This window comes from Theobroma cacao, chromosome 9, assembly GCF_000208745.1.
Source record: "Theobroma cacao cultivar B97-61/B2 chromosome 9, Criollo_cocoa_genome_V2, whole genome shotgun sequence".
Lineage (NCBI taxonomy): Eukaryota > Viridiplantae > Streptophyta > Magnoliopsida > Malvales > Malvaceae > Theobroma > Theobroma cacao.
The window spans coordinates 19081202-19153290 of NC_030858.1; the positions used below are offsets into that span (position 1 = coordinate 19081202).

The following is a 72089-nucleotide window of genomic DNA, read 5'->3' on the forward strand; positions in this document are numbered from 1 at the left end:
TCTTTCTTAGCAACCTTGTGAGTGAAAGATGTTTTTGCCATTGGATTATTTACTTAGGGTTATCAGGTTTAAGAAGATGAGGGAGAGAGGAAAACCTAGAAGTTCTTAGGTCTTGATTTTCTAGGAAATGATTCTCTAAGTAGTTGAAGGGTCTTTTATGAAGAGTTAATAACTGGTTATCCACGTTTTGAGTGGGTGGTTTCCTGTACCACCTATCCATTTTTTTTTATTTTAAAATTTTCCTGTGCGACAATCTTTTCACTAGCAAGGTCTTCTAATTGATTAGCCTTTGCCTTAACCGTTTATTATATCTCTGACTTAAGGTTTTCTAAAGTCTCTGACTTTCATTAATTGATTAGAAACACCTCTAACTTATTATGAATTTATTGACTTAATGTAGCTAACCTAGGACAAAGATGTTCTAATTAATTAGAGGGGGTCTTAACTGATTACGGTGAGCCTTATTTCTCGTTTATCATTCCTTTAACTCATCAAAACATTCTCTAATCAATTATGTCAAGAAGTGAACATGATTATCATAAAGCATACCATCAAAAGCATGATCAATTCAGCATAATTTAGACTTCATTAACATCAATCATTCTTAAATCTATCCTAATTCTGTAAAATTGTTCTTCACTCAATGGTTTTGTGAAAATGCTAGCTAATTGATGCAAGGTGTTTACAAAATCTACTTCAATATCTCCCTCAAGCATATGATCTCTAATGAAATGATGTCTTATTTTTTATGTGCTTTATTCTAGAGTGTTAAACAGAATTTTTAGAGATATTTCTAGCACTCATATTATCACAATAAATGGGAACTTTATGCATAGCCATTCCAAAATCATTTACGTCAAGTCTGACTCTTCAATATGTTTATTATGCCATTCTTACATAAGAATGCATGTTTGCTTACTTAGATACCTCAAAAATTGTTAAAAGACGACAATGCACCAAATGGTACAATTAAGTTGAATTAAGTCTCGAACTAGTCTGAATAGAGATTTTAAGATGAAATTAAGAATTTTAAAACCCTAGAATGACTTAAAATGGTGATTCGGAGTTCGAGGATCGATTTTGAGTCAAATTGGAATTTTCATGACCTAGGGGCAAAATGATCATTTTGCCACCCGAGGTTAAAAATTGGAATGTTGGAAGAAGTTTTTGATCAAGATTGACTATTTAGAACATAATTTGAGTTTGAGAAGTGAAAAATTTTAATTTCAGCACTTTTTTTGAGCATAGGGGTAAAATAGTCATTTTTCCACCTCAAGGGCAAAATTACAATTTTACACCACCCAACACTTGTCCAACACATGGATTTTACCCAATATTATCATGGATAATTGAGAAAATTTAAGTGGTGGAGAGAGATTGCTTAATGGCTAAGTATGACACATGGACTAATGGAATGGTGACATGTGTCAAAATCTCATCCATTCATTATTTTTCTTATAAATTAGCATAAAATCAGCCCATTTCTCATTCATATGGCCGGCCAAAGAAGAACAAAGGAGGAAAGGAAAGAACACAAACCCTAGGTGGGAAAATTGAAGAAAAAGTGTGGGATTTCAAGGGATTAAGCTAATAAAGGTAAAATTTTGTGATTTTATCTAGTGATTTACACTACCCATGCTTTTCTTTTCATTTTCCATGCTTAGAACTCAAGTTTGCATGATGAACCCATGCTGGCCGAATTTGAGAGGAGAGGTTTTGAGCATTGATTTTGCTAGATTTCAAGATAATTAAGTGTTTTTGGTTGTTTGGTAATGGAAAGTATGAAAATCTAGCAAGGAATCACTTTGTTCTTCACAAACCCACAAAAGGCCAAATTTTCTAGGGAGGATATTGAGGCTGAAATTGATGATATTTCATGATATTTTGGTGGTATTTAATGATTGGTGAGGCTAGAAATTTAATGGGAAATTTTGGCATGAAAATCTGAATTTTTACCTAATGTATAGACATGTGCGATTTATGATTCAAACTGATAAATTGAATCATATTCACAATTATTGAGGTATTTTAAGTATAATTGGAGTGTAGAAAGTGAAAGATATCGATTTGGAGTTAAATTGGAGGTTTTAACTAATTACACCGAGAATAGTACGAATTAGGTCGAATACCGTATTTAAACGGCTATTCGGACATTTTGTATTACATTTCGTGCATTCATATAGATTCATAGAGCCTGAAATAGTTTATGATAAATTAACACAATTTATTGAAATTCGTGTCACGTATGATGTATAGATGGTGAGCCCTCTAACAAGGGTAAAGAGATTGTGCCCGAAGACTGAGAATAGGAATATATCGAACTCTTAATACTGTGAGTAACGTTACTATCGTCTTAATTAACTAAAGTGGTTTTTATCCGATTTTGTGAATTTCATGAAAAATGAATTAAATGATTAATTTTTTGTTTTTATAAACCAAATGTGATTTAATGAAATGATTTCATAAAATTGTTTTAAAATTGAATAATGGCTTTGAAAAAAGAGTAATTGGAGACCATTTCATGTGTTGTAAATTCATGGTTTGAATCGAATGGCTTATGACAATATTTGCATGAATGGCTGAATTGATATTTGTGTTGAAATATATGAACTGTGTATTTAGCCTTGAAAGGCTGTGAATTACAATAATTGCCATATCATGTTGTTGGAATTTTATTGATTGGTGGGATAATTATTACCTTACTGCAGTGGGTGGGTTTTCATGGACCAGCCTATTAGAGGGGCACGGTAAACCCCATTATATCTTACCTCAGTATGAGAGGCGCTGGTGGATAACTCTTAAGGTTAACACTTTTAGAGTTCACTTCACGTCAAACCACCACATGAGGGGGAACTCAGCCAACGCCAAGGAACGGCTATGTTTTCAAAATAAAAAACATGATTTATGCGTACATAACATTTTAACAACCTTGGCGGACTCGGTTGGGATAGCCCTCGATCAAGGCATCCTTGATCACTGGGTATGAGAATGATTTTGGCACAAGCCAAAGTTTTAAGAAATTCATAAGCCATGTTGATTACTCGATTTATATGAATTGATTTTTTTTAGTTGAAACCAGTTGAAAGGTGATGAATTTCAGTATGTTAAACTATTTTATCTATCTCCATTTACTCAGCTTTAGATATTTTATATGGTATTTGTTTACTTACTGGGATTTTATAATCTCACCACCCTCCTTTTCACCCATTTCAAGTTCAGAATAGTCTATAGATAGCACATTTCGTCTAGGACTAGCATTGGATTTACATCCTCCAAATTGTAGGTTCATAATTTTTCTTACTTTCGGTTATTCGATGGCCCACTTGTTACTGTAAATTAAATTAAATACTCCGGCTTATTGTATTACGATATATATGAATTTATTTTGCTTTTACGCTGTAAAAAATTATTTATGCAGTGTTTTAAAAATATTTTTTTATAAAAAAATTAAATATTTTATTTAATATTTTTATTTTATTCTAATAGTCATAATTTCATTTTAAATGAAGGGTTTAGATGTTTAAACTTATTTTTGATTATGAATTATATGTTTTGTACTCGCATACTACATTTTTAGCAGATTTCAAGATTTTTGAGGAAAAATGACCAAAATGCCCCTGTGAGAAAAAAAATTGTTTTTCTATTGTTTTGATTTGGAAAATGTTTATAATCTCTCAAAACATAATTTTAGTGAATAATATTCATAGGGGAAGCAAGAAAAACTAATGTTAAGCCTTGCGAGGTTTCGATTGACATTCCGAGTAATGAATGTCTATCGGGACGTCGCGGCGGTTGTCACGGGCTAGAGGGGAGTTCCGGGTCGTGACAATTTAGTTGTTGCCTAATCCATGGAATTTGAGCACAACAACTACCTAGTGATATATACTCAGCTTCAGCAGTTGATAGAGCAACAGAATTTTCTTTCTTGCAAGACCAAGACACAAGCATATTTCCAAGGAATTGACAAGTACCACTAGTGCTTTTTGCGATCAATTTTGCTACCACCAAAATCAACACCGGAATAGCCAAAAAGATTAAAAGATGATCCTTTTGGATACCATAAGCCTAAGCTTTAAGTATCCAAGAGATATCTAAAAATCCTTTTCACTGTAGTCAAATGCGATTCCTTAGGGCACGATTGGAATCTTGCACATAGGCATGCACTAAATAAGATATCAGGTTTACTTGCAGTTAGATAAAGGAGTGAACTAATCATACCTCTATAAAGCTTTTGGTCCATATTTTTTCCTTTATCATCTTTGTCAAGCTTTGTGGAAGGGCTCATAGGAGTTTCAATTGATTTCATATTCATCACATTGAATTTCTTCAACATTTTTTTGGTATACTTCTCTTGGTTGATGAATATTCCATCCTCACATTGCTTGATTTGTAAACTAAGGAAGAACTTTAGCTCTCCCATCATGCTTATTTCAAATTCTCCCTACATTATCTTAGCAAAATTCTCACACAACCTTTCATTAGTAACACTAATTGCTATATCCTTAACATAAATTTGAACAACAATCAAATCAGTCTCATATTTCTTAATAAACAGTGTATTATCTACACTTCCCCTAGAATATCCCTTTTCGATTAAGAACTTAGAAAGTCTTTCATACCAAGTTCTAGGAGTTTGTCTAAACCACAAAAAGCTTTATGCAATTTATATACATGATCAATTTTGTCAAAGGCTTCAAAACCAGGGGGTTGTTCAACATATACTTTTTCTTATATAAAGCCATTAAGAAATGCACTTTTAACATCCATTTGAAACAATTTAAAGTTCATAAAGCATGCAAAAGCAAGTAAAAGTCTAATAGCTACTGGGGCAGAGGTTTCATCATAATCAATATGTTCTTCTTGATTGTTGCCTTGAGCAACTAACCTTGCCTTGTTTCTTACCACATTTCCCAACTCATCCATCTTGTTCTTAAATACCCATTTTGTACCAACAATTGGATGCTTGGTTTGCCTTAAAATTAAGCTCCAGACCTTGTTCCTTTCAAATTAGCGAAGTTTCTCTTGCATGGCAATCATCTAAATCTCTTCCTTCTCAGTTTCCTCAACATTCTTTAGTTCCACTTGTGATATGAATGCAAAATACTCGCAAACTTCTCTTAATCCTCTTATGGTTTTGACATTTTCTAAAGGATCACCAATGATTAGTTCTTGAGAATGATTCCTTACAAATATCTAGCTTCTAGGAAGATCATTGTGTTGTTCTTCAACTCGCAAGTCTTCTAATGGTGGTTCATCATCATATATCTCCTTCGAGCTTTCTTCATCATTCTCTTTGCTATCCAAGCTCATTTTCTCCATTTTCTTCTCAATGTCATCTGCATCATCATCATCAAACACTACTTTTCTTTGTGCAGCATTAATCTCTTCAAAAATAATATGAATTGGCTCTTCTATGACTATAGTTCCTTTATTAAACACTCTATATGTTTAGAGTTCAATGCATAGCCTAAAAAGATTGCCTCGTCAGTCTTAGCATCAAATTTTCCCAAAGTGTGTTTTTCATTGTTTAAAACAAAACATTTGCATCCAAAACTCCTTAAGTGGGAAATGTTTGATTTTCTTCCTTTGTAGAGCTAATAAAGGGTTTTAGAAATCATTGCTCTAATGGAAACTATGTTTAAAATGTAAGCTATAATGTTCACAACTTCAACCTAAAAATATTTTGGCAAGTTCCTTTCACAATGCGTTGTCTTTGCCATTTCTTTTAACATCATATTCTTTCTTTCAACAACTACATTTTGTGGAGGAGTTCTAGGAGAAGAAAAATTATGATCACTCCTAACACTAAAAATATTTCAAAATTGTCACTTTCAAATTCACCACCATAATCACTCCTAACACTAAAAATGGTGAGGCCTTTTTCATTTTGAATTCTTTTGCAATGTTTAACAAAGATTGGTAATGCATCATCTTTATGAGCAAGAAAGTAAACCCATGCATATCTAGAATAATCATCTACAATAACAAAGCTATATGACTTGCCTCCTAGACAAGTAATAGTGATTGGTCTAAACAAGTTAACATCTAATAATTCAAGTGGCCTAGAAGTTGATATGACTTTCTTAGATTTAAAAGAACTTCTAACTTATTTCCCAAATTGACTTGCATCACAAACCTTGTCATTTTCAAATGATATCTTTGGAAGTCTAATGATTAAGTCTTTTCTCAAAAGCTTTGAAATTGTGTGCATACTAGCATGTTCTAACGTCTTATGCCACAACCAATTATCACAAACATCATTGGCAATAAAGCATGATTCACCAGACTTAATTTCATCCAAAAAATTGACATACATATTCTAAATTCTTTTGCTAGTGAATGCTACATTATTAGTGTTAACATCAACCACTTGACATGCATTGGAATCAAAGCATACTTTAAAACCTCTATCGCAAGGCTAACTAATGCTTAACAAATTATGTTTTAAACCTTTGACAAATAAAACATGTTAGATTTGAGTTTGAGATCTGTTACCAATGGTTCTAATTCCTTGGACAATACCCCTTAGAATCATCACCAAAAGAAACACTACCACCCTTGTTTTTATCAAGCTTAGCAAACAAGTTCTCATTCCCGGTCACGTGTCTTGAGCAGACATTGTCCAAGTACCAAGGCTGCCTTTCCTTTGGTTGAGCTCCAAAACATTCATCCTTTTGTCCTTACTCAACCTACAAAGTAGATTTTTAGTTTTTCTTTAAAGGTACCCATACTTTGATGGGTCCTTAGGGGTTAGCCATCACATGGGATCCTTTAGGAACCCAAACCAATTTAGTTTTAGGAGAATTCCTACAATTATGATAGCAATCATAAGATTTGTGACCATTTTTCCCATATAAATAGTAATGACATGAGAATACATTAGTTTTCCTTTTAAAATTTATATTTCTTTTAGGCACTTCTTCAATTTTTTATTTCTCCTCCATCAAGATTTTAAGTCCAACATTTTCATCTATTACTTTTTGCAATTCAAAATTTTTGCTTTCCAATTCTAACTTCAAGAGTTCAAAATCAGTTTTAGACTATTCAAGTTCAAATTGAAACATATTCCTTTGATCAAGTACTGAGTTATATTCATGTTTAATTTTCTCTAACTCACTATCCAAAGATATAATCTTTTTTCTCATGGCTTTATATTTTAGTGCATGTTTTTCAAATTCAGCATATAAACAATCATATTCATCTTGAAATTTATCATAGGAGATATCACATGAGTTAGAAGTTAACTCAATTTCTTCTTTTTTTGCCATCAAGAAAAGTTTGCTCTTTCCTCTAATTTCCTTTTTTCTTCTTCTGAACTTGAAGAATCACTATCAAACCATGTTGCTATCACCATTACTCTTTTTGGTTTCTTCGTTTTCTTTAAGGCTTTTTCTTTGAGTAATGGGCATTTTAATTTGAAGTGACTAGGTTTCTAGCATTCAAAACAAACTATCTCATCCTTCTTGTTGAAATCACCCCTATGTTTCTTTTTTCAAGAAGAACCTTGATTTCTCTTATAATTTTTTCCCAAACTTTTTATCTTTTTGTCCCATTAATTTTTTAAATTCTGGCCATCATGCTAGTTCTTCCTCATCATCACTTAACAACTCTTTTAATTTCCCCTCAAGTGTGTTAATCTTGAGTGCTAAATTTTTCTTCTTTTCTTTCGCTTCTTTCTTTTCTTTCTCTTCTTCTTCTTTCATTTCAAGTTCATGTGTGAGGAGTGAGTCACAAATTTCATCAAGTGTGACCACATTGAGATCTTTAGCCTCTCAGATGGCTGTCACTTTAGGTTTCTAACTTTTTTGGAGACATCTAAATAGTCTTTTTCCTAACTCATGTTCAGTAATGGTTTTTCCAAGTTAATTAAGCTTATTTGTAATATTGGTAAACCTATCAAACATGATAGTGACATCTTCACCCGATTCCATTTTAAACATATCATAATTATAGGTGAGTAAGGCAATTTTGGACTCCTTTATTTGTGAAGTCCCTTCATAAATAACTTTAAGTTTTTCCCAAATCTCTTTGACTGTAGTATAACTAGAGATTTTGTTAAATTCTAAAGGAGTCAGTGCATAGTGAAAGGCGTTAATGGCTTTAAAATTTGTTTAAACCTTTATGATTCATCTTCTATCCACTCAGCTTTTGGCTTACGCATTTTCTCACCAGTGACAAAACTAGATGAGGTGGGAAAATAGGGTCCCTCTGTGATCACATCCCACATTTCATAGTCAAGGGCTCTGATTTATATAAACATCATAGTGCTCTAATATGCATAATTTATCCATCAAACAAATGAGGCCTATTTGTGAATTGACCCTCAATAACCACTGATTTTTGCAAAGCCATATGGATCTCCCCTAAGGATGTTAAGCCTTAAATTAAGGGTTTGGCTCTAATACCACGTGGTGGTCCTGTTGGAGTGTTAAAGAGGAGGCGAATAGTACTTAAAATTTTCTAGTCAGCCCTTTAGAGCTTGTAGATCTCTTAATCAGCTGGATAAATGAGGGTCTAGAATTTTTTAAAATTAAAAGACACCAAGTAAGGAAGGGTAGAGAGAAGTGGACAACACAAGAGTATTTATAATGATTCGGTCCCCTTGACCTACATCCACTACCTTGATCTCCCAATCAAGGATTTTCAACCCAACTTCACTATACTAGTGGAATTAACAGCTTCCACCAAGCTTTTACAAGGTGAACTTTTAACTTAAGCTTTAATCCCTTATAATGATCTTTTAGAGTGCTTCCCACACTCTAATTTCCCAAGAAAGAGAAGAAAAAAAAGTAAAACTATGACATTTTATAGATTTGGTTATATTACAATCAAACTCAAACACTGTATCTAGATTTAAAATGAAGGAAAAGTATTTTTGGTGGAGAATATTTGCTTTTTGCTCAAATGGCTCTTTTCTCATTCAATCTGCTTTCTTTAACCATTGGAGCTTCCTTTTATACTTGAGGAGTCAAATTATTTTGTTAAAGATAGTTCCTAGCCATTGGAGACAACTCTAATGCCATTCTAGCTATTATTTTATCCTCTAATGCTTAAATTCAAATAAGTTCACATAATTCGGCTAACTGGTTACAAACAGCTCTAAACAATTATAGCTTCTCTACCTTACACTGTCTTTCTACTGTGTTCTCTACACTAACCAATTACAGAAAACTCTAATCGATTAAGAGATCTCTGTCTTCAAGTCTCTCTACTTCAGTAGACTTCCTTTAGTTAGTTAATTCTCTCTTTAACTGATTAGAGCTTCACTCTCTTTAGCCTTAAGTGATTAACACAAGCTCTAATCAATTAAAAATTCTTTGAATTTGCACTTTTTCATTTTAGCTCCCTTCAACGGTCAATTTCACTTTGAATTTCAATTTTGACGCTTGGACGATCTTCAAGTCTTGTGCTCTAACCGATTAACCCCATGCCTTAACCGATTAGCATGCCTTCATTTTCCTTTGTCCAACACCTTCTTAGCCAATTAAGCCTAATGCTAAATAATTAGGAATTTTCTGTTTTAGTTCAGCTTGTCACATAGCCATGCCTTAACTGATTAAGACTTCTTGTTAATTAGTTACACAAGTTCTGTCTTCACAAACTCATTTTAACTTTCTCACTCTAACTAATTAACTTACCTATTACATGATCTTGTCTTTTAAACACTAATTTTGTTAAGGGGATTAGCTTTATCCTACACACTTAAGTAGTGAAGTTAGACATTAATGAATGAGGAATGCTTTATTATCATAAAAAACATATTGTCATGACCCGGTACTCCCCCCGAGCCAGTGACAACTGCTGTTACGTCCTGGTAGACATTCGTTACCCGAAGTGTCAACCGAAACCCCGCAGGCTTTAGTACCAATTTTTTTCATCTCCCTTGTGAGTAATCATCGTCAAACCTTGTTTTTAAATAATTTTAAGATTTTTCCCTTTCAAAATCGTGAAAAAATAATTTTTGCCTCACAGGGACGTTTTCGTCATTTTTTCTCAAAATTTTTCGAACCCAGCTAAAAATGTAGTAAATGAGTGGAAAACACATATTTCATGATTTAAAATAAATTTGGGTGTCTAAAACATTTATTAAAAATTATATTGTAACTATTTGAATAAAATAAAAATATTTAATAAAATATTCTAATTTCTTGTAAAACAATATTTATAGAGTCATCAGTAAATAATTTTAATAATGTAAAAGCTAAATAAATTCATACGTACTATAATACAAATAACTGGGATATGAAATTTACTTTACAGTGACTCGTGGGCCCACAAGGAACAAAAGTGCACAAAGGTAGTAAACCTACAGTTTTTGGAGTAGTAAAGCCGACTATAATCCTTGACGATATCTACTATCCACAGGCTACCTCGGGCCTGAAATGATTGAAAATGAGGGTGGTGAGATTATAAAATCTCAGTGAGTAAATAGGTACCATCTAAACCATCTAAAGTCGAGTAAATGGAGACAGATAAAACAGTTTAACATACTAAAATTCATCACCTTTCAACTTGTTTCAACCAAATAAAATTAATTCATATAAATCGAGTAATTAACATGACTTATGAATTTCTTAAAAGCTTTGGCTCGTGTCAAAATCATTATCATACTCAGTCATCAGGGATACCTTGGCTGAGGGCTATCCCAAACCGAGTCCTCCAAGGTTGTTAAAAAGTTATGTACGCATAAATCATGTATTTATTTTGAAAACATAGCCGTTCCTTGGCGTTGGCGAAGTTCCCCTCACATGGTGGTTGGGCGTGAAGTGAACTCTAAAGTTTGACCTCGGGAGTTATCCTACATGCCTCTCTAATCGAGGTACATATATATGACCAGGTTTTGTGCCCCTCTAATAGGTTGGTCCATAGAACCAGCCCACTACAGCAAGCTAAACCCACCATACAATAAAATTTGCAATAGCATGACATGGCAATTATTTTATTTTACACCCTCTCAAGGCAAATTAACAGTTCATACATTTTCAACACAAATACTAATTCAGCCATTCATGCAAATATTATCATAATCCATTCAATTCAAACCATGATTTATAACACAGCAATTAGTCTCCAATTACTCCATTTTCAAAACCATCTTTCAATTTCAAGACAATATATAAAATCATTTCATTTAAACACATTCTGTTTATAAAACCTAAAAATTTACCATTTAAACTCATTTTCCATAAAATCACAAAATCGGATAAAAACCACTTTAGATAATTAAGACGATAGTAAGGTTACTCACAGTACTGGGAGTTTGATATACTCCTATTCCCGATCTTCGGGCACAATCTCTTTACCCTTGTTAGAGGGCTCACCACTTATACATCATACGTGACACGAATTTAAATAAATTGTGTCAATTTATCATAAACTATTTCAGGCTCTATAAATCTATATGAATGCACGAAATGTGATGCAAAATGTTTGAATAGCCGTTTAAATACGGTATTCGACCTAATTCGCACTATTCTCGGTGTAATTAGCTAAAATCTCTAATTTAACTCCAAATCGATTTCTTTCACTTTCTACACTCCAATTATACTTAAAATACCTCAATGATTGTGAATATGATTCAATTTATCAGTCCGAACCATAAATCGCACATGTCTATACATTAGGTAAAAATTTGGATCTTCATGCCAAAATTTCCCATTAAATTTCTAGCCTCACCAATCATTAAATACCACCAAAATGTCATGAAATATCATCAATTTCAGCCTCAATATCCTCCCTAGAAAATTCAGCCTCTTGTGGGTTTGTGAAGAACAAAGTGATTCCTTGCTAGATTTTCATACTTTCCATTACCAAACAACCAAAAACACTTAATTAGCTTGAAATCTAGCAAAATCAATGCTCAAAACCTCTCCTCTCAAATTCGGCCAGCATGGGTTCATCATGCAAACTTGAGTTCTAAGCATGGAAAATGAAAAAGAAAGCATGGGTAGTGTAAATCACAAGATAAAATCACAAAATTTTACCTTTATTAGCTTAATCCCTTGAAATCCCACACTTTTTCTTCAATTTTCCCACCTAGGGTTTGTGTTCTTTCCTTTCCTCTTCACTTCATGCTTTGGCCGGCCATATGGGTGAGACTAAGAGAGTTTTAAATAGATTTTACAAGGAAATTCTAGAATAATCCAAGCTTGACACATGGCATGTTTCCATTGGTCCATGTGTAATACTTATCCATTAAGCAATCTCTCTCCACCACATAAAATGTTTCAATTATCCACAATGTAAAATGTTAATGGCTGAAAACCATGGGCATGACAAGTGTTAAGTGGTATAAAATTTCAAAATTTTAACTTTGCCCTCGTAAACTTATAAAATTATCGTTTTGCCCCTAAGACTACAAAAATGTCAAAATTTAAATTTTTCACCTCTAAAACTCAAATCATACTCCAATGAGTCAAATGTGATCAAAATCTTTTCTAAAAATTCTCATTTTGTCCCTAGAACATGAAAATTCCAAATTGACTCCAATTCAGCCCTCGAACTCCAAATCATCATTTAAAGTCATTCTAGAGTTTTAAAATTCTCAATTTCATATTAAGATTTCTATTTAGACTAGTTCGAGGCTTAATTCAACTTAATAGTACTCTTTGGTATAATATCAACTTTTGACGATTTTTCGAGACTTTCCAAGTATGCAAGCATATTGTCAATCACCTGAAGGACATGGCAAGTACTTTATAAGGTCGGGCTTGACACATATGGAGTCAACAGTAGTAAAGATGAAAAATGATGAAAAGTTCAAAAATATAATTGAATTTATCTCACTACCTAATAAAAGAAATAGGTTTGAGGGGTGTGAAATTAAGAAAAAAGGAAAGAAAGAAAAAGAAAAAGAATGAAGCGTTGAACAAAAAAAATTTTTTGATGAAAAAAAAAAGGTATTCTAGGTGAAGGAAAATAAAAATCTAAATAGGTCTTAAAATCACTATCTACTTAAGGTGATTTAAGCCATTTTAATATCCCATACCTTACCTTGACCCTAGCCATACATTACAAGCTTGATAAAGTCCTATTGATCTTTAACTTAGTATTAGTCTACATTACTAGATAGAGATGAAAAGCAAACTTATAAAATTTTATTACTAATTTGAATTTTGCATGAATATAAACTTCTTTGGATTGTACAATTTCTAGGTAAAAAGATTGCACATACACACGAAAATCCATTTAACTATAAGCTTGCATTTGAATTAAAACATAAACTTGAATAATATTTTTGTGTTGTTTAGAGTTGAGAATTTCGATTAACTTTTGAGGATATTAAAGGTGATTGTTAAGTTGGTGTAATTGATTTCTTGTTAAGTTATTTTCTTATAATGTTTTGCTCAAGGACTAGCAAAATCTTCAGTTTGGAGGTGTAATAACTCTATTTTACAAACTTATTTTGACACATTTTGGGAGCTTAAGTAGCTAGATTTTTGAGATTTTAGGTTCAGATTTTAGCATTTTAGATATTTTTCTAGTTTAAGTTTAATTACACATTGAGTAGTTAATTTAAATTATTTTAGTTTAATTTTACGTTATTTTATTTTAAATTACTTTAAGAGTAGTTATTGCTGGTTTCTCTTATTGCTTTTGCGGGAAATTTGATGAAATGGCTCATTTGATGAAAATCCATGCAAGTATGGTGATGGCTTCATATATGTTGTAGTATTTTGCCCACATCTCTCTCTACAGAACTCCAAATGAGATGATTCTTAAACCACTAGAACTCTAAGAGGAAGGGATACAACTTTCATATTTACCAACTCAGTTCTGATTGGATCATGGTCAAAATATTTGCCTAAGTTGAAGCATTGCAATAGTATGCATAGACTAAACATGATGCAGTATTTGGAGCATATTTGTCACTCCAAAAGTCCAATAAATGTGATTTTTAAACCATTGGAAAGTTAAGAGACAAGGATAAAACTTTCATATTTACTACTTCTCCCAGTTAGAATCATATTGAAGAGAAAATCTCATTGGAAGATGCTCGACTGTTACAGTTTTGCACAAGGCAGCATGTGGAGGAAGGCCGCAGCCATAAGTTACTCAAGGCTGCAACACCGAGGAAGCCAAGGCTCAACACTGGTGAAAGGAAGGGCACCATACAAATTTTCAAGGATAGAGCACCGCAGTGCCAAGAATAAAGGTTGCGGCGCTAATGCAACAAAAAGGGCAGCGCCATGATGCCAAGAAATCATGGTCGCGGTGCCAAACAATTTTTCAAAAGTAGAAATTTGATGGGATTTGGAAATTACATTAATTGGAGCCTATTTAAGGGACCTTTTTCAAAGGTTTTAGAGGGGAGGCAGCAAGCAATTATTCTAGAGAAAATGAGCCAAGAACAAAGCAACAAAATAAGACAATTTGAGAGATAATTACGATTGCAAAGTTTTTATAATTAGTTTCTGTCTCTATTTTTGGTGTTTCTCTTATTTTCTTTGACTTGGATTCATGGCTAAATTTTTTTAGATATTGTTTTTATTAGATATTATGAGCTAAACTATTTTTCTAGGATTTTAGTGGATTTTAACGTGTAATTTGAATATTAGTTTCTCTTTTATTTACTATGAATGGATATAGTTTTGCTTATTCAAATATGCTCTTAATGCTTTTGAAAGCCTGGCCAACAGTCAACTGATTTGTGAATCTAATTGAGACTCAACAGAGAGATTTTAGATTGCACGAAGGTTTAAATTGTGTATGTTCATGCCACTTAGGTGATCTGATTCTCGATTCGGGTAAACATATGCCAATTGCCCTACGTAACCAAATTAGAACACAAGCTTAATGAACCTTATTTAATAATTCCTATAGACATATAATGGCCAAATTAAGTTTGGTATGTGTGCAAACATCTCAATGGAGACTTATATGTAGCTTTGGATTCTAGGTTAGTAAAACCACCCATGAATGTAAATAATAGGAGAAGCTGGTATTAGATGAAGTGTTGAATGAACCCATAATCCTAGGTCTTTAGTCTATTATCTTTCTTTATTATATTTAATTGCTACTAGTTATTTTAGTATTTATTTTAATTTTGTTATTAATTAGTTTTTTCTTCAATTTTTGGTTACTGAAATAAGATTAATTTGTTATAAAATTTTAATACTTAGTGAAAATTTAGAAACAAATCTTTGTGTGAACAATACTTTCCTTCTACTATATTACTTACTTGTGATAGCATGCACTTGCGTGAAAATTTGATAACACCTCCAAACTAAACTGAAGTCTAAATCATCTTAATGATTGATGGATTAATTTCAAAGTTGTTAGCTTGAATGGTAGGTCTTCGGATGCTAGAGTGGAGACCTTGTATTAGTGGGATAGTATATTCCCTCAAAGATTTAGTCTCTTCCCCTTTTTGATCAGCCTTTGTTTTACGTTCAGTATAAACTTGTTGATTTTTCCTCCGAAGTCTTCGAAAAAAATTTTTGACTTCTGGATCAAAAGGAACAATTTTCAAATTTTCGTCTTTTCACATATAATGACCAAAAATACTTGAAAATTAAAGAAAATGTTTGAAGTAAGATTAGGAAATATTGGTATTAATATTAACAAGAAAGAATTAAAAATCAATTCCCCAGTAACGATGCTAAAAACTTATTAATTAATTTTCTACCCACCCAAGTATATGTGTCGAAAAAATAATATAATGATGAGTAGAGTATCGATCTCACAGAGAATTGAATTAATTCTTATTGTTAATTACTAAAATTAACACACTCTAATTTTATCCAAACAATAAAAATTAAATTAAAAAGCAAAATTAAATTTAACAAACTAAAAAGCTTAAATTAATTTAAAATTAATCAACAAAATTACTTTATTAAACTCAATTAACTACTAGACCTAAGATTATGATATCCCTCAATACTTCATTTGATTATTGTCTCTCTCTCTTAACTTACTTAAATGGATTAATTTGCTAATCGAGAGTCCTAAATTATTTACAAGTCTTCGTCGAGTTTCTCATAAAAATATTTTTCTCAATTAACTTATTATACGTCTATGCAAATTAAATTGAAGAAAGATTCATTAAGTTTATGCTCTAATCTTGGCTACATATGGCTTATAGGAGTATGTCTACCTTATATGCAAATCAAGCCCTATAATCAACTAAGTTTATTCAATCATATGCTATTCTATTCAAAGTCTACCTAAATCTCCTTTGTCAGGGTTTAACTTAGGCTTTCATATCAATCTAATTGGTGATTAGGCAATTAAAAACATTAAGAATAGAATAAAATAAACAACTTAAAACCATAAACATAAGCAAAAGAGAGAAAAATAAATCAAACTACGTATTGAGTTCAATCATAATTGTAGATAACTAAATTAGTTTCCCATAATGTCACACATCATCATCAAATGAAGTTTTAACATTAAAACCAAACCAAGAAAATAAAAGAATAACAAAAAGATAAAGAACCCCAAGAATTACAATCTTGATCTCCAAATCTTCTTGAATCCCTTGATTTCTTCTCAACTTCAATGAGACTTTTTTCAATGATTTCGTGGTTTATTCTCAACTCTAAATCTAGTGTTTCGTGCCTCTAAAAGGTTTCTTACATAGGGTCCAAGTTCATGCCAAGAAAGAAATTTAATCTGAAAAGGATTCTACATGATTTCCTTTGAGCGTCGCAGCCCTCATCATCTAAAGCCACAGCTCTGAATATCCTATATTATTGTCCACATTTCTAATGTAGTTTTTCAAATTTGACAAAGATTTAAACCACTTCCCGATCAGAACTAGGCAAATTGGAAAACGTGAAAGTTATAGTGTTTTCTCTTAGCTTTCTAATGATCTAATAATCACCTTATTTGGAGTTTTGTAGCAAAAGTTATGGTTGAAATATTGAGACACATGCAGTGAAGGTCTACACCCAACTTGACAACTTTTCTCTCTTTTAATTTCATACCTACGATATCAACAAATTAATCAATAATAACATATCTTAGGCACATAAACACCAATTTAGGCACAAAATTCTCTAAGATTAGATTGACTCGTCTAATTAACTAACTTAAAATAATTAAGTAAAACCTAATTAATTTCTATACATTACTACAAGACTAAGCTAACTTAATATCAAAATTAAATCCAATTTATATCATAGAGTTATCAGAAAGAAAGAAAAGAAAAAGTTGAAGTGTTGAACACAAGAAAAATTTGATGAAAAAAGGGTATATTAGGCGAAGGAAAATAAAGCTTTAAATAAGTCCTAGAATGGCTATGTGCTTAGGGTGATTTGAGCTACATATTATTCCATATCCTACCTTAACCCTAGCCATATATTACAAGCTCATTAAAGTCCTTTTGATTTTTAACTTAGTATTAGTCTACATTAGTGGAGAGAGGGATGAAAACGAAACCTATGGAACTTTAATAATAATTTGAATTTTGCATGCATATAAACTTATTCAAATTATATAATGTTCAAGGTGAAAAGATTACACACACATAGGGAAATCCACTTAACAATAAACTTGCATTTGAATTGAAATGTGAGCTTGAATAATATTTGTGTGTTGCTTAAAGTTGAGAATATGGATTAACTTTCGAGGATATTAAAGGTAATCAATGAGTTGGTGTAATTGATTTCTAATTAAGTGTTTTCTTCATTTAGGTTGTTGCATTTTATTTTATGTTTTGCTTGAGGACTAGCAAAATCTTAAGTTTGGAGGTGTGATAACTCTATTATATAGAGTTATTTTGACACATTTTAGAGGCTTAAGTAGCTAGGTCTTTGAGATTTTAGGTTCGAATTCTAGTATGTTAGGTGTTTTTCTTAATTAAGTTTAATTACATGTTGAGTAGTTTAATTTAAGTTATTTTAGTTCAATTTTACTTTATTTTGCTTTAAATTACTTTAAGAATAGTTATTGTTGATTTCTCTTATTGTTTTTGTAAGAAATTTGATGAGAAAGGTTAATTTGATGAAAAATCACACAAGTATGGTGATGGCTCAATTTATACATGTTGTCATATTTCAAGGTTAAATTGAGCTACAGAAGTCAAATTGATGCACTTCTTAATCTATTGGATAGATTAGAGATAGGGCTATAACTTTTATGTTTACCATTTTACCCATTTTGGATTAGATCAATATGAAATCATGTTGGAATAGGCTAGGCTGTTATAGTTCTGCACAAGGCAACACATGGAATAAAAGTTGCGACCTTGAGCTGCTCAAGGCTGCGGTGCCAAGGAGGCCAAGGTTGTGGCACTGAGGATAGTGTGGTTGCAGCAATGGTTGAATGTACATCCCCATAGTGCCACTCAAGAGTAAAAGGCCGAAGCGTTACAAGTGAGGCCATAGCCAAGAAAGGCAGTGTCGTAGAACCAATAAATTTTCCAAAAATAAAATGTTTTGCAAGATTTAGGAAATTAGGGTTTTTGGAGCTTATTTAAAGGATCCTTTTTTAAGGCTTTTAGGAAAGGACGACGAGCAACTATTTTAGAGAAAAGGTGCCAAACCCTGTTCTATAAAATAATTACGATGCCATTTACATGCTCACTAAAATGGTTGCATATTTAGGAAGTTTGAGAAATCATTAAAAGATGATATTGCCCCTAATAGTATCATTAAGTTGATTAAGCCTCGAACTAGTTCAAATAGGAATTTTAAGGTGAAATTAAGAGTTTCACAGTCCAGGGATGACTCAAAATGGTAATTCGGAGTTCGAGGATCAATTTGGAGTCAAACCAAAATTTTCACTATCTAGGGGCAAAATGGTCATTTGCCACTTGGGGATAAAATGAGAATTTTAAAAAAAAATTATTGGCCCCATTTGACTTATTGGAGTATGATTTGAGCATTAGAGTATGATTTGAGGTTGAGAAGTGAAAAATTGTAATCCTGACATTTTTCAGAGCATAGGGGTAAAATGGTAATTTTACCACTACAGGGGCAAAATTGTAATTTTCCACCACCAAGACATTTGTCCAGCACATGGTCTTCCCTTATCCTCATTTTGACCTTTGACTAATCATGTGGTGGAGATAAAAGGTTTAAAAATGTTTAAAGTTTTAAAAATGAACCAATGAAAACATGCCATGTGTCAAGCTTAGGATATTTTATTATTTAACTTAAAAATCAGCATAAATCAGCCCATTATCTCTCCAAATATTCAGCCAAGCAAGGAAGAGAGGGAAAGAAAGGAAGAACAAACTCTAGGTGAAGAATTTCAAGAGAAAAAGTGTGGAAAATCAAGGAAAACAAGTGAAAAATGTAAGATTTTTCAACTTAAGCTTGAAATCTATTTTCCTTAAGCATTTCCCCTTATTTTCCATGGTTAAATTACATGTTTTCATGATGAATTCATGGCTGGTCAAAATGGGAATGGAGAGAAAAAGATGTTAGATTGATTTGATTCTAAGTTATGTTAGTGTTTTTAGTTAGTTTAGCATATTTAGAAACAAAACAACAAGAAAATAATCCATTTTCCCCATGAACCTTCAATGGCCGAACCCTATGTGAAGTGTAGAAGTAATGAATTGATTTTGCGATCAAGTGAATTGGTTGAAAAATTGATGAAATGATTATTTATGGTGAGAAAATGGAATGGGAAAATTTTTAGTGATAGTGCACCACAATGGCTGAAATTTTCAAGAAGAATTATGAGGGTTGTTAGGCTGAATTTTAGATTATTGGAATTGTATTTAATGAATTGAAATATTAGAAATGAAATGAAGCAATTTGGAGCGAAATCGGACACAATTGTCACTTAATCGGGTAATAGGCCGAATTAGGTCAGCACCGCATTTAAACGGTAGTCGTATAAGTTGCATATCATATCATGCATATACATCGAGCCTGAATTGATTTTATAATGGTCAAGCATTAATGTGGAGAATTATGTATTGTACATTATGGATAGGTGGTGAGTAAATTACACTGGTAAAAGTACAGAGATTGTACTTGGAGACTGGGATTAGGAGTACATCGACTCCTAAAACTGTGAGAAAACTTATTATCGTCTTAATTATCTAAAGTAGTTTTATACAATTGTATGATTTTATAGAAATGAGTTTAAATGGTAAATTGCTATGTTTTAGGAGAAATTGTGATTTTATAAAATGATTTTATAAATTTTTTGAAAAATTGAATACTGGTTTTGAAAATAGAGTAATTGGAGACTGCCTGCTTGTATTATAAATTGTGTTTTCAAAACCATCCAGCCATTCATGCCCACATTATCATAAGCCATTCAATTCAAAACATAATTTACAATACAGCAAGTAGTCTCCAATTACTCCATTTTCAAAACCATCATTCAATTTCAAGACAATTTATAAAATCATTTCATTTAATCACATTTTGCTTATAAAACATAAAGATTTACTATTTAAACTCATTTTTCCATCAAATCACAAAAATGAATAAAAACTACTTTAGATAATTAAGACGATAATAAGGTTACTCATTGTAATGGGAATCGAATTCGGGATACTTTGATTCTTGATCCTTAGATACTACCCCTTTCCTCTTGCCAGAATGCTCACCACCTTGACATAATGCACAATAAGCAATTTGTTACATTTGTGTTAAACCGTTGTAAAACCAATTCAGGCTTTACTAATGCATGAAATGGGATGTGAAATACTCGAGTAACTATCTAAATACGGTGTTCAATATAAATTCAATTATGTACCTAAATAAAATGGTATTGGCCTAATTCGATCTATCACCCGATTAATTGGCCAATACGTCCAATTCAACTCCAAACAATTTCATTTCTCTCCCAATACTCCAAATCATTAAACACAATTTAAATAACTTGAAATGTGGCAAAATCATCCTCACATTTTCTCTTGAAAAATTCGGCCATGGTGAGTGCACTAACAATATAATTTTTCATGCTTGATTCTCACACCATAAATCATTCATTCCTAATCAAATCACTTGAAATTCAATCAAATTCATCATCAATATTCCACATGGAATATTCTGCCAATGAAGGTGATGTAAGAACATGAATTTTTCTTATTTGCTTTTCATACTACACATCACCAAACAACTAAAAACACTAGAATAACATGTTTTCTAACTAAATTCATCATCAAATTCTCTCTCCTAAGGGTTGATCAACACACTATCCTTCATGATATCTTGTGATTCAACCATGAAAAATGCAAAATAATGCATAGAAAAGGTAGATCACAAGCTAGCATTAAGAAATTTTACCTTTAATGGCTTGATTCCTTGAAAATCAACAATTTCCCTTTGAATTTTTCTCTCTATGGTTTTTGTTCTTCCTTTTTTCTCTTTTTCTCTCTTTGGCAGACCAAGATAAATGAGTTAGGAGGGTTATGGGCTGATGTTTAAAGCCAAATAATAAAATAATCCAAGCTTGACACTTGTCACCATGTTATTGGTCCATGTTTAAAAACTTAATAATTAAGCTTTCTTCTACCACCACATAAAATCCTTCAATTATCCATGATATAAAATGCTAATGGCTGAAATCCATGGGCATGACAAGTGTTGGGTGGTGTAAAATTACAATTTTACACCTATGGTGGCAAAATGATTATTTTACCTTTATCCTCAAAAAAATGCCGGAATTAAAATTTTTCACCTCTCAAACTCAAATTATGTTCTAAATGGTCATTCTTGGTAAAAAAAAACTTCTTCCAACATTCCAATTTTAACTTCAGGTAGCAAAATGACCATTTTGCCATTACGTTATGAAAATTCTAATTTGACTCTAAATCGGTCCTCGAACTCCGAATCACCATTTTAAGTCATTTTGGGGTTTTAAAATTCTCAATTGCATCTTAAAATCTCTATTTGGACTAGTTCGAGGCTTAATTCAACTTAATTGTACCATTTGGTACATTATCGTCTTTTAATAATTTTCGAGGTACCCAAATAAGCAAACATGCATTCTTATGTAGGAATGGCATAATAAACATATTATAGAGTCGGGCTTGATAGAGATTCTATTTCTCTTCCTAGGGACTTTTCTTCACTATTTTTCTTGTCATCTAAATTCATTTCTTCCATCAGTTTTTCAAGATCATCCGTATCATCTTCATCATTAGGAATTTCCTTTTGCAAGGCATTTGATTCATCAAAAACTACATGAATCGATTCTTCAACAGTTAAGGTTCTTTTGTTAAAAACTCTATAGGCTTTTGAGTTTAATGCGTATCTTAAAAATATTACCTCATCACTCTTTGCATCAAACTTTCCTAAAGAATATTTTCCATTATTCAATATAAGACATTTACAACCAAAACTGCTAAGATGAGAGATATTTGGTTTTCTACCTTTGTAAAGTTCATATGGAGTCTTTGATATCATGGCTCTAATTGAGACTCTATTAAGGATATATGCTGCTGTGTTGACAGCTTCTGCTCAAAAATATTTTGATAAATTATTTTCACACAACATATTTCTAGCCATTTCTTTTAGGGTTTGGTTTTTCCTTTCTACAACTCCATTTTGCTGGGGTATTCTAGGTGTAGAAAAATTATGATCCAACTCTTTTTCATTGCAAAAGTTTTTAAATTCATTTCCTTCAAACTCACCACCATGATCACTCCTAATACTAATTATGACAAGTCCTTTTTCATTTTCAACTTTCCTATAATGATTTATAAAATGCTGGTAGTGTATCATTCTTATGAGTAAGGAAGTAGACCCAAGTATACCTAGAGTAGTCATCAACTATCACAAAGCCATATGATTTTCCTCCAGACTAGTTGTACTAATTGGCCCAAATAAATCAATGTGTAGCAATTCTAGTGGTCTAGAGGTTCACACATTCTTCATACTTTTGAAAGATGTTCTAACTTGTTTTCCTAGTTGACATGCATCACAAATTTGATCATATTCAAATTTAAGTTCAAGCAATCTTATAACTAGATTTTTTCTTATCAATTTTGAAATGGTATGCATGCTTACATGACCAAGTCTCCTATGCCATAACTAACCATCATTTTCAACATTAGCTATAAGACATGTTTCACAATTCACTTCAAGATCTTCAAGAAATATAACATACATATTCTTAATTCTTTTTCTTATAAATGAAACTTTATTAGTACTTATATCTATCACTTCACATTTATTTGAGTCAAAGCATACCTTAAAACCTTTATGACATAGTTGGCTGATACTTAGTAAATTGTGTTTCAAACCTTTAACCAACAACACATGACTAATCGAGCTTGAGAGTTCTTACCAATGGTTCCAATACCACAAATTCTACCTTTTGAATCATCACTAAAGGAAACGGTACCTCCCTTTTTCTTGTCCAGCTAAGCAAATAGCATTTTGTTTCTAGTCATGTGCCTTGAGCAGCCACTGTCCATAAACCATGGTTCCTTCTCCTTTAGTTGAGCTCTTGAACATGTGTCTTTTAGATTCAGCTCAACCTACAAAACAGATTTTCAGTTTTTCTTAATAGGTACCCATACTTTGATGGGTCCTTAAAGATTAGCTGCAATATAGGATCCTTTTGAAACCCAAATTTTTCTTGTTTTCTGTACATTTCTATCTATATAGTAGTCATAAGATAAATGTCCAAAATTTTCACAATTGTAACATATAGATGAGGCATTATCAGAATTTTTCTTAAAGTATGTGTTCCTCCTTTATGTTTCTTTCATCAAACTTTTAAGATTGGCATTTTCTTCAATTGCCTTCTGCAAGGCTTTTGTTTTGTTTTCCAATTCTAACTTTAGCGTTTCAAAATCTGTTTTTGAATGTTCTAATTCAATTTGCAGAAAATTTTTTTGCTCGAAAAAGTCATGTTTTATCTTTTGCAAATAAGTCTCAAGAGATGCAGTTTTTCTTTTCAAAGTTTTATATTTAGATTCAAGTTTCTCAAACTCATCATAAATACATTCATACTCCTCTTGTAATTCATCAATTGAAATATCACAAGGAGATGGAGATACTTCAGATTCATCATCTTTTGCCATCAGACATAGATTAGCTTTTTCTTCCATTTTTTCTTCTTCATCATTAGAACTTGAGGTATCACTATCTGACCAGGTTGCAACCACCATTGCCTTCTTCGATTTTCTATTTTTCTTTAGCGTTTCTTCCTTCAATAAGGGGCATTCTGACCTGAAGTGTCATGGCTTCTTGCATTCAAAGCATATAAGCTCTTCCTTCTTATTGGACTCATTTTTATTTTTAGTTTTCCATGAAGAGCCTTGCTCTTCTCAATACCCTCTTCTAGCCAATCTCCGGTTTCTTTGGTCCATAAGCTTTCTGAACCTTCTTGCAACCATAGCAAGCTCCTCATCATCATTACAAGATAAATTGTCTAACTCTTCTTCAAGGATGTTTGCTTTTAAAGCAATACTTTTCTTCTTTTCTTTTGCTTCCCTCTTGTCTTCTTCTTCTTCTTCCTTGAGTTCCAGCTTGTGAGTAAGAAGAGAACCACAAATTTCATCCAGAGTTATAACATTTAAGTCCTTGGCTTCACGGATGGCAGTCACCTTTGGCTTCCAATTTTTTGGTAGGCTTTTAAGAAGTCTTTTAATGATTTCATGCTCAGGAATTGGTTTACCTAGCTGACTTAATTTGTTTGTGATGTTTGTGAATCTATCTAACATGCTAGTGATATCTTCACCAGGTTCCATCTTAAACATCTCATAATTGTGAGTTAAGAAGGCTATCTTAGACTCCTTAACTTGTGAAGTCCCTTCATGAATAATCTTAAATTTATCCCACACTTGTTTATACGTGGTACAACTTGATATTTTATTGAATTCAGTGGGAGTTAAGGCACAATACAGTGTATTAATTGCCTTAAAGTTGGTTTGGACTCTTTTGGTTTCAACTTCGGTCCATTCAGACCTTAGCTTAGCAATCATCTTGTTAGTTACAACATTTAAGGTTGAAGGAATAAAGGGACCATCAGTTATGATATCCCACATCTCATAATCTATTTCTCTAATGTATATTGACATTCTAATACTCCAATATAGTTAGTTTGAGCCATCAAACATAGGTGGTCTATTTGTGGACTGTCCTTCAGCAACTATTGATTTTTGAATAGCCATTTAGATCTTCTCAAAGGGTGTTAGACCTTAAGAATAGGGAACTTGCTCTGATACCACTTGTTGGTCCCAAATAAATGTGCTAGAGGGGGTGAATAACACTTTTTGGCTCTTACTAAAATTGACTTCTAATTGGAGACAAATGCAAGATAAAAGAAAGATTTAAAGATGAATGAAAAACTAAAAACAAAACAGACAATCACACAAGAATTTATAGTGGTTCGGTCTAAAACCTACATCCACTACCTTGATTGTTCAACCAAGGATTTTCCAAACCAATCACTATGAACGGTGAAATTCTCAAGCTTTCACCAAGCTTTTACAATGGCTTTTACTAGGCTCAGCCAAAACCTTTCACAATGATTTTTACCAAGATCAACCAAAACCCAACAACTAACATTTCTAGGCTAAGTTAGAACCTATACACTCAATCAAGCAATCTAAGCTTGAATAAATTCCCTTAGAGTGTCTCGCACACTCTAAGCATACAAGGAGAAGAGAAATAAATGTGTACTTATTATCACTGACTTGATCTAAGTGGTACAAAGTGAAGTGCTTGAATCTTTTACAAGAATAGGCGTGAAGTGCAAAGAATGCAGAGAGTTTTTGCTGGTTTTTTAGCTCTTTTTGTTCTTGGAAGCCTTAATTGCTTTTCTAGCTGTTGGAAGCCTCTTAAATACTTGGAAAATCAACTCTGATAGGTGTTAGGCAGTTTTTTGACCGCTGGAAACAGTTTGGTGGCAGTTCTGGCTATTAATCTGTCTTCTAATGCTCAATTCAAATTTTCTGACAAAATGATCTTAGTTGACTAACTGCGCTCTTAGTCGACTAAGTCGTTTCCGTTTTCTGATCCCAGTTTCTAGCAGTGAGCACTTAGTCTACTAACTTCTTTCTTAGTCGATTAAGTTGTTTTTGTCTTGAAGTCCAAATTTCTAGCAGTAGACTCTTAGTCGACTAACTTACTTTTTGGTCGATTAAGTTGGTTTTGTCTTAAAGTCCAGATTTCTAGCAGTAGACTCTTAGTCGACTAACCCATTTCTTGGTTGACTAAGTCTTTTCTGTTTGTCAATACTCTTGAGCCCACCAACTTCTAATTTGAATTTTAGCTGACTAATACCCTTCATTATCCAACTAAAAGGCTTCTGTTTTGTTTATTAATTGTGGCTTTTTATACATATAATTTTTGATATGTCCCTTGGAATAATTTATTTATCATTGGCATACAATTCTTGTCCTGCACACCCAAGTAGAAATATTAGACACAAATGAATGAGAATGTTTTATTATCATCAAAAACTAATAGAGCCAACAAAAAGGATACTACGGTATCTAAGAGGAACCACTAATTTGGCTTTATGCTATCAAGGTGGAAATCTAAAATTAGTCGGATATAGCGATGTTGATCACGCCGGTGATAAAGATGATAGAAAGTCTACTTCAAGATATGCTTTTATACTTGGAGGCGAAGCTATCTCTTGGAGTAGCAAAAAGCAGCTTTGTATTGCTCTATTTACTATAGAAGCAGAGTATGTAGCATGCCGTGCTGCAGTATAAGAGGTGGTTTGGTTAAGGAGATTCTTGCAAAGCTTAAACATTATTAGGCATCTTGGTGAAGTTGTTGTACCTTATTGTGACAACACAACTGCCATAGAATATACAAAAGATCCTGAGTATCATGGAAAAACCAAACACATTGATACTCGTTATCACCACATTTGTGACATCCTTGCACAAGGTCTTGTTGTGTTGAAGTACCTTTCCACAACTAATATGTTAGCAGACCCATTCACTAAACCTATTGCTAGAAATGCATTTCAAAAGCATATTAGGGGTTTAGGGTTATTACGCATTTGATATTCATGTACTATTGTTTTTGAACAATTAATAAATTAAGTCTATTTTGAATCATTTGATCAAATGTTGTTAATTAATTAGGGCACATATCTAAGGTAATTATTGTCACCTAGCTTTATAGATTATTCCTCTCACACGGGATAATCGCCCTAACGCTTTTGTAGTGTGTAGGATGAGACTTAAACGATCACAAGGTACCAAACGTTTTGTGATCTCCTTGTCACATGAGTTGTAAGCAAGGATCTTAGCAATGTCACCTTGACTTAGAGTCAAGTTGAGGCTTGTAAGAGTCAAGCATGGAGATTATCCACATTCCATGGAGTTAGTGACAATCGGATTTGAATCTTAGGGGATTCAAGTCAATCCTTTTTGTAGGGATTGGATCAAGATCCGTATGGTGGTTTTGACATGACAAACCTTAAATGGAAGATCCACCATAATGTACATTTCATACTATATGTGTTATTAGTCGACTGATGGAAAAGAATGATTGAATGATCCTTGCTTCATCACTGTGCGAGCTCTAAGGACCTATGCAGTCCAAATTTTATACCCTTTGGGACTTGGATCTATGATATGAAGTTGAGATTTGGTGTTGCTACTTTAGCATGATTTCCAAGGGTAAAAAATGATACGATCTAGTGGAACATGACTAGGAAAGCAGTAAGATCTTAATGGATTGACATGAGTATCCAAGGAAGAGTCATTATACATTTCACATACATGGTCTATAACTTATTGCCTGTGCAGTTATAAAAACATTAGTTGTTAGATATAACTATGAGTTTAGACACATAAAGAGATTCTGCATAGCTCTTATGTGTATGAGGGATTAGAGGTGCAAAATCTTATGTGATTAAAATGATTTGGGGTATGACGAGAACTCAAGCGATGTTATGTTAGTAAGATGGTAACTTAATATCTCACTGCTCACTAGTACCTTTATTTTCTAGTTGGTCGCACGTTCCATTTTCTTTGTATGATAATGAATGAGAATGAGTTAAATTGAGAATGGTATAAGTTGATGCCAATGTATATGAGTTGAAGATGCCACATTTAAATGTGATGCGTCCAGACAACATGCAACTTTATTAATTATTTGTGGATAATTAACTGATATTCAATTAATTAATATTAGATATTATTCTAATATTTCTTAATTGAATAATTAAAAATAAATGTTTGAGATATGATATAAATATAAATTTAATTTATTTAAATTTAAATTATCAATCCATTATATTTAAATTTAATTTGTTCAAATTTAGATAAGAATTAATTATATTTAAATTTGATTTGTTTAAATTTAAATATAATAACCTATCTCTATATTCCTAATACGTTTATGAATAGTGAACAGACGTACTTATTTTAATACACAATAAAAAAAATGTGAATTCTTTTGTAAGTCAAAAAAAAAAAAACTCTTTTTTCTTTCTCTTCATTCTTGACGTACCATCAACAATCAAAGAATTTCGAAACTTGTAATTTTTTATGAGGGACTCTAATAGCCGCTCTATAATAACAAAAGTAATAAAATTATTGTGTGTATAAAAGAAAATTTATAAGATAAGTTTTTTCTATCACAAAGAGAGTGAAATATTTATCTAAAAAAGGTAAGCCTATCGCCAATATGTATTATTTTTATTTCCTTCTGAAAAAGAAAAATAGAAAAAGAAAAAAAGTTTTTTAAAAAAATAAAGAAAAAAAAAAAGAAAAACCGCTGCTTGGTGCGGGCAAATTTGAAACCAGCAGGAACAAGAGTCAGCTGAGAGTGGGTGGATCTGGATGAGACGCGAAATTGTAATTGGGATTCCAGATTCGTCGGTTGCACTTGCGAGTTGCAATTGAATAGTAAAAGCGTTGTTTTACAATCAGATCAGATCAGATCGGGGGAGAAATGCTACGGCTGAGGGCATTTCGAGCGACGAATGAGAAGATAGTGAAGATAGCGGTGCATCCGACGCATCCATGGTTGGTAACCGCCGATGCCTCCGATCATGTCTCCGTTTGGAACTGGGAACATCGCCAGGTCATTTACGAGCTCAAGGCCGGTGGGGTCGACCAGAGACGTCTTGTTGGTGCCAAATTGGAGAAGCTTGCTGAGGGCGAATCTGGTTCGAAATCTAATTCTCCCTTCTGATTTCTTTCTTTTTCTTTTTCCTATTCATTTGTTTGACATTTTTCAATAATTTGCACATAACAGAGCCCAAAGGGAAACCTACAGAGGCCATCCGCGGAGGGAGGTAATTAATTAGTAGCAGTACATTATTAATTATTACCCTTTTTTTTTTCTTTCTTCAAATCTGATTTTACCAAAGTCTGAAATTTCGACCTTTTTCTATACTTGTTTTGTTCAAAGTGTTAAGCAGGTGACCTTTTTCGATGACGACGTGAGGTTTTGGCAGCTTTGGCGCAACCGTTCTGCGGCTGCGGAGGCTCCCACTGCTGTCAATCATCTTACTTCTGCTTTTGCTTCTCCGGCTCCATCAACAAAAGGGCGGCATTTTCTTGTCATTTGCTGTGAAAATAAAGCCATCTTTTTGGACTTGGTTACAATGCGTGGCCGTGATGTACCCAAACAAGAGCTTGACAACAAGTCTCTTCTCTGGTGAGTCTGTCGTCTTTCATTTGATCTTTTTTGAAACATCAGCTCCATTGCCATATCTTTTGTACTCCATATATTCTTGCTGAGCCCAAATTCAAGAATTGAAGCTTCTAACTCCTTTTTGTCTGCTGGCTTTAACTGCTAATGCATTCATCTATTGATATACTTGGATGACCAGCATAGCATTTTGATTACATTTGTTTTCTTTCCCAGTTTGGCTGCTGCTGCCACTGCCTTTCTTTAACTTCTGATTGCTTTTTTTTTTTTTTTTTATCATTGGAAAAGCAATAATTTTGTCCTGCTTATTCTTCTGTCATTTGGATTTTGGTGACGTTAAGAGGTAAAGCAAAGGGCATAATATCCCTTTGAAAGTTAGAAATCTGAAATAAGAATAGCAAAATGAAATTTTAAGGAATTTGTGGAAAAGCTTTATATAAATAAGAATTGGGTTTGCATACGTAGAATATTAGGATTCAAGTTTTAAGCTCTGGGTAGATAGAATTGCAATTGTAAGATCTGCTTCAACATGAACTCGTGGTACCATCTCTCTCATAAGATTACTGTTTCATAACGTTGTTATTACCATTTTTCTTTGTTGATGTATACATCTGTTGGAATGTGAAATTCTCTTCAATAGTTAATCCCAACAACTGGTTAGTTATTTTAATGTTGAAGTAGCTCTTCAGATTCTTTTTTTTTTCATAGATTAATCATTGTCTTTGTGGTTTTTACTGCACTTTGGAAAATTATCTTCACTATGGATAAAGATTTTTAAGCTTCCTTCAACACTACAGAGTTGGATTTGTAGTGAAAATTACCCATTCATCTTTAGCCTTTGGATTTTGTTTGGTAGTACCTTTCCATAGGAGGCTGTTAAAATTATCAAGTTGAATTCACAAGGTTGTGTTAGTTTATCTAATTTAAATTTTTTTTAGATTTGAAGGAAAGCTTGTTAACAAATGCAAAATTAGTCCCCTTTGACAAGTCATGTGTCACAAAAGTCGATAATTTTGTCACTGCATGGGTGGCTCATGTATTTTCCATCACTAGTCGTTTGCTGTACTTGGCATCAATTTTGTGGAGCTAGGGTCTGGTAGTTTGTCCTTTCTTACACTGTATAATTAGTTTTTGTTCTTTTTAATCATTAAGCTTCTCCCATACTAACTATCAGAAATGCAATTGAGTCCTTGAAGTATATCTTCATCTAGTTTTTTTTTTTTGATAAGCGATATCTTCACCTAGTGTAATGGTCTATAATCATATCCAAAATGTGAAAGTGAATAATGTTCAGGGACAAGGTATGGAAAATGAAATTTGATTGGATTGGCATATGAGAGCCATTGTAGTCAAGGGCACAAGGCATGCTCCAGGCACTAGTAACTTTTTAATACTCAAGGAACAAGATGCAAAAAAGTGTCACTTGAGTGAAGCAACTGCTAGTTTCTTAATGCGCGTGTGTGTGTGTGTGCACGTACACTCTAAATTGAAGCATGCCTTTTATGGGCCCTTTGCCTTTCTAGGCACAAAAGATATGCACTTGATTAGAGGCACCTTGCTTGATGGGGTATGAGGCACTTATGTTGATTTGCCTTCTACAATTGAAACACTTGTACCTAGTCAAGCAAGGTGCCTTAGGTCAAGTGCATGCGTTTTGTGCCTAGAAAGGCGAGGGGCACATAAAAGACATTTTTGACTCTTTCCTTTTGGTTTTTTATTTTTTTATTAGCTCTATCTTTATAATGTCTAGAAAAGGACAAAACTCTTTTTAGAGCATGTTTGGCCTAGTTTTGTTTTTTTTTTAACTTATAAGCTATTATAAAGCTCTTATGAAAAATAATAGCTTTTAAAATCAAGCTAAAGTTGTTTGGTAATTTACTTTTTATAAGCTCTTTTTTATAGTTCAGCTGTTTGGCAAACTAACTTTTATAAACTCTAATTTTAGTTAAAATTACCATAAAAGGTATTTAATAAATAACTTTTTATTAATCACGAATTTCTTTATTCAAAATAAAAAAAATTAACGTTATTTTTTTATCTATTTAAAATAAATTTTTGAAACTATAAAAGGTTTTTTATATAACATAAAGTTTATAATTAATAATAAATCATAAAAAAAGAGTTCCACAAATAATTTATAAGTAACCCATAAGTTAACGATTTCTATTTTCCATCAATGCAAAGGAAAAAATTGAATCAAATAAAAAAAAAAATGAGAGATGAAAGAAAGCAGTGAGTCAATTACTAGAACCTTTAACCCTAACAATGGAGGAGAACCCAAAAAAGAATAAAAGAAGTCTAAGGTGGTAGTAATAATTCAGATAAATCACGTTTAGCTATTGATGTTCTTACTAACAAAGTTCACCTCCATGAACAATATTATCTCAACAATCATAATCAAAAAATATTATCTCAATTTTCATCAAATTTATCTCAACAACCATTGACCTAGTTAATTAATTATTTCAATCATAATCATCAAATATTATATGCTCCATGAAAAAGTTAAGAATAAATAAACATCACGTAATTGTTATATCAAACAATAAACTGTGAAATATCAACTAATAAAGAGAGCCTTCAAAGTAAAAAGAAAATGATAGAAAGTAAAATGAAAAACAAAATAGAAAGAAGAAAAAGAAATAATACCTGAATGCAGTTTTGAATTTTAGATCTTCTTTTCTCTTAATTTTTGTAAGAACCAAAAAAACCTTAGAATGATGATTTGCAGAAAATGAGAGAGGAGAGGGAGATCGATAAGGACAGAGGGAGGGAGTATTTTTTGAGAGGATCTTTTTGGGAAAAAATAACTCTCTTAATAAGTTGCCGTGTTTTTAAAAACAAAAGAGAAGAGAAGCTCCTATTTGGAGCTTTTTTTAAAGCTTTTTTTTTTTAGATTTTATTTTTTTTAAAAAAGGTATTTTTTTAAGAGCTTTTCACGAAATCTTATTTGGCTCAGCTTCTGCTTTTAAGCAGTAGATAAGCTAAAAATAAACAAGGCCAAACGGGCACTTAGAAGAATAAAGAAAAGGGGAATAGAATCCAGGCACAGATTTTTATTGAAAATGAAAGTTAAGGAAAACACTGAGCTAGTGTATGATGACAACTATTAATTAATTATGATAATGTTGGATCTTTGGAACATGCTAATAGACATAATGAGCAAACTCTTTAATATTTATCAACAAACTCATGAATTTTAAGATTACTACATATAGTACATAGAATTTTCTTTGTTTTATGTATATTTTGGTCGCTTTTTAGAATTAGTACGTGACACACTCAGGCCAGCTTAGGAGCTTATTTTTGTGCTTCGGAGAGTAGGATTCAAGTTACATTGGTGCAAACTTAATGTGTTCTCCACCACTCCATAATTTTAATTTTAGGAAATTGGTTTTTTGATTTAATAGTCTAATCGTGCACATTATGCATGCCAATTTTTAAGACAATCTGGTGTTCATTATAGTTCCATCGTAGATACTGCTTTTAACTGTTTGTACTTAAAGGTTGTAACTATTTTGACTTAATGAAATATTTAGAGATCCTCAACCAATTTGAATATATATATTTTTTTTATAATTGGGGAAAGGGGGATTGGAATCTTGCTCTTTAAGCAGGGGGATCATATGCCAATCAATGAGCCAAATGCTCGAGTGCTCAACCAATTTGAATATTGACATGCATGAATAAAATATGAATCCAATGGGTGGTTTAATCAATTATGAGTTGTAGATAAGATATCAAAGGGTCTAACAATTGAAAATCGGTACTCATATATGGTTATGTATCTGTACATACATAAGTTATGTACGTTTGTATATCAAAAGCGGAAACAAAAGCTTGCTTTTGTCGCATCTTTGGTCTTCTTTGAATGATATATTCATCATATATACCCTACTTATAATACAAAACTTTAGTTAATGAACCATGGAATTTTAAATCATCATCAATTTGTACTTTTAAGTTTCCTTCACTTCCATTTCCATCTCCACCAATTTGATATTTTTCTATATTTTCCCCTTTAATATATTTCTAACATCATATTGGGACACTTTACTGGTTAGAACTTGAGACTCCAACGTGATGGTCTTGGGTTAGAATCTTGGGATGGGGGGGTTGGGTTATGGAATGGAAGAGGGTTACCTCCCATTGTAGCTCAAAATCACATGTGCCAAAAAAAAGAAGTTAAAGCCACTTATCATGATTCTGATTTATATGGTTATATCGAGTATTCCTTATTTTGACACCAAGACCCAACAATCCTTGCTGCTACAGCACATTCAAGCATCATCATCAAACATCAATTGTTCTTCTACATTATTAGAAGAGTCCCCATTTTTTTTAACCGACCATTCATTTCTTTGACGGTGTCTGCTCCAACATTGTGTAGATCATATCTATTTGTAAGCTCTTAATTCTACTAGTATAGCTTGTATCATTTCATTTGTTTTGTTCTAGTTTTTCCTCCTTTCTGCATGTATCTGCATATGTTTACTAAAGCCTAGCAATTTCCTGTTAATTGAATCAAATCATGAATCAAGTTGAAAAATGATTGGAACTTACCTGCTGAAACACATGCTCTGATTGCTTTGACCATGAGAAGCACTATACATAGATTTAATTGAGCTGTTGTTATTTCAAAGGCAAGATATGATACAAGTTCCACCTTCTAGCCATGAGAATTTAAGATATGAACAAAGCTATAAACATTAAACCGTTCACATCTAATATGTATAGTTAATACTAATTTCAATCTAGAATTATCTATGTTAGTTGGGGAATAAATATTGTCTGCCCCGTATATATGCCCCATTCGCTGCCCTGTTAATCCTTGCTTGTGATGTAGCATAGAAAATAATAATAAATAAAAGCCATTTTAAGTTATTTGTGAACAAATCCTTATCTTTGAACAAACTGAACAATATATTCAAACTCAAAAGTTTTGTTGAATCAACTAGTGCCTTGCTGGGTCAATTTCCAAAATGGTGAGTCTATAAAAATACGCAGGCAAACAAACAAAAATAAAAGGAAAGTAAGGATGACATAACATAAAAGTGCCTGTCATCCTTATGGGCATTTCATCGATGACCTAGGGGGTGTACTTGGATCCTAAAACCAGGAGTTTTGTTAGAGCTTCTTCCCTTAATCACAACCAGCAGAAAGATGAATCACCTGAACTCAATCCCAATATGCTCTAAGCATAAAACAGAAACCGTAAGCTTCCTATCAATCATTAAGCAGCATAACCCCACTTTACTTCTGTTAATCATACTTCTACCTTATATCAGCTGTAGCAACACTGTATTCAAAAGTTTTCAGCATCAGAGACACAAAGCAATACCGTATGCAGATGTCTCCAGCATCATAGACTCAAATATAAGGGCAGCCTTCCCTGAAGAAGGAAGAGCTGCATATGAGGATTTCCTATATAACCCACAGTCAGCTGCTAAAAACAGAGAAGGGCACTGTTTTGTGCTTTGTGTGTATTGGTTTTGCTGGGTTTGTTTACAAATAACTTAAAACGGCTTTTTTTTTAAATTATTTTGCATGTTACGTGGAGTGTCCCGCCTGACACAGTTTGACACGCGGTGATACCTGATTGGCTCCAAATCTATAGTTGTAGAAAAAATATCAAGAGAACGAGGGATTAACACAGCAGGAAATGGGGCATATTTACGGGGGCAGACGGTTTTTATTCGTTAGTTGTGGTCTTCTTTCCTTTATCTAATAGCTAATAAAATCCCAAAGGGGCTTGCTTATTTACATGTGTACTATTTCCTCATGATCTTATTCTGCACTTTTTCACTTGGAGTTTATCTTCATATGAAGGCAGGTAACCATAGTGTTAATTTTTCATGAAACTCTAGTCTTGGTTTATTACCAAAGAATTCTGGACTTAAGTATTGACCAACTGCATGCTGTGGATGATGTAGCTGGCATTCCCTATCTTGTATTAAACGTTTTAATTATACATTTATGTACTTTTCATCCCTATCAAATGCTTTGTAAACTATATATTTATAAGTTTATTAGGCATTAATATATATATATTAAAAATTAAGTATTATATGTGTTCTAAAATCTTAATGCTTTTACTTGGATGTGTTTGCCTAGTGCTTGGACGATACTGAAGTTGTTGTGCATTAAAGGTGCTTGTCACTTTTGAGTATGCTGAGTGTCCCTTATTGTGTCTGTTTGTTGATTGTGAACCCTGCTTTGTTTCATATCTTTTTCTATGACCCATGTTTATTAAACCAAATTATTTAGCTTTTTAAGTAGCTTCTGTAGTATCTATAATCCTTTTCCCCCTTTCATTTTATTGTTAGGCATGGATTGCCAACTATCCTTATGGTCATGTCAATTTTCTTCTACTGTCCTTATTATTCATTGATTCACTGATATCTGTTTTTTTCCCTCTTTTTTTTGACAGTCTGGAGTTCCTCTCTAGGTCGTCTGCTGGTGACAGTCCTCTTGTTGCTTTTGGTGGATCAGATGGTGTTATTAGGGTTCTTTCAATGATAACATGGAAGGTTAGATGTTTGCTTTTTTGTCCTTGTCTACCTAATAAGTTGCTTAACCCTTTTGGTTCATTTTCTGGTAGATTTTATTATGACATCACCTTGTTTTTCTTTTATATTCATTTTCTTTTTGTCAGCTTGTAAGAAGATACACCGGGGGTCATAAAGGATCAATTTCTTGTTTGATGACTTTCATGGCTTCTTCTGGTGAGGTAGGTCATAGTTGTAAAGCAAAATCTATGTAACTAATTATGTCTTTTGGGAACACTTAGTGTTTAAGAATAACAATTTTGCCCTAACCATGAGTAATGCATGTGAATTAATTATAAGTTTTTCATGATGTTGACATTTTTGTCATAAGGCTAATGCAGTTCCCATCCCTGATGTCATTGTTGGATATTTATTTTTTAAAATGTAAGCGCAAGACAGGCCCCCAAAAAAAAAAAGAATGATAATTGATAAATGATATAAAATACATAGTTGATGAAATACTTTGTTCTCTGTTGTTACATGGATTTGATAAATTTGGGTGCCATAGCTATGTCGACATGACATGAACTGGGTATAGGTATGACATTTATGTCTGATGTGGCACTGGAAATTCATACTTGACTGATTTACATAAGGTGATTCAAAAACCAGAGCTGAGATCAGATGTGGAGATGATCATCAATTCTTGTTATTGTGCCGTCGTTGTTGATGAGAGCTGGGCCTTTTATCTTCTGTCAACCAGTCACTTGGCTTGATTAATTGCAAAGATATAGATCAGGAGGGAAGGAAGGAGAAAATTCATGTCTATGTGGCTTCGGTTGTGTCTAAAAGAAGAGGAAATTTAGGGCAGTTTTATATAGCAAGCAGATCACAGCTTTTCTTTTAGTCCAATTTCGGCTTGGAAAGGGCTTATCTTGGAGCCTCCTTCCAATTAAGTTTTTTATTTTCTTGAAATTTCGTTTAAGTGTCTTACTCTATCTTTAGAAGTAAAAGGGTCATGCCTTTTATACCTTGGGCACTTGCCTAGTTGATGATTGTATGGGTTTGAGTTAAAAAAAAAAAAGTACATTTATTTTCTGTGGTCACATTTCTTTCCTTGGACCTTTATCTTAATTCAAGGGTTTATGAGGACTTAAAAGGGAGAAATGGTAAAGGGACAGAATTAAGCTGTGCTTTAGATATAGATGACTAAATAGAGATCATGATCGAGAGAGAGGGAGAGGGAGAGGGAGGGAGAGAGATATGGGTTTGAATAGAGGAATGGGTATTTTCATGTGTATATGGAGAGAGAGGGAGAAAGGGAGAGAGAGAGAGAGAGAGAGATGGTGATGGGGGTAAGTGAATAGTGGCTAGTGTATTTCTATGTATGTAAATTCTTTAGTTATAGGGTGGCATATCCTTTGAAGTCACTTTTTTCTACATTGCTTTTGTTTAGTCAAATCAACCACATGAATATAATGGCTAATTTATTTTCTTCTCTTTCCTTCTTCGCTATTCATTCATTCCACAATAGCAGTACCTTTTTCTTAGGGTACCATTGGAAAAGCTTCTTTCCTTGTGTCAAAAATTACTTCATCCTTACCCATCTTCTTTCTCTCTCCCTCTCTCTCTATCACTATCTATCTATCTATCATTTATCTATACGGTATTTCATGTGTGTAGGATTTTAATTATAGCGTGTATCAATTTAAGTCACATTTTCTTTCATTACTTTTGTTTATCTGCATGACACAAATGAACATAATGACATGTCCTTTCTTTTCTTCTCTTTACTTCTCCTGCATTTGTTTGTTTCACAATCTTAGCACCTTTTTGTTAGAGTACCATTGAAGGGCTTCTTGCCATGCTACGTCAAATATTATTTCATCCTTACCCATCTTCATTTCCTATCTCTTCTTTTTCTTCAAAAAGGATCACAATTCTCTTAGTATAAATTAATACAGGATAACTGATGACATCGTTATAGACATACATATCTATATGTAGTTTTAGGTTCCATCAGAGAGGGAGTTACTTCAGAATCATAGGTGGTTTGAGCCCCTAAAAAATATTTAGTTTCTTTATTATACTCCTACGGTCTCAAATTGAATGTCCACCTTTCCTTTTCGAGTTTTCAAGAAATAATGACGCAGAAGCATCTAGGATTGTATTTTATTTTAGTTTTTCTAATTTTAGTTGATTTAGGATTTATTTTTCTATTCTATTTAGATTGAAATTCTTTTCTTATTTTATTAAGATTTTTAATACTTTAAAGAATTATTATTTGATTTTAAGCTAGTCATGTTCTGTTTAAGAATAGAACATCTATTTTATTTAAATCTTTTATTAACTACTTTAGTTGTACTAGGCAATTTGAAGTAAAGGTTTATTAGGTATGGGCCTATAATACTATAAATAGGACCCTTAGGCATAGTTATTATACACATTGAAGTTGAGAATTAATAAAAAATATTTTCTTAAGTAGGAGTGCTTATTTTCTCTAGACTCTTTTCAATAGTGTAAAAAGTTTTTAGTATTTTTGGCCTAATCAATCAAAGTGGGATTTTGACTATTTTTTCACTTTAGTGGGGTTTTCAACCTTGTCAAGATTGGTGATTCACCTTAGTGGGATTTCTAACCTCGTCACGATGGTGTCTTTCACAACGCCTAGGTGTCTTTACAACACCCCGACATCAAATAATTTTCACTTTCCCAAAATGGAAAGCATATTTTTAATTTTAACCTTCATTGAAATACTAACTTGAAGTAGGCCCGCTAACTTTTATTACACTTGAAGGGTAAAAGTTGTAAAGTAAGGGACAAAATACCACATTCCTCAAACTTTTTACCATTTGGAAAGTGGACAGTCAATTTGAGATAGAGGTAGTATTCGATGATGAATGAAATCTACAATTGTAGCCTGTCAAAGTGCTTTATGTTATACTAGCCATACGGAATCGTTAAATTCTATCTAGGTTTTATGAGCAATTTTCGCTACTCACAAACAACTAACTTTAAGATTTCTTTGCTTACAAGTTATCTTATGTATATGTGATACTTCATCTTTCATGGCAATATTGGGGTTTGTCCTTTTCAAACATGCAAATTTAATATGGGAATGCTCTGTCAAGACACATAATGGCAATTGAAAGCACATAAATTAATGCAATTGGTGACTGAGACAATTTAATTAGTAGTCCCAATTTAATTGCTTCTTCGAAGAGGAGGTGATCAATAACACATTTTTTTGTTTTAATATATAAATTTCTAGATTATTGATTTAAGAATTTTCAGGCTTCTCTTAGGGATATTTAGATAAATTTGTTTCTCTGTTTGTTGCTTCCAGTTCATGTAACTTAAATGTATTTATTAAAATATATTGTCATTTGTTTGAGCTCTCCAACTTAACTTTCTAGCTCCACCACTGAATAACATTTATTTTGCAATAATGCTATTTCATTATAGTTAGGACATGTAAATACGTGCTCATATCTTTGAAGCTTGACTGGATATGTTTTCTCATTGTCATGTAATACTTGTTCATTGTTTGTTTTCTATTTCAAGTGCAGGCACTTCTTGCTTCAGGTGCTAGTGATGGTTTACTTATACTTTGGAGTGCAGACCATGGTCAAGATTCACGAGAACTTGTACCAAAGCTAAGCTTGAAGGTGCTTACCTCTTTGATTCTTGAGAACTTGTCACCAACGTCAAGGCTAATTGTCAACACTGTAAAATAATTCGTTGATTAATTTTAAAGTCTAAACTCAAAATAAAGCTAGGATGTTGGTGTATGATATTTACCAGGCAACCTCAATTGCCCTCCAAGAAAAGAAAAATAAGGTGGTATTGAGATTGGATATGTTTCTGTTCCCTTGTGAAATGTCAGAATGTTTCATAAATGTTGTTTATAGGGTTCTTTCTTTTCTTAAATTTCTTGTTATCTATACGTCTTCGATGGGAGAGTTTTCATTTTTATGATATCAAATAGGCACATGATGGTGGAGTTGTTGCTGTAGAGCTTTCTAGAGTGATTGGGGGCACTCCCCAACTTATTACAATTGGTGCAGACAAGACATTGGCTATATGGGACACCATCTCTTTTAAGGTATTCTACCGTCCCTTGAGAAGTTTTAACAGTTGTGAATTGAAATTTCGTAGTAAAGCATGGGGATGTTCTCTTTTCATGCTTGTTAACTTCTCTGCTACAGGAGTTACGGCGAATTAAACCTGTTCCAAAACTTGCGTGTCATAGCGTGGTATCTTGGTGTCATCCTCGAGCTCCTAACCTTGATATTTTGACTTGTGTCAAAGATTCCTATATATGGTATACTATTTTTTTTGGTTTTCTTAGTGGCACTAAAAAAATTTATAATTTTTTTATACTGTGGCTCTTGTTACAGTGTATTAGTGGAAGGCTATATGCATTAAATAATGAAATTTAAGGCAGTATCTTTTGTTTAATTATTGCAAGGATATCATGGTAATTGTTTGAACTTTACAGGGCTATTGAGCATCCAACATATTCAGCACTTACAAGACCATTGTGTGATCTGTCTTCACTTGTTCCTCAAGTAGTTGCACCGAACAAGAAACTTAGGGTATGTAGCTGTTTTTTGTGGTTGTGATCCTCGACCCATAATTGGTAGTTATTTTTTTGGATAAAACATAATGTTGAGTGTCAATACCACAGAAGCCTTAAATCAGTAAGCTAAGGAGTTATAGAAGAAAGAGATTTACACAGTTAACAACAGGGTCAAGCTCTTTTGAGTGATTCTTAATTTCTTGTATAAGAAGCTCAACTGAGGATATAGAAGAATGTGTTGGGACCTTGTTGGCCTAACCTCTGCCAGCTAGGCTTTGTTTATGCAGATAGGTTTAAATTCCTTGTGAATATCTCTGAAAATTTAGAAACTGAAACACTAGAAACATAAAATATCATTCATTTACAGCTTACTCACTGAAGAAGTTTAAATCCCTACCATGAATGTTATTTAATCTTAGCTCTCCCTATATTGAAATTGGCCTTTATATGATTGTCATTCGTTTTCACAAAGCTTGATGTTTCTTTTTCTTTCTTCTTCTTCCCCAAAGATATCTGTTTTGACTCTTATAAGTTTCTACTGCAGGTTTATTGCATGGTTGCACATCCTTTACAGCCTCATCTTGTTGCTACTGGGACCAATATTGGTATTATAGTTAGTGAATTTGATGCTAGATCTCTTCCTCCTGTAGTTCCTCTCCTGACACCACCTGGGAGTCGAGAGCATTCCGCTGTCTACATTGTTGAAAGGGAATTGAAGCTGTTAAACTTTCAGCTGTCCAACACAGCAAATCCATCACTTGGAAATAATGGCTCCTTATCTGAAACAGGAAAGCTGAAGGGAGATTCATTTGAACCATTGCATGTGAAGCAGATTAAAAAGCACATTAGTACACCTGTTCCACATGATTCATATTCAGTTCTTTCTGTAAGCATTTCTGGAAAGTAAGTAGTCTGACTTTGGCTTCAAAATGATTGTTGTTGCTTTACAGATTGCCAGTTTCAACAATACATGATTTTGGATGTAGACGTACATTAAATTTGTTCAGGGTTTGTTTACATGGTATTTGATGTCCAGTTTGGACTGTTAGTTCCTCTCCTTCTGTTCTCCCAAGGCAGAAGAGACAAAAAGAAAAATGCTCTTGTACTAGGCAGCTATAAATGCATCCTACATTGCCATATGCATACACGTATGTTTTGCTTGGATGGGAGAAATTTCAGCTGAAATGTGCTTCTGTCTTTTACCTTTGGTGCTGAGCAGTTTTACCATTCCACTTAATTTTATAGTGGGGTATCCATACTTACTGAAGAACTTATGTGCAGGTATCTTGCAATTGTGTGGCCCGATATTCCTTATTTCTCAATTTACAAGGTTAGCGATTGGTCCATTGTTGATTCAGGAAGTGCAAGGCTTCTGGCTTGGGATACATGTTGTGACAGATTTGCTATATTGGAATCAGCATTACCTCCAAGAATGCCCATTCTCCCCAAGGGCAGTTCATCAAGAAAAGCTAAAGAAGCAGCTGCTGCTGCAGCTCAGGCTGCAGCAGCAGCTGCTACTGCTGCTTCTGCTAATGTTCAAGTTCGCATTTTGCTGGATGATGGAACATCAAACATATTAATGAGGTCCATAGGTAGCCGAAGTGAACCGGTATCTTGATCTCCTTGCCTAGTGTATATTGCTCCTTCATTTTAATAGTATTAGACTCATCCTTGATGCATTGGTTCTTCAATTATGAGGAGAGATGGTTTCTTAGTGTCAAATTATGTGTAACAATCTCTTCCACAAAATATTGTCTCTAAAAAATTGTTGTTTTCTTTTCGTTAGGAGGAAGTTCTAAATCATGTTAGATGTGTTCCTTTATTTTCTTTGAAAAAATAATTGGACAAATGATATTTCAGGCTGCTGCCAACTATTGTCAGCATTTTAAATCACTTGCTAAAAGCATTTGTACTTCTGAATTAAATAGCACTAATAAGATTTCATATTGTTAGGCATAGATTTGCATGTGTTTCTCAGTACTCTGCTTTCCATGTTTGTTGCATTGCATATAGTTAGATTCCTCTCTTAACTTGAAAATTTCTCTACCAGGTCATTGGCCTGCATGGAGGGGCACTACTTGGTGTTGCCTATCGAACATCTCGTAGGATTAGTCCCGGTTCTGCAACAGCTATATCAACAATTCAGTCTATGCCTTTGTCAGGATTTGGAAGTAGCGGCTCTTTTGCTACTTTTGATGATGGATTCTCTTCTAATAGATCTCCTTCTGAGGCAGTGCCTCAAAACTTTCAGCTTTTCAGGTAAAATAATTGTTATCATGCCTGAATGCCATTAACATGATTTTGTCTGGTATATAGTACAGCTTTTGGTTGGTTCCAGGCACCATGTTCTGGCTCAAGTTTTGGGAGCTTACACTTGGTGCAAAAATAGTGGAGGTTGAAAACAAGTCCACATTACTCCTCTCCTAGATGAAGACTGGGTAAATTACTTCTTTTAGGATTTGAAGTAATTTCCCGGGGTTCATACTTAGGATTAGGTTTGCTTCGCAAAATCCCAAAAGAAAGCATAATTGGTGAAACTTCATAAGCTTGTCCTCCATCAATTGAAGGATTGACTTGCTTTTGTACAGAGCTGTTAATCTTATACCTGTGAGGATTTGAGATCCAAGATAAGAAATTAACAAAATTGACTTCCAAAAACTCCTATATGTAGAAGGTTTGCATAAGGTTGAAGGTTTTAACAGTACTTCTGTGTTCTGTCAATCATTTGCAGCATATGCTGCTAACTTTAAATTTTTGTGACATATAGAATTCTTCTGACATCTTCGTTATCTGCATTGTCTAGCCTGTGAGATTATGTGTGGAATTTTATAATCTTTGTAAATAATTTATGTATACATAATGCTGAACTTAGTTGATATTACTTTGTTGTCTATCTGTGCAAGAATACCCAAATGACATTTATTTATGGCTGGATATATTCAGATGTTTTTGGTAATTTGTCTTCAAGTTATTAAACTCCTGAACCAGCTACCATGAGCTCTTGTTCGAATTAAACTCTTGAAGCCTATTGTGTATGCAATGAACATTTGTGTGTATATAATTGTATATAAGTGGTTCCAACTCCTCTAAAGTTTTTGTTAGCTTAGTCCTGAAATAATTGCTTAGAGATATTTGTATTGTCTAATATCTACTGCATTTTACATCTATTTTAATTTTTACCATGGGACGACTAAGATAATATGTGATTTTCCTTTTCTCAACCAATAATTGATTGAAGTTACAATGTGCAGTTGGGAAACTTTTCAACCAGTTGGTGGTCTTCTCCCTCAACCGGAGTGGACTGCATGGGACCAAACTGTTGAGTATTGTGCTTTTGCTTATCAGCATTATATTGTCATCTCTTCATTGCGTCCCCAGTATAGATACCTTGGAGATGTTGCAATTGCCTATGCCACTGGAGCTGTTTGGCAACGGAGACAATTGTTTGTGGCAACACCAACTACTATTGAGTATGATATAGTTACTTGTTCAGAAGTTTTGGTTATATTAAGTTGAAATTCCTCGTTTCCTTCACTCTCTTTATTATCAACATACTTTTGTAAATGATTTTTGCAAAATATGCTTAACACTAGTTGGAGCCCTCTTTGAAATGGAAATGATTAAAAGGAGAATTAATTTTATGAAAAGTTGCTCATTTCAGTTGAGATTTACATTGCTTTGTAGAAATAATGAATATAAAATGATACAATTTGGACTTCTCATGTCTGATGCAGTCGGTGGAAGACCCTAGTTCTTCACTCTTTATTGTGCAATTTCAACATTTGCAATGTAAAATTTCATATTATGGTTTGTAGGTATTTTATTACATGGGTGTAGTATTGTAATTTTTGTAATCTCCTCCCCCCTAGGGTTAATTTTGTTGGATTGAGTTTTTCATGGAGTTGTGAAGAGGTTATGTTTGGCTTTTTGGTGTCTTAATTGTGTTTTGCTCATTTATTAGTTAGTTTCCAATTAGGAATCTAGTCCTGCTGGGTTGGATGATAGTCAGATGCAGTGTTCATATTTCAATAAGCATTGATTAATATATTTATGAGTATTTCAGTTTATTGAGGCATAGATGCCCAGGAAAATTCTTTGTCTGCTCTCTCTTCCACATTTTTTCTCTTTATTGCTACTGTAATCTCAGGTTATTGTTCACGGTACAAGAATAACAGCGACAAGTTTTATCCTGGTTTTTCTGCTGGTCACCAATCCCAGCCACCTTTCCTCTTGTCTGTCTCTTTTCTGAGGTTAAGCCTTGATAGAATCAAACCTTTATATACTTCTAATCCCCAATCCTAATTCTTTCCAGCTATAAATCCTAAAACTCCTAATCTCTCTAATCATATGCTTTCATAAACCATAAGTAGGGAAAAGAATTCCCTTGATATGTCATAGATCAAGGTTTTTTGTCAAGCTACTGCACCTAACTTGTTTTGAATTTTCAAAACATTCAAATATATCCTTCATATACATCTTTCTAGTTGTTCTGCTTTTAACTGCCCTTGTAATATCCAATTTGATATAGAACATGCTAAAATAATAATTTCCTTGTGTAATTTAATTTTAATAAGATCGTGCTATTTGTTACTCAAATTAAATTGGTTGGAGGATTTGCAACAGTTGTCACTTCATGATACTACATAATTTATTTTGAATGTTTTTCATGTCTTGATTTTAGTTAGAGATTGCACTAGTCATTGCCTGTGATAATTAGTTTTTACACAAATCTTTTCCCTTGTATGCGTGATATTTTTAAATAGAATTGAAGTTGGAAGTGATTTCTTGATTGGCTATAGTAGGATAATCCCAATTGAAGGCCAAAAAAAAAAAAAAAAACTCAATTGCTACTTTTGTTAATTTTTTTCCCCTCATTTCCTTCTTTGAGCAATATAATGCAATCATGAACATTTGAAGGCTTTCAGTCCTTTAAGGCATTTGAAAGCTGTTCATAAGAGGACTTTTCTTGTGGGTTAATGTCCTTATTCCTTCTTTTTTTTTATTTTTTTTGAGAAAAAAATTATTTTTGAAAAAGCTGCTGCAATTCTAAGGGTGTTGACAAGTGAACTAATAATTGCCCAATGCATGTCTTTTGTGCTGCATTTTTCAGATGTGTTTTTGTTGATGCTGGAGTTGCACCCATGGACATAGAAACAAGAAAGATGAAAGAAGAGATGAAACTAAAAGAGGCACAGACAAGAGCAGTTGCTGAGCATGGAGAGTTGGCTCTAATCACCGTAGATGGTCCCCAAACTGCTACACAAGAAAGAATAACATTGAGGCCACCTATTCTACAGGTCAGAATTCTGATATATCTTTATTTATAACTTTTCTGCTTCTTGTCATTCGAGTAAGTGGTATTTTGTGCACTCCCTTTGTGTAATATTGTCTTGATTTCGTTTTGGCACATCCTCTTTCCAGTAATTAAATAAACACATCATACGTCAACTTGATTATCCAATACTTATTTGTTTGCATGATAGTATATTGTCTTGATTTCATTTTTGCGTATTCTTTTTCAATAATTAAATAAGCACGTCATACTTGAACTTGTTTTCCAAAACTCCCTGTTTGCATGATAAAAAAGCCTATTTTAGGAAATATGATAATGTTAGGAAAGAGAATTGTTGAAAATTTTCTAAAATTGTGGACTTATCCTATGAGACAAGGATGTAAGCGAAACAAGATACTTAATATGTGATTGTACTAGCTATAACTTTTCAGTTGGCTTGGTAGAAATGTTTGCACCTTCTTTTATCTCTGAAGTTTCATATTGGCTTGCTTTGAAGGTTTGATGCTTTATATTTCAATATAATTCTCTTTCTATAACTTTATAAGTCCTTAGCTCAAGGATTTTATTACTTGAAGTTAAATCTAAAACTCCATAATTTAACTGGTAAACTTATGGCCTGAGCATGACTGGCAGCCACAGGTTTCCTTCAAAATTCCTTCTTACACAAATTAACCATAACTGAAATTTAGCTTTTAAACAATTCTCTGTTCACGAAGATGATAAACTTTATAATAATCATTTATGTGCTTCTCATAAGAATTTAGAATGATATGGTTACTGTCTAATTTTCTTCAGGCATATATTATCATTTTGGACTTTATGGCATGGTTTACAAGAGCCTTGGATTATCTGCCTTGGTTCAATTTCTGGCAGTTCCCACCCACCCACCCCCCCCCACCCAGTGGCAAAAAAAAAAAAAAATAGAACATTGTAGATGACTTTAAGAAATATAAGCAGTGCTCTAAATTTTTGCAGTAGCATGCTTCATTCGTATAGAATATTAGAATAAAAAGAAACACAGGCTTGCAATTTTAACTGAGCTTAATTAGAAAGAGAAAGCTAACTTTGGAATTACTTGAAGATTTATTATTCATTATTTTGTCAGCCTTTAATTGGATGCTTGCATATGCACATTACTTTTCTTAATTTTATTTTGTTGGTCCTCTATCGTATTCAAGATTTTCTAAAACTAGTCAAAAGAACAAAATAAAGGAAGTGCACTATAATAGCTAGAACTCAATCGACTTCCTGTTGCTACAATTAGTTATATATATTCTGAGCTTTAAGTAGCTAATTAAGTATGTAATGCCTTTATATTTTTCTGCGACTGTCTATAATCTGATTAAGGGTCTCAGTTTTGTATCAATGTGTTTTCTTGTCAGGTGGTCCGATTAGCTTCTTTCCAGCATGCTCCTTCTGTGCCACCTTTCTTGTCGTTGCCAAAACAATCTAAAGTTGATGGGGATGATGCAACAATGCTAAAAGAGATGGAAGAAAGAAAGGTTAATGAGTTAGCTGTCGGTGGTGGAGGGGTTTCAGTAGCAGTTACTCGTTTTCCAACTGAGCAAAAACGACCAGTGGGACCACTAATTGTGGTTGGCGTAAGAGATGGAGTCCTCTGGCTCATTGATAGGTAGCTTGGCTTGCACTCTGAGAAATTCAATGGCTTGCCAAAGAATTTCATCTCTGTACTTTTAAATAATTTTTGTCCAAGTTTCTCTTTGTCTCATTTTGTGATTTACCTTTTCAGTGATTGCATAAGTGAGGGTATAAATTTGGCATAGTGCAAAGTTGGAAAGCTAGTTCTTGTTTTAGTTGATTTCCAGAATTTCACGTATTTCACTGGTTTAGCTCTGATTATTACTTGAGACAGCTCAATAATTAGGCATGTTTGGTTGATAGTAGTGTGACATTATATATATTTCCACTAGTTTGCTTATGTTGCTTTAAAACAGTTCTGCATTTTATAGTAGTGCGTTTCCAGCATTCACCTCTTTCCGGTACTTTCTCGTGATGTATACCTTGAAAGTCTGTAACCTTTGGTTGCATGATTATGTAAACTACATGTTCCTGGGGGTGGTTTCTTGATTAGAAATACCCAGTTATTCTCATGTCAAGTCCTATATTCATGTAAAAGTCTGTTGCATTCATCCAGAATTGTAATTTATGTTATTAATATAGATTTGGTTACACTTATATTACTGTTTGTAGGTACATGACTGCACATGCCTTATCCCTGAGCCATCCTGGCATTCGTTGTCGGTGTCTCGCTGCTTATGGAGATGCTGTTAGTGCTGTGAAATGGTATCCAAATTCTCTTGTCTATTTCAAATGAGACTACTGTTTGTGGAATTTAATATTATTTTTCTCTGCAGGGCAACTCGGCTTGGCAGAGAGCATCATGATGATTTAGCACAATTTATGCTTGGAATGGGCTACGCCACTGAAGCACTTCATTTACCTGGCATATCTAAGAGGTCTGCCTTGCCTATTTTGTGTTTGATTCTTTTATGGTTATGGTGCCTGTTGGTGGTTTTTTAAAATTTCAACTTTGAGATTAATTTCTGATTCTGTCATCAACAAATTTCTATGTTAGATCTCTCTCTTTCCTCTCTATCTTACACAGACACATGCATTTGGATTGTTGCTTGCTTTCTATTCACTATCCTTTGTGCATGGTAATCTGGACACCAGTGTTTACTCATGCATCATGTGTGCGATGTGTTTCTGCATTATTGTCTGTTGACACACCAAAGTATAAGGGGATTTTTTTTTAATCAGAGGGAACTGGATTGGATGGGTTATGTTACATGAGATAGTGGGAATAAACTAGAGAAGCATCAAGTGGAAGAATAGGCAATTGTTGAAGCGCTCAAATATCATAGCAGGACAACGAGCTGGAGATGTATGGCTTTTGCTCTTTTGAGTTAATTTTATTCAAGCACTGAGGACGTGGTAGTTTTTAGGTAAGAAACCAAACAGGTTTAGAAGAGTTTAGAAAAGTCACTACCTTAGAAACTCAAATATGTCGAGGTTTATTTGCTCAAAAGGTAGTATGGAGTTTTCTTTAAATTAGGGTATATTAAAATATTTTTTAATACTAGGAGTATGTTTAATCTCATTTCCCTAAATAAGATATTTTAAGCCATATAAACACCATCTCAACACCATTTCAGATTTTGGTTTATAAATTAAAAATCTTAATAATTATTACAGGGCCCTGTTATAAACATCCAGCTGAAGCATTTGTAGTCTTTCTTTAGCAACTCTCTCTGTATTAAGTTCATAAACACCTATTCAAAGAAGCAGCCTGCTCACCACCTTGGCTGTCTATGGTGGCATTCATCTTCTCTCTGTAATGCCGAATGTAACTCCTTAGTAAATGCTATTGAATCACCTGGCCGTGCATTAAGTCTTTATTCTAAAATTGACTTGGTCACCCTTTTCTTTCTGCAGAAATTTTAATTCTGTTGAATTTCCCATCTACTCCCTGACAAACCTTTAACAGCCTCATTTTCTTGCAAAGAGTTACAACTATCCTGCACCCAACATACTAACCATTCATTGACTCCACAATGCAGAATTAAAACAAACTACATACTAGCATAATGGAAAAACACTACATATCCCATTTAGGTTTACTGCATCTAGATATTTTTTTTAAAAAAGAAATTTCTCCACAATTTGATCCCAGTACAATTAGCAATCAAGTCAAAAGGCTTAAGCAGAGTCTTAGCTTCTTCAAGGACTAATTCGTCACAGTTGATAATCCCATCTATTAAATATCCACTTGCCAAATCTTATTTTCTTTTATCACTGCAGGACGAGACTTCTTCCACCTTCTTTTTTCACCAAATTTTCCTTTTATGAGATTCCTCCAGCCCAAACTACCATCAGTTGTCATTCTTTTTTCTTTTTTTGGTCAAGACTGATGGTATCCTTAATTGAGCTTCATTTGCAATTTTTCAGTTCAGATGACTTGCAGAGATGTGGAGGAAAGGAAGAACTTCTTAAAATGAAATTTGATGCTCTAAATCACTGTTAAAAAGAGATTGTGTCAGGTTTTTTGTCAAAATAAATATATTTTATCTTCTTAAAATATGACAAGTGATGTGGCTTAAAGTACCCCATTAAACGAAATAGGACTATAAATAGTTTTATTATGGGAAAGAGATTTTGATTAATTGGAAAAGTTATTTGGAGAAGTACCTTTTTTTTTTGAGGCAAATGATGTGATGATATAGGAGCAATAATTGATGGGGATAAGGATCAAATTACCATTCTACTTATTATGGTGGTCTAGGCTTACCACCCACCCTTGAATCGGCATAAGTTTAGCACCCATGAAGCATGGACATGGCTCCAACCCTCACGTATGCGTTTCGGACACGGATACTGGTTCGACATGACCCAATGCATACCCGGATACCCATGGATATGCCAGAATAATTCAATATGAAATTGTTATTTCTGATATGGCATGGACATGTGATGGACACAGACTGTATATGCAGTGAAGGGACAAAAAATCTGGTTCTGGCTCAGGTGTTGATCTATGTGGTTGAAATGAAGATAAGAGGTGAAAAGTTAGTTGGAGATGATGGATCCAGTGAGTTGAAGGAGCAGAGCTGTGTCACAGAACTTGGCTGCTGCATTTGGTGAAGAAGACAAAGAAAATTTTGTTTGTAGTAGCACACTAAAGTATAACGTTGGCCTGGGTCAAGTGGGCTTCCAACTTAGTATTGGGTTACGACTTTTAAGCCTAAAAATGCTATTGGGCCAGATTAATGTATCCAACCCAATAATAGTTCATGCATAATGATAAATTTACATTAAGATATTGTGAGAATGAAATAGTTTCTAAATATATTTATCAAATTTTGAGGTAGTTTTTATTGCTTAGTGTCTGTTTTTATTTAAAAGTAATGGAATTATAACTAATAAATATATATTTGTATGTAATATTTTTTATTGTTGTATGTATCCTAATTTTTCAAAATTGTTGTATTGCTTTCTTCATTTCATGTCGTGCTGGTGTTTGTGCTTCCTAGTTTAGCACTTTTCCTTTAGTTTGGTTCAAAAAAGGGAAAAATTTTATGGCAATGTCATGTGAATTGCATGTGACTGTTATCTTAATTTCAAATAATGAGCTGGCATTAGAAATTACTGAAAGAAGATGATGTGGCTGTTACACAAATGTGTTGGTGACATAAATTCTTAAAAATATACATATGATATGTCAATTGAGTTCGAAATATGAAAAATGTTTTTTTTTCCTTCTCTCTTTTTCCTTGTTCCTCTCCTTTCTCCTTGGCTAGTAGTGACCAGTGTTGGCACCACCAGTGGCAACTCAAGCTGCCAGATCCCGCCTTAAGAAGCCAGATCTGTGCTGTGGGCTCCAAATCGGACCTGGTCAGGTCAGGTCAGCACTGCTGGCATTAGCTTTGCCTTTGCCTTTGCCAGCCGGATTGGTGCCTACTGCAGACTGGTCTAGGCTGTCTTTTGATGGTTATTAATGCCAAGTTCACTAATACAACTGTTCTACTTGTAATAAAAAATATCTTCAAGCACTTGACTCTTGGCCTTGCCTAACCTTTATACTTAAAACTTTCATCTTAATCTGCCAAAGCTTTCATCTAGGCTGTCTTTTGATGGTTATTACTTCTAGGTTCACTAATACACCTGTTCTATTTGTAATAAAAAATGTCTTCAAGCACTTGAATTGTGGCCTTGCCTAACCTTTATACTTGGACCTTTCATCTTAATCTACCACAGCTTTCATTAAATTTTAGTCCAAACAATGCTTTTACCTTTTCTCTTAGGCAGTTGCAAAGCAGCTTCAGTTATCCACAATGGCCATTGGCAACCAGCTGATGGTTCTCTCTTGTTCTCATCTATTTTTGTTTCATTCGTAGATATAGGGACCAGCTCTAATGTTGAATTTCTGGCAGGGTGCAATCATATGCAAAATCAATTTGCAAACAAGGAACTATAGTCATGGGTATCAACCTAGCATATTGCTTTTCCTTTAATTTAGCAGCAGTTTCTGAAGTATATACTAGCCATCAGAAGTAGCATCATAAAAAATTAATGTTAAATACTTGCATTTACGTAAGTTTCTCTCCATCATTGAATCCCACTGTTTGCTCAAGAATGTAGGGGAAGAAAGTTGATGGCCAAAGCTCTATTCCAGTTGTGGTTTACATTGAAGAAAGCACTCTCCATGAGTCTATAGTTTTGTGCCAATTAGAGTGCAGCAGGAGCCCTCTCTTAGTCCTGCATTGCATTCTGATCCATGATATCTTCAATTACATTGCTTTTCTATGTTTACAGGCTGGAGTTTGATTTAGCTATGAAGAGTAATGATTTGAAAAGAGCTCTACAGTGTCTTCTGACAATGAGCAACAGCAGGGACATAGGACAGGATAATCCAGGGCTTGATTTGAATGATATTCTCAATTTAACGGCTAAAAAGGAAAATCTTGTTGAGGCTGTTCAAGGAATAGTAAAGTTCGCGAATGAGTTTTTGGAGCTTATTGATGCTGCTGATGCTACTGCCCAGGCTGACATTGCCCGTGAAGCTCTTAAAAGGTTAGCTACTGCAGGTTCAGTGAAGGGATCTTTACAGGGTCACGAGTTAAGAGGACTTGCTCTTCGCCTTGCAAATCATGGAGAGTTGACACGCCTGAGTGTAAGTTGCAATGTTCAGATCCTCTCTCCTGAACTGGTTATTTGAGCTGTTTGATGCCTGCTAAAAGGTTTTAAGAATTCTATGCTACATAACTACTTGATTCCATTTGCCCTTTTTTATTATTTAAAACTTTCTATTGTAGGCCTTCATCTTACATGTCCAGACCACCTTAAGTATGTCTTCCTTATTTTTGTATTTAGTTGGCACTGTTTCTAATATTTTCTTGCATACCCAAATATCTATCTCAATATCCCATCGTAAAGCAAATATCTAGTTGAAGATAATTAAAAGCTATTAGCATTCTTTTGTGAGAAAAATCTTTGCCAGTTATTTGACATTTTGTTAATGAATGAGAATTTGGTATTGTTCGAAAGTAATAGAGTTTACTAATTTTTCTGTTTCATCTTTTGAATTATTTATTATCGAAAGGGACATTATTGCCTTGCTAGAGTCATTGGCATTACAAATATTTAGTTTACCTGATTATTATGGCGTGATAATATTATCAATTGTGTACTTGACTTCTTTTTTAGATTATTTTTTGGTAAATTAAGTTCTATGTGATTACAGGGTTTAGTAAATAACTTGATCTCCCTTGGATTGGGGCGTGAGGCAGCATTTTCAGCCGCGGTGTTGGGAGACAATGCTCTTATGGAGAAGGCATGGCAGGATACTGGGATGCTTGCAGAGGCTGTGCTACATGCACATGTATGACTTGGTTCATGTAGACAATTTGTTGTTGATCCAAAGCATATTGCTTGCTTTCTGACCAGTCTAAAATTTGTTTCAGGCTCATGGGCGACCGACATTGAAGAACTTGGTTGAGGCTTGGAACCGAGTGTTACAGAAGGAGGTGGAGCACACTCCATCAGCAAAAACAGATGCTACAGCTGCATTTCTGGCTTCTCTTGAGGATCCCAAACTTACAAGTTTGTCAGAGGCAGGGAAGAAACCTCCAATTGAAATCCTTCCTCCTGGGATGTCAGCACTTTCTGCTTCAATTACTGTTAAGAAAAAACCAGCTCCTGTGACTCACTCTTCACAGCAACAACCAGGCAAACCATTGGCATTAGAAGCACCACCTCCTAGTGGACCAGCTGAAGCACCAATAGGTGCACCACCTCCCAGTGCATCTGCTGCAGCAGCAGGCACACCAATAGGAGCACCACCTCCAGGTGCACCAGCAGCAACACCAGGCACACCAATAGGAGCACCACCTTCTGGTGCACCAGCTGCAGCACCAATAGGTGCACCACCCACATCAAAAGCTAGTGAACCTGCTTTGGATGATAAAGCTCCTAGTTCATCAGCAGGGAGTAATCCGGATATGATTGCTTCAGCAGAAAGTAATCCAGCAGTAACCGCAAGTGACACACCAGCACCAGATGCAACTGTGGCAGATAAACCATTGGCAGAGGTACCAACTGTGATACCAGATAACCAGGAAACAAGTGTTCCAACTACATTGCTAACAAGTGAACCACTTGCTTAACTCAATTGGGAGTAGTTCTTTTGAATCCAGGAATTGTAATTTGATTTCATTCGTCAAATGAACTGTTGTGATCTCAAATTTGATGGGAAAAAGAGCGGGAGTCATTTTTGTGAAGGCATGGTTGTGAATATATTTGATAATTTGTCTGGAGTTTGGAGCAAGGGGGAGAAGGAATACCTTTTAGTGGATTTTGGTTTTGGCTTGCTCAAAAGCGGTAAGTAGGGATTATTCTTGTTAGTGGTTGGATTTAATCAAATAGAGCCAACTCGTGCCCAGAGCTCATGTGGTGCAACTGATGCTAGCTCTATTTCCATGCTAAGACGAAAAGCTCAGGAGCTGACCTTAAAAGTCGTGTATGTTGTAGGATAGATAGGAGAATTGTGTTGTGAGTGCGGCTGAGCATTGATTGAAGTTAATTGTGTTTTGAATTTTTGTTGGGAATGTATATGAAGTGTAGAGCATGCGAAATGATGATGTTATTTCAATAAGAATAAGATAGAGAGGCACTTATGTCTTAATTAAACTCTTGGGGGCACCATTCATCCTAGTTGTCAAGCCTTCTAACGCCTCGTTAGCCATTTCCTCCTTATTCTTGGGTGACAGTTATTACTTGTTTTTGTACTACGGAGTAGTCATTTTTAATAACGAAGAGTTACGGAATTTAAGATTTTGTAGAAGGTGGATAAAAAGTAATCATACAAAGCCTTAGATCGAGTCAATGATCAATTCGGAATAAAAATTAAAAATTGAACAACGGTGATCGTCCCTCTCGGTTCACCCTCAGTAGGAGATTTATTTGTCTAGTTTCATATTAACAAATTGATTAAAAGGTTCTGATGGTGCTTACCAAGTAGTAAAATGTGAAAGGCGTAGGAGGAAAGGGACCATAGGAATGCTCACCATGTTGTGTGTTAACATGATAAAAAGGACGTAGCTAGCTGATTTCCCGCCTTCAATTGGCGGGCACTGCACTGTCTTCCTTTAAATTTACGTTTATGCTTTTGTAAGAGAAAAGAGAATAAGAAAAGCTGATGTAAATCCACATTACATTCCGACAAAATAATGAACACAAAAGCCTGTTTGCTGCTGACCGTTGACCCACAGGGGGGAAATTACTGTTAGGTGTATTGAGTGGTAAACAAATTAAGGGCCCGTGGTTTATTAAAAAGTAATTAATATTTGTTGAGTTTAACAAAAAAACTTCCAAGATCAGAACTCCTCGATGCTCATTTCTCCAATTTGGTTGCAATCCACTCCATGACAACTGCCACACTTTAGCAAACATTGTTATTCCTTCTTTGCTCAAAGAGCTTCTTCCACAACTTACATGTTGAGCTTAAAACTTATAAATTTATGTTATAAATTCTCGTTTAAATATCATAAATCTTTTAAATTCTAATAATTTTAAGGATTTAAAACTGAAAATGTTACTTCATATAAATTAACAAATAAACTATTTTGCGTACAAGTAAATTTAATATACTAATAAATAATGATGTGTCTTAATTTTAAAGGTAATCGTAAAACTTTCGAAAATTCACTTAATATTTAAAACTCAAGACAACTTGAACAAATATATATATATAATATATCGCCTAATAATATTTCTCATAAAAATCTTATAATTTCAAAATTGAACAATCACACCTTTCCACGGAACTCAAAAAAAAAAAAGGTATTCATCATTTAAATTATATCCATTTCAATGTAAATATTACCATCCCTAAGTAAGGATTACTAATAGCAAACAACATTCATTATTTTTCTTTTTCCCGAACACGATGTTTATGCTCCATTAAGGTCTTGTACTTGTGAATGTTTTAACTCATAAATATAGATTATTTAACATGCAAATACGTGCACATGGGATCATTAAAATTAATTAAATCTCTAGAACCATGTTCACTATCAACTTCGGATGCTACAAATCAACTCTAATATTCTCCTAGATCGAATATCGTTCTCTTATTTAGCGACAAACTCCTTGTTGGGGTTTCTTTGCGTTCTACTGATTTTACTATTGTTCAATACAATCTCTCCAGTCAACTGCATGATATATGTATAGCGTTTCTTAACAATGCCAAGGATCACCACTATCTAATTTATTACTTTCCCAATTTGTTGTTGTCATAAAGTTTAATTGTATTGGTATAGAAACAGGAGTATTCTTCGCTAGTTGATCTCTTTACTAGGCTTACATAGCATTACTTCAACAAAACCAATTGAAAGATGGTTTCTTACTCCAGTTGCCGCAAAAATGTACAAGAAATAAAGTCGATGAAACAACAATTACATGTATAATTGTAGCCTCTTGCCGCCGCGGTTAAAACCAAAGGCAACAAAGAGCATTTTCTTATTCTACAATAAAATATACCAACACCCTTAAAAATATGGTGCATTGCAGTTACTACATCAAATCATATTTATTTCGAAGAAAAGCGGCGTCCCTTTATTTGTGCACCTTCAACACCCCCAACTGTAATTCTCCCTACAATGTACCACTTTTGGTTCCCCAAGGCCAAGTACATAATTACACTCTTCTTCTCAATGCTCACCCCTTTGCTCCTGTCCTTTCTCTCTCTCAGCACCCCAAACGACCATACCCGCTGGGTACCCCCCTTGCTGTTTCTGCATCTTTAATGAGCCGACCGATCGAAACCCACTTCCCCCCCCCTGTTCGCTTTGCTATGGTTTATTTCGGGCTAGCACTAGTAAATAATAGACTCAAACCAAGGCCTGTTGTGTGTTGATGGGTCAAGGCTCTTCTTCCTCCGCTTCTTGGCCTGGTTTGGGTGCTGGCATCGGTGGTAAAAGTCATTTCTGTCAGAGTGCAGACCTCACGCTGACATTACCAGACGAATGCCTGGCATGGGTTTTTGGTAAGCTTGGCTGCCACGACAGGAGCAACTGCTCCCTCGTGTGCAAGCGTTGGAGGCATGTAGATTCCAAGTCAAGGCAACGCCTGGCTTTAGTTGCTGGCTCTGACATTTCTCCTTGGCTCCCTTCACTTTTCTCTCGCTTCAGCTCCATCTCAGTCCTCTCCCTCAAATGTTCCCGCAAGCTTGCCAGCATCGACGATGATTCTCTGGCTCGCATTCCCACCTTGCTGCCATCTCTCAAGAAGCTCAAACTCAAGGGCTGCGTCGACATTACTGACAACGGTCTCCGAGCCTTCTCGATGCACCGCCCTCCTCTTCTCACTAAGCTCTCCTTTGTTTCATGTGGGGTCGGTAGCAGAGGCATCGTTTCTCTTCTTCTAAACTGCCCTTCCCTTAAAGATCTCACACTAAAGCGCCTCCGCAAGCTTGACGCCCAGAACACTCCCCTGTTACTTCAGGACCAAGAAGAAGAAGAGCACCAGCAATCCTATTTCAGCAACAAATTGAATGCCAACAGTTGTTATAGTCGTAATAAGCTTGAGAGGCTGTGCCTCAAGGATCTTCACAACGCTCGCCTTTTCATTCCACTTCTCTGCTCCTACGCTCAGACGCTCAAGACCCTGATTGTCTGTAGGAGTTCTGGCAACTGGGATCCGGTACTGCTGGAGAGTCTTCAGACTCCTAGTAGCATTATGGAGATACAAGTGGAGAACGTGCAGATGGGGGATCCAGGCCTCCTTGCCATCTCCACCTCTTGTCCTCACCTCCAAGTGCTCTACCTCAGCAGGGCTACTGATTGCACAGATGATGGATTGTCTGCCATCGCCAATTCCTGCAGGCAGCTCCGGAAGCTGCACATCGATGCGTGGAGCAGGTTCGGCAGCCAGGCCATTAGCGAGGCGGGCTTCTTGTCAATTGCAACAAAATGCCCCCGCCTCCAAGAGGTAGTGCTTATGGGAGTTCCCATCACGGTCTCCTCTCTTACTGTCCTCGCTTCTAGCTGCCCTGTTCTTGAAAGAATGGCGCTTTGTAACACCGATTCTGTGGGGGACATGGAGATGCAATTCATTGGTGCAAAGTTCACTGCTCTGAAGAAGCTCTGCGTCAAGAACTGCGCTATCTCTGACTCCGGGGTTAAAGCCGTGGGCGAAGGGTGCCCGAGTCTAGTGAAGTTGAAGGTGAAGAGATGCCGAGGGGTGACGCAGGCAACTGTCTCAAAGCTCAAGATCAAGAGAAGATGTTTGATGGTTTCTGTGGATTCGGGGTCCATGCTGTTAGACGGGGATGAATTAGATTTAGAGGAGGAAGGAATGGTGCCATCTGCATTGCCAAACACAAACGCTTCTGGGAGTACAAGTTCAAGAACACATGTCATCTGCAGCAGCAGAGGTGCTCTCTTGCTCAGGTCTACGTTTGAGAATGCTCTGCAACTTCATAGGAGAAGAAGATCCAATTCCAATGTACACAATTTGCATGTCAGAATCTGATACGCCTCCCCAACGCCTGCTGCTGCTGCTTCTCCTTCATCTACTTAATTGATCGTCCCTAAATCCTAATGGTTGAACAACTTTCTCTTCTCTCTTATTTCTCGTAATGTAAAACTGGGTTCAAAGGTGATTTTGATTTGTTGTTCTTTCTTTCTATTCTGCCTGCCAATTTTTGTCAATCCCAAGATTTTTCCTACAAATTGTTATAATTATAGTTCAATGTTCTGACAATTCTTGTATTATTGTCAATTCCCAAGATTTGTTATGAAAAGTGAAGTGAGACATTTCTAAAACATAACTTAGGATTTTTCAATTGATTTTTGACATGATCGTCCATCGTCATCAGTTGCATTAGCACTTCAACCAACTTTACATGAGATTTTTAGAGCTTATTTGGTTAAGTTTGCTGGACATATCTATGCTTGTCGCATGTTTGATTTATGTAACGAAATAGAGGGCCGATATAATGGCTATTCACAAAAATCTAATAAGATAAAAATAACTATTATTTAGTCTTGATCCAAAATGGAATATGATAGGAGTTATTATTATAATTTATATGAATATTTGGTCTGAAAAATAAATTTTTAAAATAGTCAAAGAATATGGGACAAAAACATAAAAATATCTTTTATATATTATATGATTTTTAATTTAAAATGTTTATATTTCTAGTTTATTAAAAATATTAATACATTTTTACTTAAAACATAAATATGATTACTTATTTTATTTTATTTTTAAAATATTAATAATTTATTAGTTNTATTAATAATTTATAGTTTAATTAAAATGTTAATATTTATAATTAATACATTAATATGATTATTTTATTCTTTATTTTCATTTTAAAAATATTAAATATTAATAATTTATAATTAAAAGTTTAAATTTTAAATATTAATTTTTATAATTTATAACTACAATTTTAATTTAATTTTAAAATTTAAAATATATTTTTTAATTTTTTCTTTTTTAAAAAATTTTCCATTTTGGTATTTTTATTTTCTTTTTTTTCTTTCTTCTCAATTGGCTAGCGACTGGAGATGTGGCTGACGTAATAGAGCACTGATCTGGTGCTCCTTATGGTTAGATTTGTCCATGGAGTGCTAGATCTAGTCACAGGGATTTGGTAGAGAAGCACCAAATCTGATGCTTCCTGCGATCGGATCTAGCTCCCCACTATAGGATTTGGTTAAGCAGTGGTAGGTTCGGTGCTTCTATGGCCAGATACAGTAGTGGACGTCAAATGTGGTGCTTCCTTGATCCAATCTGGTTGTGGAGTGCTAGACTGGTGCTTCTCGCAGTTGGCACCAATGTCCTCGTCGCCTTTGCCACCCTCTAGCAGTTGAGGGACTTTAAAGAGGGAAGGAGGTAGAGAGCGAGAAAGAGAAAGGAAATGTGAAAAATGAAAAAATATTTATATTATATAGATAGTAATTTCCAAATTTGTTTGAAGGTTGTCCAATAAAATTTTTGAGTTATTCCTCCACACCCAAAATAGCCATTACTAAATTCCCCCTTTAGTAACAACTATTCAAGCTTTTTTAGGAATGACCATTCCATAAAGCAAACAAGTTTTTAAAGAGGACTTAGGAAAGGGGGAATGACTATTCTATTTTCGCTAACTAAACATACCTTTTTCTGCACTTTTGATAGCTTTTTTGCACTTTATATTACAATTAACTTTAAAAAGCCATAATTTATTCATTTCGACTTTAAAATATCAAACTAGAATTGTTGATTAGAAAACTCATATCGACCTTGCAGAAACTCAAAATAAATTGCAATGGCATGTTTGGTTACCATTTTCCCCTATTCCTTATCCTTTTTATAAGTGTTAGAAGGTTAGCTCAAAAGATAAACCTCAAAAGAGGAGGTGAATTAAGTATTTTAAAAATTCTTTAAAACCCTTTGAGGATTAAAGAACTTTTTACAAAGTAGAGATGAAAACTTCTGAAAATAATGAAAAATAATTGTAAAAATTCTTTTATAAGTAATTCAAAAATAGATTTAAGAAATCAATGAAAATGAAGAGCAATTTTAATAAACAAGTAGAAGAAACAAGATTTATAAAGGTTCATCCTCAATGCCTACGTCCTCTCCCTTGGATCACTAAGGAGTTTTGAATCCATTATGAAAACTACTTTTTCAAGGCTCAAGCATAACTTTTACAATCAAGTCTTTTCAAGACTCAGACTTAACCTTACATTAGTCTTTTCAAGGGTTGAGACTTAACCCTTTTACCTTTTAGTTTGGTTAAAGTAAAACCACTCCCAAATACATTACTTTTCTAAGTCAAGGTATAACCTTTCACACTACCTTTCTAGGCTAAGGTATAACCTTTACAATGGATTACAAGGAAGTTTGAATGAAAGCTTAAATGCCTTTGCATAGGCTAAATGGAGTAGTAAATACAAAGAAAGAATAAACGCTTGACAGTTGAGTAAAAAAACATAAGGCTCAAGGAATCTTGAATGAGAAACACTTGATTTTGAGAGTGATTTGTTAGCTTTAAAATTGACCTTAGTAAATGATAAAATTGAATAATCTAAATATGCTTTGAAATTAAATGAAAATTATGTTGAACTTGAAGAACATTCCTCAAAGTGTTTTGGAGTTATTCGTGAAAAGAAAATTCTATTTGAACACTTTAAAACACAAGTTCCAATGGTTAGAATCAAGTTTTGTAATGTAGCATCGATTCTTTGTATATTGGAAAGCAGTATTTCTTCTCTGGTGTAACACCCTCGATCCTGATGTTAGCTAAGCATGATGCTAGACTAACTTATAGTTGATGAGAACTTCAATGTGTATGTTTATGAACCTGAAGAATGCCTATGTCCATAGAGAGAGATGGTTATGAAATGTATAACTACGTAAAAGCTCAAATGCTATTGTGCATGCACTTGGCACATGAATGATGTGGTGCATATGTTTGACACTAAATTGAGTATGATATGTATGTAAATTATGCTATGCTTAATTGATATACTATGTGACATAGAGCATGAATGAGAATTGGCATGCATGATGGACTTGTGTGTTGATTTAAGTGAAATATGAATGACTTGAGGTTATGGGGAAAATCTAGAATGAGTTTAGACTTCAAAAGAATAATTTTTATGAATTTGGATGTAAGGAGTAGATCCTAGTGATAGAGGATCAAATTTGCAAAGTAAAAGGTTTGGGGAGTGAGTGCACTAGCCTAGGATTGAGTACAGAGCCTTTGTAGTTGATCCTAGGTAGTGAAATGGGAGCAAGGGTAAACAATCTGGTCTAGGATTGACTCTAGAGCTCCCATAGTCAATCCTAGATTGCCAGACAATTAAATTTGGGCTTAAAAGTCCTAAAACTCGATTTTCTCTCATTTTTCTCTGAATTTTCTTATTCTCCACCCATGTGCTTTCAACTTTCACACCATTCAAAGCCACCAAATTCCAATCATAAATCATGGATTCTAAATGTTAAAGGAAGGATATTCCACCTCTAAAAGCTTGTTTGATGATTTTCACTTTCTCTCTTTAAAACCAAACCCTAACTTCCAAGAATGAATTTTTGAAGCACTTGGAGTTGTTTGGAGTAAATATGGAACTTGTTAAATGCTTCTAGAGGTAAGATTAAACGTTCGCACCTATTGATTTCCAATTTAAACGGTTGATAACTTAGATTTAAATTGATGTAGCTTTGGAGGAAAAATTGCTCCCTTGAGTTGCTTGGCTATTTAGGGTAAACAATAGCACAATCCAACTTTTAAGGTATGGATTAGCTCATTGGTGAAAGATTTGAGCTTATTTGTTAATATGCTAAAGATTTAGCTACTTTTAAGAAAGCTAAAAATAATTTGAAAGCTAGGATTTGGTTATAAAATCGAGAACTTTGATGTAAATGCTAATGAGTATGTGTTGTTAAATGCTAAATGACTATTGAGAGTAAGAAAACTGCCCATTTGCAAATATTAAGTTGTTAAGTTAAAGTGTGGAAGTGTGGATAAAGGAACACCCAATGTGTCAAGGTGAATGGGGAAATTTTCATGCATAAGAGCAAGATGACTAGGGTGCATGCATGCTTCAATAATGAAAATGCATAATGTATGCTACGTACGAACTATAAGCATGTCTTGAGGGAGAATTCCTAGATTAGAAAATGTTAGAGAATAATGTGTTATGCTTAGAAGGATTTATGCTTAGGCTAATGATGTTAATGCAAATATGAGTTAATGTTATGGAAATGATGATGCTGTGATGAGTGTGCATATGATAAATATGTCTAGACTAGTGAATGTTATGAGAATTATGTGAATTGCCTAAAAGGATTGTCCTAGGCTAAATGATTAATATGCTCATGAGTACTTTATGAATATGAGAATCGAGGTATAATGACGAATGATTAAATATGTATGGTGACAAGCATAATGAATAATGAGTTATGTTAAGTAATATGTGCCATCTGTGGATGATTCCGAGCGATGATATGATGTGAGATATGTATGTTCCATTTGTGGAGGATTTCCAATCGATGGATATTGTGAGGGTGAGTGTGTTCATATCCCTGTGACTATGTATGATGCCTACAAGGATGGTGGTAAGTAGGGATGGTAGTTTTTGTTGGAGTTGAATCTAAAGTGGATTGATGTGATTGTGTAAAGCATGGATTTCAAAAAATATATATTTTATAAAGGAAGCAAGCAATCTTAAAAAATAAGAATCTATTAAGTAAGAAAAAATGTATTTTTTATTTTGAGATTCTTATTTTTGGACACCACCACACTAACAATTGATTTCTCGACCAAACAAGTTTACCACTTATTCTTCAAGAATGCTTTCAGCTTGAACCTTGAGTGGACAAAGTGTGAAATGCTATATTACAAGATAAATACCGATTTTGTCTCTCTTTTCTTCCTAAAAATTAATGGCTATTTTTCTTTCAAAAAATTCAACCAAGAATGGGAGAGAGGAAGAGAGATATGACAAAGTTAGGATGAGGAAGAGAGAAATGATGGCTAAAAACTTTTTCAAGAAAAGTACGTACATTTCTTTTCTTATAATCTATTATATTTTTATTAAAACTCTTACCTCAAAGGTTTAATCAATATCAAATACCTTTTAATCAATCTTAACCATCTATTTAGAGTTATGGAAGAATCAAACATGCTTCATAATAATCAAAATTAAAATTAAAAAGTAAGTAATATAATTTTTTTAATTATAATTCAAAGTTCTTGATAAATAATTCTTGTTTTATTATTATCCATCTTTATTCAAAAAGAATTAATAATAAATAAAAGAGTGATGGTTAAACATAGAGTCTCCTTTTATCAACATGGATGTCTATTTTCATTTTGCAAGAATCCTCCTAGCATTATCTTAATTTAAGACACTTTTGTCTTTAATTAAGACAAAAATATTTTTCTTGTCTAAATTGAGACAAATATGTTTTCTTGTTTAGATTAAGACAAAAATATTTTTCTTGTCTTAAATTAAGACAAACATATTTTCTTGTCTAAATTAAAACTAAACATGATTTCTTATCTAAATTAAGACAAACATGTTAAAGTTGCTATTTTTGTATACAATTTAATTGATCAAATAAAACATGCATTCCAACTTAAACAAGTTGAATTTTACGACGCTTAGTGGGGAATCTATTTGGACATAAATATTCCAAGCTCTAATAAACTTAGAATTATTCATAATCTCATTAAAAATGATTCAAGCTTATTAACCATGAAATCACTCCACCATAGATTTATGGTTGCACTCTTGAATTAACTATAATTATAAGAAATAATTCAATACTTGATATTAATTATTAGTTGTCCAATTGCAAACCTTATATTATGAACCTTCATAACCATCCAATGACAAAAGTTGTAATTACCGTTTTACCTTTTATGTCAATTGTGTCCCTAGTCTCAAATTTCATCCAATTAGTGATTCAATACTTTAGATATAATCTTTTAAGTATCTAGATGTGATGAGTAGCTAATTCATCAATCCACTAGGTCCAGATTAATCACCAATCTTCTTGAAATCACTATAAATGATGTTAATGCTATGAACTCCATTATTTGGATATATGTTCCAAGATGTTCATCTCGATTATAATCCCAATATACGGAGTCTAGACTAACGCTTTATTATGATCATGCTCATGGTATATCAAATATTATAAGGAGATTAAACACAAGTTCACTATCCATCAGGATTTTGGTTCTACTACAAGCAAATGCATGAGTGCGAGATCATAATTTAAGTAACCGTTAAATTTAATTTTAATTCTCACATGATTCTAGTTCATGTTACGATGTCATTACTTGAAGTCAACCATTTCGATAATTTGAGACTCATCATTCCCTTGAAGTGAATCACATTTATTTCGTTGGAAGTAATTTAGACAGTATAACCTTAACGCAAAAAGTGACCAGCTTTATTATGGTTGTGAACAATTGTTAGATTCAATTAAAATACATGTCTCCAATGTATGACTCTTCATACAAATGTATTTTAATATCTCAACTTAATAACTAGATAATGAATGCTTACCTAAACAAACTCTTCATTTTATTATCAAAATGTACTTTCATTACAAATAAATTAAATGAAATTAAACATGAGAATATACTTACTTTCCAAGGCACCATATTCTCAAAATTCTTGATAGTTTTGTCTTGCTTGTGATTCCCATTCGTAGTGCTATGATGCCATCTGTTGAGATTATTCCGAATGATGATCATAAACTCTATCGTTTGCTCAGCAATGGGGCATGACTAGACTCCGTCGTTTGCCGTGGCAATGAGGTGTGACATGGTATTGTATGATGACTATAGACTCTGTCATTCGCTCGACAATGGGGTGTGACTTGATTCCATTGTTTACCGTGGCAATGGGGCGTGACATGATGTTGTATGTTGTCCTTTGGTTGGCCACCGTACGTCACAATGCTATGTCTAAGGAAGACCACTCTATGATGTGATGTTATGACTACGTAATGACATTGCTTAGGACTTGAAATCTGAATTATGTAATATGATGTCTATGAATTGATGATGAATGTAAAGGCTTAAGGTAAGAACCAAATGAAATGTTGTGTGCAAAATTGACATGATGAAAGCTTAGAGAGCTTATGATTTAGCATCAAGGCGAGCACTATCAAGTAGGTATGTTGAGTCATGTATGTAGATAGCTATATGGTGGGTCGATTCGTACGGTAGATTATATTGATAAACACTTATGTTGGTAATAATGTTGAATGACTAAGGATGATTACACCACATTAATATGTTAATGGGCTAGAGATATGCAACGTAGTATGGCTGCCATGATTATGACAGACTATGTTCAACAGGTGACAATTGACTTGTCTTATATGAATATGTTTTATAATGTATGATATGCATGCATGAATATAGGATATATGTAGCAATTATCCCTGCACATTTACAATTGTCTTATGCTCCCACTCATTGAGTACTAGTGTGACTCACCTATTTTTGTTGTAATATGCAGATAAATAGACAGGAAGGATTAGTGGTTAGCGTTGCCATTTAAACAGATATACAATTTTGATAGCTAGTAGGTTTTCCCGCTGATGAACACTTCGCTACTTCATAGTCTGAGTAATGGTTTATGTACGCTTTCGTTATTATATAAAGCATGTCATAAAGTGAATATGATGGCATGCAGTTGCCCTATGTTATGTAATGGATGTCTAATGACTTAGTGAATTAGCCAATGTATGGCTATGTGTATGTTGTGTTTAAGTCCTGAACGTATTAATAAGCTGAGGGGCTATTGTTGAACGCTAGAAGATTTAGGTTTAATGAAATGATGTTGGCTATGAGGCCTTATGATTATGATATATGTTTATTAGGACTTAACTATGAAAGCTTCCTCGAGTCTCGCGAGCTTGCCTACCAGACTTATACGTGCCAGTCACGGACCCCTAGATTTAAGTCATGCTGGAACAGGAAAGAATCAACTACTCAACAAGGAAACATCGATTCTTAATTAAACAAAAAGCTATTAGAAGGGGAAGAATTGATATATAAAGGAGTAAAGGTTGATTCTTGGAAAGGTAAAAACATAATGAGAAAACATTGGAAAAGAATAATCGACTTCTTAAGTATCCAATGATCAATTCTTAGAGTTGCAAAGAGGAACGATTGGGAACTTGTTGAAGAAGCAAAAAGGGAGAATAGGACAAGGATAGAGTGGGAAAATTCAAATTTGAAATTTCAATTTGGCACTTAACGGATAAGAAGAATCGACTTTTAGTGAAGGCAATGATCAGTTCTCACAAAACAAAATGATCCAGACTTGAAGTGAGACAAGAAGAATCGACTACTAAAAAATGCACTAATCAATTCACTAATCAAATTGAAGTGAGAAAGATCGATTCTCAAAAAAACAAAATTTCTCGAGTTGGAAAAGAATTGACTTCTCACATGTCCATTAATTGATTCCTAAAGGTCGACTGATACAATTCAAGTGGCTCGACTTTTGAAAATTGAATAAAAACTTTTCTCTAACAGGGAAAAATCAAGAAAACCTATAAATACCTTTGTGAAGGATTTTTTTCAAGTGAAAAGAATAGAGAAAAAAGCAAGAAAGAAAATAGAGCAAGAAAATCATTTTAAGAGGAGAAGAAAGCAAAAACTTCTCAAGTTCATTCCTTTCTCTCTTTATAACAAACTCTCAAGAAAAGAGCATCATTTTTTGAGCTTACATTCCTTAAATTAATCATTATTCTTTTGTACTGAACTCAACTCATCAACATTTTTACAGGTATTAAAGCTTGTATTCCATTGTTGTAATGTTATACCTGTTAGGAATTTGAAAATATGGTGTCTTGGAAAGCAAGTATATTCTCATGTTTATTTCCATTCATTTTTATGTAATGAAACTACATTTTGATAATAAGACAAAGGGTTAATTTTAAGTAAACATTTATTTTCTAATTATAAAGGTACCATGATTGTATTGAGATATTAAAATACATTTGTATGAAGAGTCATAAATAAGAGACTTGTATTTTAATTGAATCCAAAATTGTTCACTCTCATATAATAAAGTTGGACTTTTTATTATGTTAAGATTGTAGTGTCTAGATTACTACAAACGAAAAGAATGTGATTCAGTTCAACTAAATGATGAGTCTCAAATCATTGGAGTAGTTGACTTTGAGTAATGACTCTATAATTTGAATTAGGATCACATGTGAATCAAGTTTAAATTTAAACCGTTACTTAAATCTTGATCTCACACTTATGTATTTGCTTACGATAAAACTGAAATCCTAATGGATAGTGGACTCGTGTTTTGTTTCCTTATAATCTTTATTAACATGGGCATGATCATCTTATAGTATTGATCTAGACTCCGTATGTTGGGATTATAACTGAAGTGAACATATGGGAACATATATATAAAAAGTGGAGTTCATAGCATTAATATCATTTTTAATTATTTTAGGAAGATTAGCGATTAATTTGGGCCTAGTGGATTGATAAATTAGCTACTCATCACATCTTAATACTCAAAAGATTAGATCGAGAGTATTGGATCACCAATTTGATGAAATCTAAGACTGAAGGACAAAATTGACATAAAAGGTAAAACAGTAATTTCACCTTTTGTCATTGGATGGTGAGAGGGTACATAACATAAAGTGTGCAATTAGACAACCAATATTAAATATGAATATTCGATCATTTCTTATAACTGTATTTAATCTAAGAGTGTAACCGTGAATCTATGGTGAAGTGATTTTATGGTAATAATTTGAATTATCTTAATAAAATTAAGAGTGATTCTAAGTTTATTAGAGCTTGGAATATCTACATCCAAATAGATTTTTCACTTAGTTTCACAGAATTCAACTTGTTTAAGTTGAAATGCATGTTTTATTTAATTATTCAAATTTATGTTCAACAATGGTAACTTTATATACTGTTTTAATTAAGACAAGAGTTGTCTCAATTTAAACAAAGTACATATGTTGTTTTAATTAAAACAAGAGTTGTCTTAAATTAGTCAATAGTATATGTGTTGATTTAAAATAAAAGATGTCTTAATTATATTATTTTATTTTTGGTATGTCAAAATTTGTCTTAATGAATAAATTTTTTTAAGGCAAGAGTTGTCTTAAAATAAAAATATTAAGATAATTATTGTCTTGAGAGATAATAATATTGGAGGATTGTAATTATAATTAAAGAATTAAATAGTTTATTCTTTATTTATAATTAATTATAACTTATTGATAAATTATTGGAGTCCTTGTTTGATTAGGATTCGTTTATTTTAGTGTTAATTCTTTTTAATTAAAAATGGATAATAATAATGAAATAAAAATATTTATTTCTATTTTAACTTGGACAAATAATTATAATTAAATAAATAAATTATTTATTATTTAATTATAATTTTAATAACTTATTGGAGGAGTATGGGGCAACAATAACACTTTATGGAAAACCAACTTGGACTTTTGATGGGATTTAATTTTTAATTAAATTCTTTAAAATAAAAACGACTTTATCTAAAAACAAAAACAAAGAGTGGTCACAGCTTAAAATAAGAAATAAGGAAAAGAATTTTCAACACAACAAGAGAACCTCGGTCTAACCTCTTGCTCAAATTCTTTTTCCAAAATTCCTCCATAGCCGTCCTCTCTCATAAGCTTCTTCTTGATCTCTAATTTTGGTATTTTTTCTAGAGACCTCTTGCAAGAAAAATAACCATATTTTAAAGAAGAAAAAGAGAGAAACAATGGAGTTACCATCTTAATTTAGCATTCCACATCTTGTTTACTCAAGGTTCAAGTTGAAGTAATTCTTGAAGAATAAATGGTAAGTTTGTTTGGTTGAGAAATCAATATTGGGTGTGGTAGTGAATTAACTACAATTCACTAGGAGTCTAGAATCGAAACTCTTACAAAGGAAAAACCTGTTTTGATAATTTGTGCATAACTTTCACTCTAGAGGTCCAAACAACGTGATTCTGAAGGCATTGAAAAGCTAAGAAATAGGGATACAATTATTATGTTTACCATTTTGTCTAGTTCAAATAGGATCAAGGAGAAAAATTTGTCAGACATTGCTTATCAGTGTAAACTGAATTTGAGGAACGAGATCAAGGAAAGGTATGTTCATCATTCTTTATACATTCTTGATTTTATGGATGTGATTTCATGATTTGCTAGAAGTATGATGTGTGAATTCCGCTTGTGTATTTAAATTTCTTCCTTCCTTAAAGAATTTTTTTTTAAATCCATTGTTTACACAGACACATCTATGCACAAAGATCATATCTCCAACAATACCTCCATAGTAAAAGGTAGAAAGGTTATACTTCCTTCAAAAGGTAGGAAGGTTGTGCTTGATCCTTAAAAGGTAGTGTTGTTAAGGTTGTACTTGATCCTAAAAAAAGTAGTGACTTGTTGAAAGGTTGTGCTTGATCCTTAAAATGAAGTTGTTTATAAAGGTTATACCTTAACCTGGTTGAAAAAAGCAATTGATGATGGATTCAAACTCCTTGCGCTATCAAGGGAGAGGACGTAGGCTTTGAAGGTCGAACCTCTATAAAAATCATGGCTGATTTTCCTTTTTTCCTTTACACTCATTACTTGCTTTATTCTTCATCTTTGGTGCTTTCAAAGCTTTCATCTTTACCTTTGTTTTCAAGAAAGATCAATTTTTTTAAAAAAACCAATTCACCCCCCTTTTGGTTTCTTTATCTTAAGCTTCTTGAACTAACAATTGGTATCAGAGTAAGCTCTCAAGTTTGAAGATTTAACAACCTTTGAGAGATTCTAAAGAAAAAGCTTAAAGAAATAAAGATGGCATCGACAAGCTTTGTGGGTGAAGGTCAGTTAATGATGAGACCTCCATTGTTTTCAAGAGAAAACTATTTATTTTGGAGGATGAGGTTTGAAAACTATGTAAAATCAGTTGATTTGGATCTATGGGATGTTATTTTGGAAGGATTGTATGTCCCTAGTAAGGTTGTAAATAGTGTGAGATAGATCAAGACCAAAGATGAATGGGATGACAAGGATAAGAAATTAGTTCAGTTAAACTATAAAGCATTGATTTTTCTCATATGTGCACTTAATGAAAAAGATTCTAACCGAATAAAAATGTGTACATCAGACAAAGAGATTTGGGATATAAAGGAAAGTTGTTATGAAGGCACTTTACAAGTAAAAAAGTCAAAAGTTAAATCATTTGACTCTACATGATGAATTACAAGATAAGGGAGAGAAAGAACAAGTTGAACACTTATGTCTCATAGGAATCAATGACTCCAAAGTTAAGCATATATGCTTGAAGTCAAATACAAAAGAAAAAGGCATGTGGTATTTAAACAACAATTGCTTAAGACACATAACTGGAAAAAAAGAATATTTCAAGCATTTGAAACCTAAGTAAGGAGGAGATGTAACCTTTAGTAACAACTCAAAAGGTAGCGTTGAAGGAATCAACACCATTGGTAAAAACTCTTCATCTCACATTAAAAATGTACTCTTTGTGAAAGGCCTTAAACATAACTTGTTAAGTATGAGTTAATTATGTGACAAAGGTCTTAAAGTAACATTTGAATGTTTATATTGTTATGTTGTATGTATTAAAACAAATAAAATTCTTTTTATAGGAAATAGGAATGGAAATGTATACATTGTTCACCTTGATGACTTGTCTTCTAATATGTTTACCTCATGGTAAAGAAAAGTAAGGATTGTTGGTTATGGCATAAAATGTTAAGGCATGCTAGTATGTATATATTCTCAAAATTGTCATCCTTAGATTTGGTTCGAGGACTATAAGATTAGCTATGAAAATGATAGTGTAAAACCCGACCCTATAAATACATGTCATGACATACATGCACTGAGTAGCATGTTATTATGCTAGGAAAGCTCCTAAGAAAAGACGAAACCCGGTATTGTACCTAACGGTACACTTGAGTTGATTTAACATCGAACTAGTTCAAATAGGAATCGTAGGATGAAATTTAATATTTTACAGTCCAGGAATGACTAAAAATAATTGTTCGGAGTTCGAGGGTTCATTAGGGGTAAAATTGAAAATTTTGATGTTTAGGGGTAAAATCATCATTTTGCCACTTACGATAATAATTTTATAATGGAGTGAAATTTTTGACCAAGATTAACTATTTGGAGTATAATTTAAAGATAGGAAGTGAAAAAGTTTAATTCTGGTGATTTTTTGAGTGTAGGGGTAAAATCGTAATTTTACCACCTGTGGATAAAATTTGAGATTTTGAGAGAATTTAGATCAAATTTGACAAATTGGAGAATGGTATGAGTATAAGGGATGAAAAATATGTCTATGGGCAATTTTTCAGTTTTTTGGGCAAAAATATAATTTTTCACTTTTACGGGGGTAAAAGTGTAAATTTCAAAAATTACTCCACCGAGACTTTGGATAAGTCTGAGAATTTTATCTAAGCTATGGATATGTGGGATAAGTGTATGGTGAAAATTTGGAAACAAATGGATGAAATTTTAAAAATGAGCCAATGGGAAAGTGACACGTGGCATTTTTTTTAATAAAATAATATTATTTTAATGAAAAGTCAGCCCATTTAAACCTCATTTTAAGTGCTGGCTGGCCATAAGGGAGTACAAGAGAGAACATAGAGAGGAAAGGAAGAAAAAAA

At 33.5% G+C, this 72089-nt stretch overlaps 2 protein-coding genes across 2 annotated transcripts; both read left to right on the top strand.

The window, feature by feature from the left end:
* Positions 28525-54580, top strand: LOC18589526. Its single transcript, XM_007014544.2, has 20 exons — positions 28525-29004; positions 29094-29133; positions 29250-29498; positions 35923-36022; positions 36148-36222; positions 39550-39648; positions 39969-40085; positions 40189-40304; positions 40482-40578; positions 41107-41465; positions 41844-42171; positions 42613-42821; positions 43814-44032; positions 45673-45859; positions 47238-47488; positions 48067-48159; positions 48231-48332; positions 52189-52546; positions 53117-53254; positions 53337-54580. Exons 1-20 carry the CDS (start codon positions 28788-28790, stop codon positions 54036-54038), a joined length of 4056 nt encoding a protein of 1351 aa, XP_007014606.2. The 5' UTR covers positions 28525-28787; the 3' UTR covers positions 54039-54580.
* Positions 56578-58702, top strand: LOC18589525 (F-box protein SKIP2). The gene has a single exon (XM_018126677.1). The coding sequence runs from the start codon at positions 56788-56790 to the stop codon at positions 58402-58404; it is 1617 nt and encodes a 538-aa protein (XP_017982166.1). The 5' UTR covers positions 56578-56787; the 3' UTR covers positions 58405-58702.

What these genes read in the sequence shown, in the direction of transcription:
- LOC18589525 (XM_018126677.1), top strand. Translation starts at nt 56,788, where the DNA reads ATGGGTCAAGGCTCTTCTTCCTCCGCTTCTTGGCCTGGTTTGGGTGCT.
- LOC18589526 (XM_007014544.2), top strand. Translation starts at nt 28,788, where the DNA reads ATGCTACGGCTGAGGGCATTTCGAGCGACGAATGAGAAGATAGTGAAG. An exon ending in TACCAAAGCTAAGCTTGAAG is followed by an intron (nt 39,649 to 39,968) that starts GTGCTTACCTCT and finishes GATATCAAATAG; the next exon opens with GCACATGATGGTGGAGTTGT. An exon ending in AGGCTGTGCTACATGCACAT is followed by an intron (nt 53,255 to 53,336) that starts GTATGACTTGGT and finishes AATTTGTTTCAG; the next exon opens with GCTCATGGGCGACCGACATT.